This window comes from Ptychodera flava, chromosome 12, assembly GCF_041260155.1.
Source record: "Ptychodera flava strain L36383 chromosome 12, AS_Pfla_20210202, whole genome shotgun sequence".
Classification (NCBI taxonomy): Eukaryota; Metazoa; Hemichordata; class Enteropneusta; family Ptychoderidae; genus Ptychodera; species Ptychodera flava.
Window position 1 is genome coordinate 27,434,392 of NC_091939.1, and position 72,089 is coordinate 27,506,480.

Here is a 72,089-nt window from a genome sequence, read left to right on the forward strand (position 1 = left end):
ACAATTTGCCTTCAGCAATACGAAGTTGTACAATTGTTAGAGGCTTTAAGCAGGTTTGTTACAAATTTTATTGACAAAGCGTTTTACGACACTTTTATTACATGAAACCTGTCTGTGTTGTAATGTTGTTGTTATCCTGTACTCTATCTTTTGTGTGTAAGTTTTCTTTGTGTTTGACCCTTGTGAAAAGAGGCGTATACCTATCATGGCTATAGAGTTAAAATAAAGTTTATAGGGCCTATTGCTGTTGTATTGTTATAAGATACTTATTGCATCAAATTGTAAAAGATTTATAAAAAATACGTATTTTAGTTTAGGTAAATCGCATAACCTCATCATTAATTAAACCTGTACTTTTAGAACAATAATTGTTAAAATAACTGAACTCAGGTATAGCCTTGAAGCTGTGATACTTGTAATTTTTTTCCCTTTCTGGCTCAATATGCAAGTGTGCATTTCAGAAAAATCAGTGACAATCAGTAATAGTTCATTTATGTTTTTTTAGTAAATTTATATTGGCCACTTTAGAGATACAAGGCTTCAGTAAATCGCCTCATTTTTTATGCTTAATTTTCTACACTTTTATAGGGGAGATACTTTCTCCGGCGCAAAAGTTCAGGATGAGAAACGGTAAACGGTAGCCGACTGGTTTTGTGTGAGGCCTAGCAGCTAGGCGATGTTGCTGTGAGTGTGTGGGGGTTCGAATCCCGTTTGGGTTTATACACAGTCCCTCTATCCACAGGGACTGTGGTTTATAGTAAAATTATATTTGAGAAACGCTACAATGAGTATCGTCGCTAGAGGGCAACCTTCACGCATGCGCTTTAGCTGTTATTTTAGGGATTTGCAAGGACTACCTGTACCTGTCAGTGCTATTTTAAGTTAACATTTCCGTCTCACGGCCTTATCGCCAAAACTGAGGGCATAGCGTTTAAGTTGGATGTCTGTGTAAAAAGACAGTGACAAAATCGAACTTGGAGAAGAAACATGTAATGAGCATGACCGGAAAATTCAGGAGTGAATGAGTTGTATTTTCTGTCAAAACGCACGAGACAACATTTTGACTTCGCGATTTTTCTGCGATATAAACTCATAAGACACTAAATAATGTACGATTTGGTAAATCTAACTATTTATCTTTCAATTCGCCTAGTTATAATTAACATAAGTTGAATTCTCCATGAACTACAGGTGATATTTCTTTACAATGTGTAGCGCTAGATTTAGTGATTTTTTTTTGAAATTTTCGCGTTCCATACCACCCACGAAGGAAAATCGATTTTGCGCGTCTCGGGTGTCTGCGTCCGCACTGAACCTGTAACCGTGATAAACAATCAGCAAGAGTGTTATCCTTGCCAGGAAGGTGTTTTGCTCGAAACCTAATGTTGCACCTTAGACATGTCAACACAAGCCTGCGTACCAATTCCATGATAGTATTGTCCTTTGAGGACAGCCGGTTAATGATTTCTGCGACTGCAATGTTATCTGTCATGAACCAAATTTCCTGGTTTGCCATGCTGTGCCCCCAAAGCTCCACAGCAACAACAATCGGGTACAATTCAAGGTAGGTGATGTTAAGAGATTTCCACTTGTGTGGCCATTCCCCATAAAACCAGTGAGTCTGAAATACCCCGCCAAAACCTTGTGATGCCGCAGCGTCAGTGTGCAACTGCCGGGATGGATTACTAGGGGAACTGTGGCTAATGAAGAATGATTTGCCATTAAAGCTACTTAGGAATGTTTGCCATACCAACAGATCCCGTTTTGCTTCACGTCTTAAACGTGTATGGTGAAATGGTTTTTTGAGACCCAGTGTTAAATTGATGAGACGTCGAAGGAATGCCCTGCCTGGTGAAACTACACAACATGCATAACTTAAGGTACCTATCAAGGATTGCAATTCCCTTAGGGTGGCGCAAGACTTGCCTAAAAATTGCTCCACCAATTCCATGCATTTATAAAGCTTGTCCAAGGGTAACCTGGCTTCCATTCTGACTGTATCTAACTCAATTCCTGCAAAACATAATGTCGTCGAAGGCCCTGCTGTTTTATCCTCTGCAATTGGTACGCCTATTTTTGCACAAAAGGCTAAAAAGTTGCGAAGGTCTTTAAGGCACGATTTTCTACTGTGGTTGCAGAACAGAAAGTCGTCAAGGATGTGTATAACCGCTGCTGCTCCAAGTTTGTGAGTAGCAACCCATTCTAGTGACGTACTGAACGCCTCAAAAATTCTACATGATGTGGCACAACCCATGGGCAGGCATTTATCAAAAAAGAAATTACCATCCCATTGAAAGCCTAGTAAAGGGTACTCCCCGGGCCTGATGGGAATCAACCTGAAGGCTGACTTGATATCAGTTTTTGCCAAATAACACCCTTGACCCATTGACAGAAATGCCTCAATAGCATGCTCGACGCTAGCATAATGAACACTTGTTAGCACTGATGGGATACCATCATTCACAGATTCCCCTTCGGGGTATGATAAATGCTGAATTAACCTGAATTCGCCTGGCACTTTTTTTGGCACCAACCCAAGTGGGGAAACCCAAAATGGATCAAAAGGGGGTTTGAGAAAAGGTCCCGCAATTCTGCCTGCTGCCAATTCTTTGTCCAATTTCTGCTTTACCAAAGCGGGATGTGCTATGGCTGAAACAAGATTGTAACAGGTTGTCGTCCTGATTTCTCCAACAAACTCAATTGAAAAACCAAACGTGAAACCATGTAGCAAATATGATGCCAAGTCATTAGGATAGCCCTGTAAAAAACCTGCGAATGAGCTAACTTTTATTGGCGTTGGTAGCTTGCTGGCTGGGAAAGGGGGTGTGCTGTTTGGCAGGTTGTCCTGCATTTGCTTTGGACAAAGCTGTTTGTGATTGCCCTGGCTTGGTGGCCCTGCACCTAGTGACTGGATGTGCCCCGCCACATTTGGAACATTTGTGTTCATATGAACACCCTGTACATGTTTTTCCTGCACTGAAATTCCAGCAGACACCCTTTGCGAGGCTTCCACGAAAAAGCTGCCTATTGTGCTTGTGAAACTCTGCACTTTCTTAATGGGAGTACGGGCCCTTAGGAATAACTCAATGTGAATCTGGTCCCATGGTAAAGGGGTGGACTGTTTCATCAAACGGAAATTAACATCGTAAAACCTCCAATTACCTCCTGAAGCTGCCAAATTACGAATAACTTCCAAGTATTTCATCAGAGCGGGGCCTCATGAGGGAATTTGGAAGTATACACAGCTGCAAAAACCTGAAAAGCTGAAATCCATTTGTCAATCGAATTGATGGGGATATGTTTTTCAGTGGGAACCAACTGAAAGGATGGAGTGTCACTGTCACCTGGATTTTGGACACATAATGTATACTGCTCCTGCTTGGTTTTAGATAGCAGGGCGCTGAACTCAATGAAATCACCAGACCAAATTTTTTGCCTTACTTTGTTGGAAAGGGTTGCACCAAGTGGCACAGACAAGCTAGTGAAGTGACTGACTCCAACACCCGTCAGTTGACCCCCAGTGCCATCAGGGGGCTGTGCAATGCCACCTACAACACTGTTGACGGTGTTCTGCACAGGTTGTACAATATTATTTGGCCTTGCATCATTGCCCAACCCACTGTTACCTGTGATAGAGGTCAAAGAACCCTGACCTGCATTAAGTACTTGTTGTTCACTTGTTGTTTGCGACATATTTTGCGCTGGGTTGGAAGGAACTCCCATCAGCTTGTCGGCTACAGTATTCAGTGCTTGTATAGTGTTCTGCAATGTTGCCTGTAATGCTGCCGTGTTGTTAGGTGTTTGCCCTGTTGATGTTGATGTTCTCTGTTGCCTTGTCACTCTATTACTGGCTGCTGTAGCCACTGCTGCTGACGATGTTCCCCGTTGCTTTGTAGCCCTAGTACTGGCTGCTGTAGCCGTTCGACTTGCTCTTTTACTTGTGGTACTGGAGCCAGCTGCCTTCTTCTGGGTTATCTTTTTGCCTCGAGCCATGCCTATGAGCTAAGAAAATGGAAACTAGGCAAAAAAAGGAAATTGTCTGAGTTCCACTTAAGGGGTTATAATACCCATAGTTCAAAACTTTCGACAGCTGGTCACATGTGAAGCTATTGCAAAACTAAGGCAAAAAGCTGAAATTGCCCGTTCCCTCAATTGGACATATGCACGACTGCAGGTAATGAGGCAAAAGAAAAGCTGTGGTTGAGTGGCAGGCAAGATCCACGGCATGGAGAATCCACTCAGGGACGCTGCCCTGAAAATAAAATACATCCACCCCTTCCGCAGCCAAAATGTCAAAGTTGCATGCCCAGCCGATCCCAACAATGAACGGGAAAAATACAAGCTGAAAAACACAGCTGAATCCAACAATGTGGAAAAATAAGACAGCGCTACCAGAGCAGCTGACATTCCACCGAAGTGGAAAATAAACAAGCTGTAAAAACAGTAACACCCGACATGGGGACCTGTAATGGGCTGTAAGCACCGCAGTAAAACAAGCCGCGTGGGGAGTGGTATGTAACAAGATTCACACACGATTCCCATGCCCTGGTCTGATGCCACTCTGTCGACATTCCGACCACAGCTATACTACAATAAAATTATAATGATCGAAGGCATGGCGACGTACTATGCCAATGCTCGACAAGCGCGAAGTAGAGCACCACGTACACTACGATAGTACCGGCGAATGCCCAGCTCGTTAAGGTGTACCCCATCCCTGTGGAATACTGGTAGCGATGACTGCCATAACCCGACATGTGACCAGAAAAACACAAAGGAAATCCCGCCAAAGACTCCCTCAATTGTTCGTTTAGCGCGTCTGCACGTGCATTGAAGTCCTGGATGTTTTCCGGACACCGGGCACGATGCAAAACCTGGCTAACAATTACAAGTCGAACGCTGAAATGCCAATGGAGATTCTGCACGAATAAAATAATCCTCTGAGCAATAGCCTCGGGTGAACTATACACACTGCAGAGATCGTTTGTACCGAAGTCTAAAAATACTATATCCGGCGACATGTCTCTCACGTACGACATGTTCAGAGAACGTAAGGTACCTCCACTGATACCCCTCACAAAGACACGCACTTCGGATAAACAGAAATTACTGAGTGAGTTTCTGCGCGTATATTCCCCTAGACGGCGTATGAAAGAATGTCCCAGAAGTAGTACGCGGATAGGGGACATGGTGTCTTGTGAAAAAAGGCTTATATAAATACCGTGTGTGATGTTAAAACTGACCAAGGGTAGAGCCGAAAAATGGCAATGTTGTCTGGCGGACGTCCTCGTGCAAAAGAGGAGAAGACTGGGAGAACTTTGACCTCTGCCACAGATGGCGCTGTAGGGTAACATTTGCATAGATAAAATTCCTTACAGTGTAACTTCTTTTTTCTTCACAATTCTCTCCTATGCTATTCCTAACATCTGTCAAAAGTAAATATTAAAGTTGTTCGTGAGTTCGCTTAAGTTTTTTATATAATATTTATGATATTTAGACTGAGTTTTTAATAGTGCTGTAACAAAACCAAGTCTGTATTCTCGACAGGATGACTTTTTATATGGAGACGACGGAAAGCGCGCTCCGCCTCAGGTGACTAACTGTGTCGTAAAACAAGTGCCTGGCAGAGACTATTTGGACCCTGCTTTCGAACTAGCAATAGCGGTGGCTGATGTAAAAAGCGAAGTTGATTTGACTTTCTGTGTGGGGTCCTACAAAAGTGGATGCGATTTGGTGAACAACCAACCAATGGGAGGACAGTCTGTCGTCATTGCACAGGTAAGATATAAGCGTGGCCGTGATGCACACACGTTGCTGTACGTATTTATATTCACCAAAAACTTCAGACTTATTTTCAGGATTTTGCTCAACAATATGAAACATAGATTTGTACCGAAATACTTTTTTAATAATAAATTCTTCAAAATATTTTCTGAAACAATACCCTCAAGTGTGTGAAGAATTGAGATTAAAAAGAGATAATAGGAAAGTATACTAAAGGCATTAATGATAACAGTAAGTGTAATTCAATAAAGGCACGGTATGCATGGTTATACACTTCAACTCCTTCACTATAAAGTTTAGGCGCCACGCCATTGTCAAGTTTAATCTCTACTGGGGCATTGGCTTGCAAGGTTTTATGTATCCGATGTTATAAGCTTACATTCAACAGACACAAAACTCACAATTTAGGGTATACGCAACACAATCTTCTGTATTATAATTTCTCTGTTGGAATATTTTTGCTTGAGACATACAAAAATGTATATATCATTACACCTAATGAAAAGAAAATACTAAACTGAAGAAACTATTTTATTGTGGTTATCGTAATTTAATGATTTCATTGCACGTATGGTTATTTGCTTCAACTTTTTCAACACTTAGATGCAACCGCATCGTTGTTCTATTCAAAGCATTTTCTCCTCCTTCAATGCAGTTGATTGGTTGGTTTTATAATTGATTAAATGTTATTTGCTAAAATGTTTTATTTAAAATGTATCTTTCCTCTTGGAAGATGTTGCCGGGAGGAGTCGTCACACATTTCACTGTCAAGGCAACCGACTCAGCTCATAATGTGGCCATGGCCACTTGCTCTTTGCAAACGTATGACGTTACCTTGCCCGGAGGGAGAGTCACGCCGGAGTTCTACTCGACGAGTAGACCTGACGTACTGAGAGCTAATTCTATTGTGTATGATGATAGTCCATTAGTCAGCCAAAAGGTAAGCGGCTGCAAAAGGGCACCGAACTTTAGAAAGGGGACGGGTGGTTCTTTTTCTTTCTTATTGCTATTTAGTTAACTTTGTTTATAAAGTTTGCGTTGAAGGAAAATGCAATTATAATTTGACGTTGAAGTCAATACGAAAGCCATTAATATGTTTTAAACAGTACACGAACTTGAGGTTTTATTTGTACAGAACATCTCCATTTTATCAAATATAATTCAGGAAAGCAGAAACACTGATTACAACAGCAAGGAGATCGATGTCGTACATTGTTTAATTACCATACAATTTATGTCATAAACGTCTGTTTATGTTTATACGGCGTTCCTGGCAGACTGCACGTTGTACGTACCGAGTATAACCTTTCTAAAGTCGTCCATCAACTATACACATGTAAAACGAAAAAGATGCTTCGGAGAAAGTCGTAAAACCTCCCTCATATGCAATGGGCTTAAGGTAACTACTATAAATACCTTATAGACACTTTCAGATTTTCATTTTTTTTAGTTATAGAGTCTCAAACCCAACTAAAGTATATATTTCCTGAAAGCCCTGATATTTGAAAATCCGAACGTGCACAGTACATTGTCATTATTTGCATAATATTCACGTGACAAACGATTGCCAAACCTTCCAAAATTCGGTTTTTCCTCCCTTTAGCGAACACGCTGCACGATTTCCAGTTGAAATGTGCGCATTGACAAGCATTAGTAAAACCCTTCAAATCGGCGTCTGGGATTTCCTTTATATGCTTTTGTTTCTTTTTTTATGCACTGGTAAAAGCGTTAGACCGAGGTGCTTTTCAGGGAATTGTAATTGCCGCGCAATATAATTTGAATGGAGTTGTCAATGATTGTCAATGCATAAATTTCAACCGGGAATCGTCAGCGTGTTCGCTAAAGAGAGGAAAACAGATTTTTGGAAGGTCCAGCAGAACGCTTGTCACGTGACTATTATGCAAATGACTGTACGTGTGTGTACTGTGCACGAACGGATTTCCCAATATCATGGCTTTCAGAAAATACATACTTCATTTGGGTTTGGGACTTCTATAAATGAGAAAAAAGTAAAAATCTGAAAGTGTCTATAAGGTACGTAGCTACCTTAATCAATTAGATACAATCGTAAATATCTTGATGTTTTTCCTCTGTCAGGAGGGGATAGGTTTTGGATACGGTATATTTTCTGATCAAATTATACCCTGGAATGATGTCACTACAAACGCAATGACTGAATCAGTGGAAAGCCAGAGTGATCCACTTACTAGATTTACAAAAGACAGACTTGGTCGACTGGGACTTGCGCCTTACCAGGTAGCCTCCTATGGTAGGAAATCCGACTGTGCTGCACATTGCCTTCGAATTCCATCCAATAAGTGTCTGAGCTTTAACTATGATTACGGAACCAGTGGTAGATGCGAGTTGCTATCGGGCATAGAGGGATATGAAATTGACCTTCATGAAGTAAGAGACATAACTTATATGGAAATGTCGATATCAACTCGTCAAGAATGTGGTAGCAAAATTGCTTGAATCAATTGTTCATACATTTTCTGATTTCGTTTTACCGTATTCAGTTATTTGGCATTACATTTTGGGAACAGTTAAGTTCATTCCAACCGTATAGATCACAAACCTTAACAGCTCAAGCAGGAGAACAGATCGTTTCGGAACGTTTTAACAATACAAGTTCGTTAAACGACAATAATCAGTACAAATATAAGAGCATTGGTTAAAAAATTACTGCTAATTAAGCCCTTGTTTGTAAAGTCACATGAATGAAATCTTACAATTATTGTCTATCCTCTAACATTTCGTTTAGTATCAATCTATTTGATGTAACATAATTTTAGTGAAACGGTTACCATGTGATATCGTGACGTCCAATACCCCTTGCTACCTGATGTAGAACAAACTTACAAGAATTAAAGCTGTTTCTAGTGTACCAATGAACAAGAATTATAAAAGGTCAAATGTAGAGCTTATGCATAGTAGTGTGACCTTTATATGAATTGATAAAAATGGCAAATTTCATTGCATTTCCATTTTGTGTCCTACAGTCTGGCCGCTTTCACTATTTTGAAAAACTTGGCGTTGGTCGGTTATTGCAACTGAACCACAACAACCTTGACCTCCGTCACCGAGATGTCCACTACATCAACATCCATGCAGAAAACGTTCTTGGTAAGCTCGTCAGTGAAATTAAAGTGGAACTAATGTTACAAACATAACCTCGGTCACAGTTGTCCCGGAATGTTTTGCATTTTGCATTCAGGTTAGGTACATGTATGTTGGTACAGTATGATAGACAATCCCATCTATGAACGGAAATCTTGTAGTTCCTCAGACATCCGTAAACCGTGAATAAGCTTACGATGGCAAACACATTTCCACTTAAGGTGTGTTTCATTAGGATCGATTGAGCAATCTCTACATAGATACGCTATGTGTTTATTGGCTCCGCCATCGTGACGGGTGTCTTTCCTCGTGCATATTTACATTGCCTTTACAAACTAAGAAGAAAATTTACAATGTTGAACTTCATTCAAGACATATACATGTAATTATACTGTTCGCAAAAATAACTTTTTGCATTCATTACAGCTTCAAAGGAGAACAATAAGTACACTACAGAAGCGAGTATTGTATATTTTTATAGGTGCAAACCAAGCTTTATTATATTTAATGATGACTCGAACTAAACTTTAACATTAAGTCCTAATGTCATTTTATCCAAAAAGGATATGACAACATCATTTCATCCAAGCCAGTCATCGCAGACTTCAGTCCTCCAGAGCCCGGTCATATTGAAAATGGAGCGATGGACGAAGTTGCTTACGAACGCTGTGTTGATTACGTGCCAGATGAATGGGAGTTTAGATGTGTGGACACGACAAAACTGAAAAACCACAGGTATAGGCCCCTGATAGCGAATTCGGAAGCAATTTTGACATTCTGTAAATTAACGACTATTGAATTCTCACAAAGCTTAGTCTAGAAGGCCTGTAAGAGGATTGGTGCTTTAAAATTGTAAGTTTTAGAACTCTTGCACTACATTGCACAGTCTCACCAATTCATCTATTTATTTGCAGATGACTCTAATCTTCCCTTACACAATGTACAAACTCAATATCAAAAAGGCTCAGTGTTTTAAATAATCTTGAGATATTAACATATTATTTTTTGTTTGAAAGTTTTACCAAAGTTAAGTTTTCGTTTTTCTGCTAGATTTATCATCGACGGACCAGGTTCTGAAACAGTCTTCAATGGGCACAAACCATCATTTGATCTCAAATATACCAGAGCAAACAGATATATATCAGGTATACGTTGATTCCTTGTACTTTAATGGTATGAGCAATACTTTACCTATTTGAAACCACTTTGTTTCACAAACGCTAATTGAAATTAAAATAAAATGGTCTTACCTTTGTTAACTTCGGGTACAGTTATGTGTATATTATGTTATCAGAATCAATACATATGATCTACGATGTAAAAATTATACAAGGATGACGTTCTCGCAATATTTCATAATTCAGATATTTTTCAAATTTATAAAGCAATGATCTGTAAGTCAGATGATATCTTTTCTTTTGTGCAGCGAATTGGGACGGGTACCACGACGACGAGACAGGTATCTATGGTTACACGTGGACTATAGGCAGTGAGGCTTGTCTTGAAGACGTCCATCCACACAAGGATCCCCATGCCCATTTCTTTGATGAAAGTGAATGGACCCACGTAGGATTGGCAAATGAGTTCGATGAATCTGAGCTCGAAGGTAATCCTCAGTCATGGCCTCTTTCTCATTCAGTGTTGTTCACTATTTCGTACAGGTGTATGTCTGTAGAAATTTCACTTCACTGTATCAACTAAAATCGGATGACATCAGTTAGATTGATAGTAGGTAGTTGACTCGCCGTATTGATAAATCGTTATATTGGCCATTTTTCCTAGATGGACCTTACCATATCACTGTCAGAGCTATTAATAAGGTTGACTTCGGAGGCCCAATGGCAACTACAGTGTGTCACTCAATGCCATACATAATTGACAGAACACCGCCAATAGTTCATTACATTGCAGTCCTTGGTTATGAAGACGAAGATTGCATCATTACAGCTATGTACAATCTCAGGTAGGAACAAAATGTTAAAATTCAAAGTGTTTCCCCTACATTAAAAGCTTGAAGTAAACTCTATTCATATGTATTCTCTTTCATAAAGATTTGTTACCAAACGTAAATTGCAGTGATTGTCTTGTCAAGATTTATTATCCCAATTGGATTTATGGCTTGCCAATGATCGAGCATAGTCTCATATTGTTGTAACTGGCACATGACGATATTCCATATGACAAAACATTCTTCTTCTACTGGGGACAAACAATACATTCATCATCAATTTCAATGGTTTTCACTTTTAGCGATGACTTGTCCCTAATCAAAGAAATTAGTTTTGGTCTCGGTAAAAGCCCAAGGGACATTTATCTCCTGGACTGGGAAAGGGAAGCCAACATTACGCATATAGCCAGGCCATTCTGTATTCCTGATGGTGTACCAGCTTGGGTTAAAGTAAGAGCAATGAACCACGGTAAGACAATGACCTTGTGCTGGTGATTAAATTTGTAAAGAGTTGGCGCAAGTTTGATATCAATAGTGAACCACAGCTATAATTGTTTTAGTAACTGGTCACGAACATGTAGAGAAGATGATGATAATTTTTTGATCGAAAGACTCGTCGCCGTACCAAAACAATTTAGCAAGCTTTATGGCCCAGTGTGTAGGAAACCTCAGTCACGACCAAATGCCTTTGAGTTTCTAGACCCCGGATGTGGCCATAGATGAGGATTTACTTTCACAGGATGGTGATATAGAGACTATGGCAAGTTTCTACTCTCGAGTAAGGTAATTACTCCTCATTGCTCAATTGGGTAAGTGGTTGACTGGTACTAATACTGTTAATTGGTATCTTGCCCGATGTATTAAACAATTGTGAACTGAACACCGGTAATTTTATTTCCATATTACAGTCGAACTCACTACAGTAGGCCATGCACCATCACCAATTATCGTTGATAGAACCCCTCCAAACGCTGGACAGGTATTTGATGGAACTGTTATTGACCACGACGTAGACTTTCAATCTTTCTCAGACAAACTGTGCGTTAGCTGGAGTGGGTTTTATGACGAAGACAGTGGAATCGGTAAGATTCTCATTTAGTCCGTTACTTTCCTAACACTTTGACTATTCATACGTTCAAACTGAAAGTCTTTTAGGCAATACATGCTACTTCTCCGATTATTTACGGCAATACAAAGTAATAAAAAGCAATAGCTACTTTTTCAATAGTACTGAATACCATAACTTAATTGTTCCACAGAAAAATATGTATGGTATGCTGGAACTACCGCTGGCAGTAACGATACCGTCTCACCAATTGAACTGAGTCACTCTGAGTACAGGAGCTGTAGCGAGGACGTTGACCTTGAACACAACACTACATATTATTCTACCATAGTCGCCTTCAATGCAGGCCATAAAAACCTGTGGACAAATGTAACAACGGACGGTGGTAGGTTTTATTTCTATGATATGCTGTGTTTGTTGAACACCAAGAATTATAGAATATCACATATTAAGTCGTAAAGTGCGACGAATTCGGACGCGCACGCGCTTTAGAACGTTTCTGCGCAGATTTAACTCCAGCCTACCGCAAATGGGTTATTTTGTAGCGTATGTATTTAACATCACTTGTCATTGTTGAAATTGCACTTTTATCTAATTTTTTGACCAGTCTCTTAGAAATACATGTGACCTTTAACCTTCTCATATTTTGACCCCCTAGGAAGCTGATTTTTATTCAATATGAGCAAAAAACTAACATTTCTCTCCCATTTACATGGCGCATATTACCCATTCACCTGGAAATATTGTAAAAAGTAGCGCGGTGACACCCTTTTATTAAAAGTGTAAAATAAATGGTATTATGTCAGGATTGTATTCGCCAAGTTTGGTCAAAATGACACCATTCAAAGCGGCAGGAAGAAAGTTCGAAAATTATGTAGTGATATAATTTCGATATCGTCATTTGTAATCGATACTTATGTTAAAATTTCTTTACAAACATCATGAAAACTATTCATTCGATAGATATGGATCTTAAGTGTTGGTATTTATTAAAATTAACTCACTTGCTAAGCGTTTTATAATTGCTTTCTTTAGTTTAAGTGAATTATATCGTTTTTCTTTATTTGTAACGACGCCATTTTAACGTCCGTTTCCATGGAAACGAGCATGATGACCCCCATTTTTTATTTCATTTTTGCACTTGCACAACTTCCAAGAATATTTTTGCAAAGTTTCAAGAAAATGACACCACAACCTAATTTTGACGTAATTCGTAGTAGTTCACCTTAAGTCGTAGAAAGTAATGAAACTTGGGAAACACAAGAAATGTTTGGAAAACTGGAATAATTATGCAGCAGTGTGCCGTTTTCCAGCCATACAAGGGAAATCATTCTATTAAAGAGACCATAATATAATGAAAGCAGTTGCATCAATGTTTTTCCTCTGTCATTTCACATGATTGTATATCTTATTTCAGTAAACATTCATATTCTGTATGAGATCTGGGAAAAAAAAAACAACGAAATAACTTGATGTATATCACCTTTCTTGAAATTATACATCTTTATGAATTCCCATGTTTGATACACTGGCCAGAAGATATAAACAACCTAGGCATATTTTGAAAGGATACCTAATCACCTAAGGTGGGTTAAAAACCTGAACGACTCAACGAAATCAAAGTACGTTTTTCACCAGAATGTCTTTATTTACAGTGTTGTACGACGAAACACCTCCAGAATCAGGATGGATCAAGGACGGAGAAGACACCGAGAAAGATATGGTCTACTCACCTCTAGCGTCAACTGTATCTGCCAATTGGGATGATTTCTCTGATCCTGAATCTGGAATTGATAATTACGTCATTAGCATTTGGAAAACAAATTCACCAGAAGGTACAGAAACATCACTGTCTTTATAATTTCACATGAAACTCAATGCTTACTGTTCATCCTACACGCAGGATGTCACCATAAGTTACAACGAGATATACAAATGGGAAGATAAACTTAAGCAGCCGATACGGCGAGCCGCACATGAATTAAACCTCTATAGCAGCCATATTAGTCACTTCTGCAAGTAACCAACCCCATTGAACGGCAACCTAGGCAGTGGTTGCAATGACAAACAATATCACTACTCTTCAAACTAAACGGAATTTTCTTATTTAATGACATATCACGTTGTATCAAATACAGGTTCACAATCTGCACAAAACATCCACGACAGGGAGTCTCTACCAGCGGCTACCAGATCTATAAAATGGCACCATTTCCATCTTCACCATGGCGACTACGTGTACACCGAAATCGAGGCAGTGAATAAGGCCCGTTCTCCAACTAGGATTTATTCAGACGGTTACAGGGTAGACTTGACGGAGCCCAAATTCATCTTTCTAGGCGATGGCATCACCCCGGCCATTGACCAGAAGTACACGGTAAATTAACTGATTCAGAATTTTATGTCGTAATTGCCATGCTCATCTTTTTAGATGAGGACATAGTGTAGGATTTGGGGAAGCATCTATGCAAAGAAACTCCTACCATTATTTCTTTACCTTCTCTGCCAGAAGTACGTATACCTGGTATCATTAATCATTAATACACTCTGGAGATTATTTGTACTGTAAGGAAACCAGTACTGACTAGCAAAGATGTAACTAGTGGAGTTTGACTCTTGAAAATTATATTCTAAAGTATTTTCGACAATATTGAAAATTATTTAATAAGAAGATGAAAGATGTTCATTAACCAAACTGAGCCACCAAGGCATTTGAAAATGTTTCCCTCGGGGCGACTAGTTTTCCTCTCAATACACACAATACAAACTCCCGCTCATTCATTTGACCTTTTGAAGATTCGCATCGTCATCAAAGCCAACTGCAAATATTTCCACAGTGCTGCCTACCATTTCCGACACGTTTGCTCTGTCCCTGTGCAACGTCTGAAAACGACTGATTCTAATACCTGCCCCGTCAGTTTATAATAAGTTGCTCGATAATTAAAGAACGAAATGTTCAAGTACCCTGATGAGAAAATGTAACCGTCACCCGTTCCCGGCCAAATGTTATCGCCTTTGAAAGTCTTTCGTGAACAGCTTCGTCCTTGTACTTCAGCTTGGCAATGTTACAGGGCTTGTTCATAAATTTTAGTTTGACTTATCATAGGAATTCCAAAATCTTGCCAATATGGCATTCATGCAACAGCCAACTTCATTTTTTTTTAATTTGCAGTCAAGCACATCTCAGGTTGCCGTCAACTGGGACTTTGAAGACCCTGAATCTGGCTTGGACCATTACAAGGTCACCGTGTATCAGACATACGGAGGCAAACGGAAACAGTTTTATCCGAGTGATGGGTAAGTATCAGAATTGAGTCAAAAATAATAAGAGGGTTTCTTTCTAAATTGTTTGACATTAAATATTCTCTCGATGTTCTCAATTTGTGACAAAAATACCGCACAAAGATTTGAAGGATGCGTATGTAAAACTCCTTGTAGCCATATTTGCTCCTCACTAAATACTGGTTACGTTTTTGTTTTGTTGATTGAAAAGCAGTAAAGTCACTAATTTCTTCCCTTTTTCACAAAAATGCGAACGAGAAACAATTTACTATTTGCCTCATAAATTCCCTCAGTTATATATTACCTTGTTGTCTGTCATATCGTTTTATGACCTGTGTATGGCTAGGAGGTTACCTACTAATTTGTTTGTGTAATAAAAATTAACCATAACAGAGCGGCTCACGTTGTTGTTGATGGTAGTGGCACTTCTTGGCAGTCGCCACCAGTATTACGCATGATCAATGGCGGGCACTACAGTGTTCGGGTATCTGCAGTCAACGGAGCCGGCATTGGTAACGTTCAGGACACAGATGGTGTTATCGTCGATTCAACGCCACCACAGGTAATGACATGCATTACTTAGAAATGCAGCTACTAAATCAAATGCAGTTATTTCACCTTGGTTTAGTGAACTGATATGCGTTTACTGGCGTATTTATACAACCCTTTCCCCTTTCCTGCAGATGCTTCAACTAAAGATTGGCGTGCTCACTGCTGCTGAAGAGGAAGAAATATTTGATGACTGTATCATTCAGTCTGACACTGAAGGTATCAGAGGATACTGGGAAGCCATAGACTTTGAAAGCGACATAGCAGTCTATTGGGTTTCCATTGGCACAAATCAAGGTATCCTTTCACCAAATAAATTATAGAAGAGACGGCCGTGAAAATGTCAAGCATGATAGAAAATGTTCAAGTTCAGATCTAAGTCGGGTAATCATTAAGCTTAGCAAGAATGAACTGGCTGCTAGTCACGATACGACTCAACTGGTTATGGTGTTGATTAATGCTTGACATTTACTATCTAAAGCCCCTTATCCTATCAATTAAAGTTGAATAACATGGTTCATTGCACATGTCTTTTCCAGGCGGCGCAGATGTTAAGGAAATGACCAACATCGGCATGTCCAAAGGTGGTTACCTTGATGACTTGACATTAGACAAGTATGACGCAGACAGCGATCATCCGGTGTACTTCGTGTCGATAAAGGCAGAAAACGGCGCGGGAATGATGTCTAATACTTTGATTTCAAGGTACTAATACCTTGATTTCAAGGTACCACACACTTCCCACCTTATATCAATTTATAAAAGTATTTATAATAACCAGCTTGGCTTACTGGAAAGAAAGCGCTTTTCTTAATCAATTCATCGTCACGGACATGCGGCCAAAGTCTTGAGCTCTCTAGACAAATGTTATGTTGACTGAGCATTACAGCCGTTACACATGATCCGTGCTTTGCACATTAAAGCCATTAACTTCGCTGTAAGGTTATCCTACTGTTTTATTTACATGATTTTCATTGCTGGATTTATTTTCATGCATTATTACAGATGTATTAAAGTTGTGTCTGCAGACAAGGTTGGCATGGTTACTGATGGTCCTAATGACGTCATCGATGAAATCAATCACATACATGTAGATGTGGACTACCAACGAGAAGCCGGGACGGCCACTGCTCAGTTTAGCGGGTTTAAAAGCGAGCAACATGGAATCGTCTACTACGAGTGGGCGATTGGAACAAGTCCGAGGTCTGATGATGTTCAACCCTTCATCAGCGATGGCATTTTTTCAAATGAAGAAATGCAAATTGAAGGCGATGGTATGAGATTCAAATAACTGTCCCTGATTTCCTTCGGTAATCAAAGCTTGGATTGTTTATCGGTCTAATGCCAATATTTGATTTGTGTAACCATGATGTTGAACAAATTACCTGAAACTGTTGTCGTTAATTTGCTTCTATTGTAATAGGTTCTGTGTGATTTAGTCATTACGTGGAAAAAAGTAATGCAGAAATTTATTTTATCAGAAAAAGTAAATATTTGGATAAGAGAACAATTATCAATTAAGTAAAAGAAACTAGACGATACTAAAATTTTCCTCGACAGGTCTTAGTGGATCTGGCAAGGCACAAAGCCTCGTACCACTGGATCAAAGTCAGCGGTACTACACGACTGTGAGGGCGTACACGGGTGTAGGAAACGTGTTGGATGCAAGCTCGGACGGCTTCACTGTAGATACAACGCCACCGCACATTTCAATTCACCCGCGACAAGAAAGCAATGATAGCACTGTCACAAGTCAGGAGTCAAGAAGATTTCAGGCACGTAACTGCCAACATATTTCCACATTTTCTTATTATACTGCCCAAATACCTTTTTGCTTGACATCAATCCCCATATTCCCACTTTGTGCGGAGCGTCGCACATTAATCAATCAGTCATGTAATTAATTAACATTTTTCATTTAGTAATCATCCATTGATTGATTGATTGATTGATTGATTGATTGATTTATTTATTTATTATTTATTGATGTGCACGTTTTACTCCACAGAAATCAGTGCAGTTTATATCGTCTTCGTGGGAAATTACAGAAGCTGACAGCGCCATTCTTGTCACGGAATTCTGCTATGGAACTATTCCCGGTTTCTCTGATATCTTCGACTGCACCGATACCACGGAACAGGATTACGTCAGCAATGCTATGGTCAAGCCTAACTCGCAGAGTTTACCAAATATAATGACGCTGAGATCAACCAATGAGGTATGTAAAAACCAAATTCACAACACGAGGCTATAATTATATATGTTTCCACGTCAACTCCAGCCAATAAAATTGATTATCTGGAATTTTGCGTATTTAAATACTGACTAGCTAGCACCTGCAAATCGGTCAATGTCCAAACCAACGTTTTGTTGACGTGCTGCAAGCCTGATAATGTTCATCACGTGTCGTGCAATCGTTCAGATAATGAACTTCACTCAGGTCTTCTATTCTGCTCTAATGTCATCCGGTATATGAACGATTCAATGAATTCCACTATCCATTATCCTATACGTAATTGTTTGCGTGATTTTTTTTATATTAGACGGTAATTTTAAAATTCTCGCTGAAATATGTAAATCATTTAACTCGATATAATTAGGCTATTATTAAAAGGCTTTCATTTCTTATTATATGTTAATCAGAAAGAGCTGTCGGACACGTGAGAAATTTATTCTTATATATGCGGTGTGTCAAGTCTATAAGATATTGGGTGTTGCTTTATTTCGTCTGTGATACATTTTGTCTATGCCACAAAAAGTAACAAGTTTGCATTTATAATTTAAGGATTTTTTCATTTAAGGTTGGCCTTAAGTCAGAAAAATATGATGTGGGCGTTATAGTTGACCATTCACCACCTGTAGCCGGAAATATTGTATGCCAATCATTCATCAGAAAAACGGATGACGTAGAGTGCACCTGGATAAATTTCTACGACAAAGAAAGTGGAATAAGCAACTACCGATTTGCTTTGGGTTTCTCTGAGGGAGATGATTCCGTTACTCCATTTACAGTGGTTACACCATCACATCATGAATACAGAGTGAAGGGTGAGTAATGAGGTTTAGAAAAGTCTGCTACAGATGCCGAGGCAGAAAACCGTATGTTCACAGTGTAATTTGATAAATTAAAAGCCCAGTACATAAATGCTCTGCTGAACATATATAAAGCCCCGACGCATATTAATGTAGGACTTGTCATATTTAGGTCCTTTTGAATCTGGAAAATACTTTGCCACAGTGGTTGCCGTCAATTACCTCGGCGATGAAACTTACGGCTATTCAGAAGCCATCTACGTGGACGACACGCCACCAGTGGCAGGGATTGTTGTCGAAGTGAATGACGTCGATGAAATCAATTATGATAGTCACAGCAATGGTGATGGAAGAGACCTTCCAGGATGCAGTGATTTTAAAAGTAGGTCTTGAAGTAATTACTACATATGCATATGTCCATTTCTTTATGAAATCGAGTGAACACATAATAATAATTATCTTCACTTGTATTTTGGTCAATCAGGCTGTATGGAAGTCGATGCTGTCTGCCAGAAGTCTGTCGATAGAATATTTGTTGCTTGGGAACCTTTCTATGACCCTGATAGCTCCGTCACAAGGTAACGACTACTTTCCTGTTCTAACAACAGATAATGAGATATTCCCGGAGGTGAAAATTATTCTAAGAATTATGATATCACGACTTTTTATTCCCGGCATCCCGTTGCCACCAATTGGAATTGTAAGGTGTTTACTTTTGTACGTTACCATAGATACCAAGTTGCCGTCGGAACAAGTCCTGGCAGTACGCAAATACTGAATTTCACGGACGTCGATACCTCTAAAGGATTGTCCACGCTGATTCGTGGAATTGATCTGTATAACGTCAGGCAGGTGTTCGTCGCTGTTCGAGGTTACAACCAAGCCGGACTTCAAACCACAGCTGTGTCAAATGGAGTGTACATCAGTAGAGTAAGCTCTGGATTGCCACCGCTTCCTGGAAGTTATGTCTGGGATGGTACGACAGACGGAGACGTGTAAGTAAATGCCTGATAGTACAGTATGGTAGTTAATAATTACGACACTAATTAACATGTCGCCACTTAATACACATGAATTTTAGACTTAGCAAAACATTACAGGTGCCAACGTAAAGGTACAATTCACTTTAATTTGCATCTGATTAGTAAAACTTTTTTTCCTTTCTTTCTCGTATGCAAACATCATTCTTTGGAAGCATATTCTTGTCTCATTTGTAAGGAATCATTTAAAACATCTCGTAGTTATAACTTTGAAATTGTGGTAATTACGAAATCAATTTTTTTATGTTTCTCGACATGACGTTCCTTGTAATATCTCAGATCATTTAATAGTATTTGCGTAAGCTCCTGATGGTTTTGTCATATTGTACACTTATACAAGTAACTATTTGTCGTACGTGTAGCTAGCTTCTAGTTTTAATAACACGTGATGAACGAAAACTCAACAAGCTAAAAAGGCACGCGTTCTTGGCCACTGCACCACACCATGGATGCGGAATGTCAGAAGTAGATCAACGATCACATATAATTTGAGAAGAGGGCACTTCATTGACCAGTTGTTAGAATTGTACCATGCAGTCATATTTGACGAGAATTACATGAGTAGTTCAAAACCGCCAACAATGATTTGCTAAATTTAGCGGTGTAAAGGTCATTTTTACAGCCATAATCGGCACCAATATTGGTTTGGGTAGCACACTATCGATCAACTGTTTTACTGTAGCAAAAGCTTTCGAAGGCAACAGTCTCCTTCATCAGATAAACTTGAAGAATGGACATACAAGCACTAAGTCAAATGAATTGTGGTTATAGACAATGCCAAAGGAAGTTGTCAAAGTAAAAAAAAAGAGTTTGAGCAAAGGTATGAAAACACTGTATGGTGAGGATAATGTTGGAACAAGTGAAGGAATCACAGCCAACATAAATTTAGTTATTTGCAATAAGTTAAAAATTCGTTATCTCGGTTGTGTCTTTCTTTGACACAGTAATCGAGATATTGTAAGATTTTGAGTTCTTCAGTCCCTTCGGATAGTGATTTTGCTCTGGATCGTTTTCAGTACAATCGCACGGAAATCACAGATAGAATATCCAGGTAGGTTAAATTATTCGGCAACAGGTTTATGTTATTGTGTTGCTCTGTACATGTATGTTGAACTTGTGGCTGTTGATACGTTTCCGTAGTGGCAAATGTAAACAACGAGAATTAATTGTAATAGTCGCTCCAGCAGGTTACTGACTGCGCATGCGCAGATTCAATTAAAACTATGGAAGTGTACCCGACTTAATTCATGGGGGCCGAATGTTTATGAGTGCTTGTAAATAAAAATAGGAAACGTGCAAACATGACGTTTTCACTTTCATTAGCCAGTTAGTATTATTGTCCACCTCGTCATTGATACACTTTATCGTTATCATCACTCCTAAAAGAGAGAAAACTGTCGTGCATATAAACAAGGACACACATCAAGAACGTTTGGATCGAGCGCTCTCTGTGTCAATAACTCATGCAAAAGTGCCAGGTACAGAACGCTGGTTTTCAGCTTGCGAAAGGCAATTTTGACACTACAGTTGATATTGCAACAATAATGATGCCACATCACGTCGCTTGTTAGGCAGAATGGATTATTATCATGTTACAAATTGCCAATTTATGTCCAACTTCTGTACTGTGTTCATTAAAGGCCTGAGACCTGAGCATTTAGATGTATTGTCACGCAATGTGTGGTGGCCCTACTGATGTATACAGCAAGTAGCAATTACTTCAGCTATTTTATTTTTTTATGAGTAATCATGAACCAATGGAATTATTTAAGTGTTGACTGAGTATCTTTAGAAATTCAATTTTTAATCATAACCCCTGACGCGACACCAAGGGCTGCACCCTATATCATATTATAACAAGAACTGAAAACTCGTCATAAAAAAATTAAAAGTGACAATTACGAGAATCAAAAAACATCATTGCCAGAATTAAAACTCATAATTACGAGTGTTGTTGTTCTCGTAATTACGAGATGTTTAATTGTCATAATTAGGAGAATAAAATCTTGCAACCACAAGAATTGAACGAGACTCCCAGTTTATTATTTTTATTACAAAATGGCAAGAATACGCTTCTGTAAACATGATGGAGTTTTGCATTTTTTCATATATTACGACGTTGTAAATGAGTGTTCGCAACTCTTACATTAGTGCATCTCCTAAGCCTTTTGGGATGACTTTTCTCTTTTTGTGTTGTAAATTCATATGAAGTTGCGGTATACTTTTCACACAACTGGTCACTTCGTGTTTGTATAGTTTGACAACTCTTTGCCTGCAGCATGGAAAGGCTATATCGTCATTTGATTTTGCCAATTTCTTCGCAAAACACACTTTGTGAGATTCAAAATAATGCTGTTTTATCACATTTGGCTCATTACCCAGTTTACTGCATAATATTGCTCAAAATGTACATGAATTTCCAGGGACTATCAAGACAGCAATGACGTCTTGAGTGCCAAGTGGAGCTTTCAAGGTGATCCCTGCAAGAAAACAAAATATGAATGGGCGATATATAGATTTGATGGCATGGTGATGCAGAACTTTACGATAACAAGTGACGGTATGTAATGTTTGATGACATTTGTCTACCGTTAATTAACTGATGGGGAAATATAAGTCACTATTAGAAAAAACTGAAAGTACGGTATGACCCTATTTGTATTTGGTACAATATGGCTCAGTCTTTTCCGTGTCTTCTATCCTGAAGAGTTTTTGTGTATTTCTTTGGTTTGATTTTGATTAGATGTCTCAATCTTTATATGTAATGCCATTTACAATATTTTGAACGTTGCATGCGAAATGTTTCTCCAGAATTTGGAATGAATGACGGCCTAGACTTAAGAGATGGGGAATCGTACTACACGGTAGTGAGAGCGACGAACGAACTCGGCTTTTCACAAATTCTACGATCCAACGGCGTGACAATACAACTGGAACCTCTTAAACCTGGGAATATCAGAGATGGTCCCATCGATGGATTTGACTTGAATTTCCAGGAGTCCATAACGTCTCTGTCGGCAAACTGGGATTCGTTCGGTGTTGACTGTGGAGTGGATTCCATCGATCCAAGAGGTAATCATGGCATTATATATTATTCCTCTTTAAAGCTCCATAAACTCTAAATCTTATTACATTTCAAATTATTTATTTTTCTAATTGTAAAAACAGTTTCCTGTACCGCTTTGAAAATCACAGTGAATTGTTTTACGTTCGAATGATAATACACCTTTTCTGTGGGACGAACTTTGTTATTGGTGACTACATGTTTAGTCAATACTATCATTCATTTCAGTGTTAACAATAACATCGCACATTTACACGTTGCGCTCTGTAAGCAAAACTGATGTTATATTTTAACACTTAAGAGAGAGCGAGGGGAAGATGTTCGTGTTTTGAGGAAATTAAATGCTGTCAAAAGTCAGCTTGTGTCCTTTAAATATATACAATTCATCTTGACACCAAATGACACCAACATTGTCAGTAAAATGACTTTTTTAGGGAAATGACTTACTTTAAATGTATTGGATCAATATTACTGGGAGAAATCGTATGTTTGTAAACATATTATGTCCATCAATCCCAGGGAGCCACTCTGAACAAACTGTCGAATTTTCCAAAATTCAAAGGGCCTCTTTTTTCAGAGCCAGTATTCGGTCAAATAATCGACCATTATGAAGTAGCCATAGGAACGGACAACCGATACGCAAACACCAGAGATGATCTTCATCCCTTCGTAAATGTCGGATGTAACACAACCCACACCTTCAGCGATCTTCCGCTTGTTCCACGCTCTCAAGTCTACTACATTACCATTAGAGCGTACAGCATATCCACAGCAATGGTCGAGACTACTACGAACGGTATTCGGGTTGGGTATGGTGGTCAAGTGTTGTCACCAGGAGAAGTTTCCATGCAAAGGTGAGAAATTTATTACTAGGTGAGAATTCCCCCAAAGGAAGCATTTTTTTCTGTTTTGAGTAAAGCAAGCCGTAAATTAGTTATTGCAACTGTACAGGACAGTTACCGGTTCGCCTTCGATTTCCTAAAACCGGATAGTTAGCAAAATGAAACATTATTATGTCATTGTGATACCAGTATAAAAACCCCATAACAACAATATATTTCAACAGATACGTGTCTTCTTCGGATACCATTTCGTTGACGTGGAGTCAGTTTGAGTTTGGAGATCCAGTGCTGTTTTACACTTGGGGTGTCACTCGAAATGGCGACTTTCTGAAGAATATAACGTGTTTCTCACTGGTAAATATTTTGTACATACTGTAGATGTGTATTTTCATAGACTTGTGAACAGCTGAAAAGACGTATCGTCAGTAAAGTGATTTTGATAGGCCAAAATATTGATTTGTTTCTGGTCATCGCGCGCATCATTTCAAAGTGTGCGCGTCAACTCTTTTTTTTCCTGTTTTTTCATTTGCCCCTATGGAAAAAAGTGAAACATATCAAATTCCACCAAAAATAGAAAAAAATGAAAAAAAATCGCGTCGCCGCATCATTTTTGCCAAATGTCAATGACCAGAAACAAACCTGTTATTTTTGGGGGCCATACATATAAGTGAAGGGCACTCTTGCCAATGGATTATACTATTCCAAGCTTGCGTTATAATTGAGACTATACAATTTCAATCGTGTGACCTTGTTTCTTGACTCTAATTTGAAATCGACAGAAAAGTTAGTAGATACACTGTCGCTACATTTAGTACGTATGATACTAGTATGTATCATCGGACAATCAGAATCAGACGGCACAATACAGTTAGAGTTACTCTTATCTTCGATACTCACAGGTTAACAGTGACCTTTCCACCTCACTAAAATGCGTGGAACATTTTGAAACATTTTATCACAGAAATTTATGAACACTTTGTATTGCACTTTGTATTGCTTACACGCACTTACTTTTGATACTTGGTTTTCCTCAAGGGTTGCTTCGTCATGCAATCCTATAATCATATTATTATGGTACTCGTCAAAGCTTCCTTATGTGAGAGGAGAGAGTGTTATTGTGGTATATGCTCTCTAATTCATCTCCCTAGTAAGATGGTTTTTAGTGAAATGTATTTGTATGTGCATACAATACAAGCTTTAATGATTTCTTTTTTCATGAATGTGACAACCCCCTTTATCTGATGCAGCAAAATTTTGATGCAAGTCGCACGGGGGCGTCATATGAATCACAGTTTGATGTGTATCCGTGGACTAACGTTGGTAAGGACACCATGGCTGAGGTGACAGATTTACACCTAAATCACAAAGACACATACTCCGTCGTTGTCATGGCTACTGATGAATCCGGCCAGTGTTCCATGTCTGTAAAAGATTTCACTGTTGATTTGACCCCGCCTATCGAAGGCAGCGTACAAATAGGAGCATTTGGAGATGAGGTAAATTGTTTTATCAATCAATCAATCAATCAATCAATTGATCACTCAGCAAGGTTTACATAGCGTCAAAATAAAAAAAAGTGTCCTGCTCTGTTACGCTCAACGGCTAAACCAGACTGTATGCCCTGGAGAACATGTGCGTTTTCAGTTTTCGTTTGAAAGTTCAAAGTTTGGGGATTCTGTGATATCGAATTGTATGAGTTCCACAGTTTAGATTCAGCGTGTGAAAATGCATGGCCACCATAGGTTATAGTTTTGTAGGTTGTAGATGTTACATGTTTCTTAATAACGAAATGTTGTAGTCAATCCTGAGACGTACTGATAACCAATGGAGATGGGTGAGAACTGAGGTGATCGGCGCAAATTTCTTGATGTGTATGATTATTCTCGCTGCATTATTTTGAGCTTGTTGAAACAGGCCCATTATGGTATCCGAGAGTCAATGAAGAAGTGAATTACAATTATAATAGTCAAGTTTGGCTGTTAAAGCTGAATGTATTAAGGTTTGTTAATCTCCTAAATTGTTTACTTGTTTAATATTCTCATTTGATTGCGATATGTTTATTCTCTTACCATATTGTATATTCTGACTTAAAAATAACCACTTACTAATAACTATTTTCTATGCAATTCTCTGTCATAGGCGGTAATGTATACTGATCGTGAAGATATTCTAACAGTGACGTGGAGAGACTTCTACGATGATGAAAGTGACATTGATTCCTTTGCAGTGGCCCTCTACGACGGAATGACCTGTGCCGGAAACGTCCAACCACTGCTTCTTCAAAATTTCGTCGACGTTTTTGCTAATGACACGGAGTACATGTTTTTAGATCTAACACTGAGGGTAAAAAAATGACATATAAAGTTTAATCATTAAGTAATCACGTCACACTCCGATCTGTTTAAGTAAAAATAGCATGCGACATGATGACTTATTGTACTATTATATCACTAGTCTTCTGCCACTACAAATCTAAAGACTTTTCTTTCTTTAGTACGTTGAGTATTCCGGAGCAAGAGATTAATAAAGGGTGTATCGTTACAAATATCGAGAAAAGACAGAACATTTGCGCCATCTGACATTTTGTATACATGATTAATCTTGAACTTGTGCACAACGTAGACTTGAATGACCAAAATAAATATCTGTAGCCCTGGGTTCCCAAAAATTTATTTTATCACTTTACAGGTAAACCAACCGTACTTCGTGCATCTGCGTGCTACAAACAAAGCTGGTTCATCCACTACATTAGTTTCAAGACCAGTATTCGTCGATCTGAAAGAACCTGTAGCGGGGTTGATTAAAGATGGTAGGGATTTCAAAGTCGATGTCGACTACCAAAGTGTGACGAATGTTCTCGAAGGTTAGCACATTATGTAACTTTTAGAAATTTTGATGAATTGCAAGGAAAATATCGTCAGAAACTTGTTTTGGATTTGCATATTTCTATTCTTTCGTTTTCATACAACGTCTAGCTTTGACCGCAACTCACGTTCCATTATGTGCCACTTAATGTAAAAAGTCGAATATCCAGCAGAATCCGTAACACTGAGTTGTTCGCAATATGGCAAAGTGCTCAGTTGATATCAAGGTGGGTTTTGTCTTAACGCAGGTGTCTTCTTGCATTTACCAACATCTGAGGGAAGATCGTGTCCTAGTAGAGATTTCTCGAGTGATAAATTTACTGCAGATAATGGATGGCACACTGTCAACAGTCACGGGGTCTGGGGCATAAGTCAAGAAGATACCGTTATATTCAGACCTAGTCAGGTATGAAGTCGTCCGTTTCATCATATAGTGAATTTTCATAGTTTGCTGAGTTTCTACACTCGCTTTGCAGAAACTGTCCTTTCAGTCGATGGAAGCTACAGCGACAAAACATCCTGGCGATGTATTCGGATACAAAGAAACAATTTAATACAGATACACCAAATAGCAACAAGTGAAAACAGGAATGCCAATCTTGAACCTGTCAAATTATGTATGACAAATAAGTTCTGGTGTTGATACAGAAGCATTAAAAAAGGGCAAACTTTCATTGGTTGACAACGGTGATTTTGCGTGTCGGTCACTGGAGTTCCTGTCACCTTACAGGTTGTCACCGGTAATCAAAACGATGACTTGTCAATTACTATCACACGTGACATTACGAAGGACAGGATGTACTCTGGCGCAATTTACCAGACAAACCCCGATGTAACTGGAGGAGGGAAATATTCGGTAAACAATTTTGTCTTACATTTTTTTTATATTATAATTTTGAATGATGTTTCTGTAGGTAGAAAGGTCAAATTATCATTAAGGTATAATTCGATAATTTATTTCCTTTTCACAATCCTTAAGATCGATATAATCGCAGCGTCCAGTAATTTGTCGGCCATCACTAGTGTGGTGTTCTGGGATGGCCCAACAGGCATTGTTGGTGACTATAACGCGCCACTTTTTAGAAAGGAATGGTTCGACGGCGATCGTGAATATGACGATTGTGCGCTCTGTTGCAACAGAAACACCACCCTGGATGGAGGTAACTGTACTGATATCGTACTTTAATTAGATCAAACACAAAAACATAAACATAGTTACTCAGATACACTCACCCTTATTCTTTTTTTATGTATTGCATGGCAAGAAACGGGTAGATACAATTGTTTAGCATATTGCACGCCCAACGACCGTTAATGTGTCCTGCTAAATTCAAAGCAGTCCCCTGGAAAGGGATCCAGATCATCGTTTAGCATAGTGCGACACAGGACAAAATCACTGGATCACATTACTATATCAGAAAAGCTAGGGATGTTGCAATTTTGTCATAAAAACTATTGTAGGCAGCTAATATACTACAAGCACACACACATCAACACTCAGCTCTTTAGAAATACAATTACAGGGCTATGGATAAAAATATCATTCAATACACTAGTACTGTTTAATGAATAATTATTGCAAATCATCGTTAGGTCACGGTAACATACTGAAGTACTAAGTCTTCCAATGTCAAATACATGACTAGGATTTACGTCAAGTTAAGTGACTTCTAATGCTGGTCATAATTGTCTTGTATCTCTGAAGGTGGTACATGCCTGTGCAACTGTACAGAATATTTTGACCGTTTACGTACCAGTACCGCCCCTCCCGAAACAACCAGGATGACGACATCGGAAGCGCCACCAACGACCACTGTACCATGGGAAATAGAAAATGAAGTTCCTCCCGATGATACATTCCAGGGCGACGCCAGCTTGAAATTAGTGTCACACCAATCTATGGGATTTCAACTTCATCCAGGTGAGAACGTGAATTCAAATCTGACTCAAAGTACTGTTTAGTTACTCTGACAAGTTATCAAAATGGAAACAACCGTGAACCATGATATGTCTTAAACGCGTACACTAAGATACCTTAGGGACTGGTCAGTTTCTTCGGCCTGGGGGGGGGGGGGCGGTGGATTTTTTTTTGCTGACGTCAAAAAGTGGCTGACCCTCCCTATTCCAAATTTTGAAAACAGGGTGACCCCCCTATTCCAAATTTCAAAAACAGGGTGACCCTCCCCCGCGCGACATAGGTAAAACAAAAGGTGGACATAAATTTTATATATATATATATATATATATATATATATATATATATATATATATATATATATATATATATATATATATTACGTTTTACATATATTTTAAATAGTCATTCTATGTTTTAATGAAATTGTTGACATGTCAGTTGTAGGATAGGAATTTCAAAGTGTCAATCTTAAAGTTTGAATACAGTACATTTTGAATGAGCTGTATTTTGAATGAGCTGTGAATGTATTTCACACTTTCTATGCTCTTTAACCAGATGTCCTGAACTGTTGTACAGAAATGGATGTCAATCATTAATATCAAAGAGGAAAAAGCAGTGAATCAAAAACTTTTATGGGTGTTAAGACTTGCCAACCATCCAATTAAATCTCCTGAGGAGCCATAGAGAGCTTTTGTAGCCAAATCTGATGTGTACAGTGTCTGAGAGGACCTTTGAAACCATAAAAGCACAGCTAATAATGACAAAAACTGCCTTTTTAACTGTTATTTTGTTCATAAAAAAGCATCTTTCTACAGAAAACCTGAGACACAAAGGAAAATAATTTCATCAATGAGAAGGAAAGATATCTTGTCATTTTTCTATCTCTAAAATAAGTCACTGTATCAAATATATATTGTGAAATAATAGTGCATGTTGCTTTCTCATACTGAATTCTCATAGAGAGAACAGAAAAGTATCAGGAATTTGTCATGCTTTTCATATGAACTGCAGATTTCATAATGGTACACTTTCACTCAGCAAACATCAAGATATCTCTGGCATATATCTCTGATTTATTAAAGTATGGCGCCCAAAGGGCGCGCCGAAAAATATGAAACATCCTGATATCTCTGATGTATATGCCTTGTATATTAAAGTCATGCACCTGAAGGGCGTGCTGAAAAATGTCTGATATATAAAAGTAATGAGCTTGAAGAGCACGCTGAAAAATATTGACCATACAGATATCTCTGATATATGTATGCTTGATATGTTAAAGTTGGGCGTGCTGAAAAATATGACTGATTATTAAAGTTACGCGCCCGAAGGGCGCGCCGAAAAATACAACTGAATGATGAAATTTGTGGCTGACACTAGCATTTTAGGCAATGATGAGCCTGTGTCAAAATTCAAAAACACACTGACCCCCCCTATGTGGCATTTCAAAAACATGGTGACCCCCCCTATCACCGAAGTCAAAAACAGGGTGACCCCCCAATGAATCCACCGCCCCCCCCCCCCCCCCGGCTGAAGAAACTGACCAGTCCCTTGTTGCTGCCTCAGGTACCAAGATACCGAGACAACTTTCACAACATTACAAAAAATCAATGTGCGTATTTTTGCTTGAAACTTTAAGACGAAACCAACTGAATGTCTTCTGCAAAGCCATTGTAAAGATGCAAAGGTGATATAATATCTTCTATGGATTGGTTGCGCGCTCAGTCTGCTTTTTTGTGCGTTCCTCAGAGTGATTTGACTGTGTTCTTAGCGGTTTGTGATTTAAACCTCCTCACTTTGTACATGTTTACATGATGTTCATTTTTATGGAGAAAGTCTATATTTTTTCACAAATGAATCATGATTCTCAATAACAGCAATTGAAGTTGACGGGGAAATCAAACATTTCATCGCAGTGTGGTTCAGACACCAGAACGAATCAACTGAACCCGAAAATTTTTTTATCGAGCAATTGGATTTCGACCCGTCAGAGGCCTGGCATTCCTACATGATGGAAGTCACTCCCATTAAGGTAAATGTGCATTATCAAAGTGTCAATTTAATGACTAATACTACATATACATAGATACATTTATGTAACCCAATACACGCACCTTAATACACGCACGTGTACAGATACACTAAACTATTGAGCTCACACTTCGCACTTTATTATTCACGCTATTGAAGTACACTGTTGTTGCCCTGTTACCAAATAAAAATTTCCATGAACTCGGATTATTGATGAATAAATGTTCAACAGCAAGGCTGCGAGCATCTTGCATTTTATCTTAAATGTGAATATGCATAGAATACTAAGACTAACATGCGTATGTAATGTCAATATCGAGTCTGCATTGTGAGATTATCTAAAAGTTTTCTTTCGGTAACAGAATGAACTTTCGTTCGAGCTATACATTGATGGTCGGTCCGTAGTGTATATGTCTGGACTGGTACCCTTCAGTGAGAACACACAGTTTACCATTTTTGTGAGGAATTCAAATGGAAATGTGGCAAGTTTTGATGACGTGTTTAATCCACCGTCTACGACAGCTTCATTCAGAAACATCAGGTGGGCATATGCAATGCACTAGAACATTCTGGCAGTTCAATTATTATATTTATAGGAATCCGTACAGAGTGCAATTCTGAAAGCAGTGAATTAATCCTCGAGGTTCACATTTCGTAGTGTCCATGATTAAACGGACACTGTATTCGGCAAAGTATCCATCTATCTCCAGTCATAATCTCCCTTATTCAATGTCTGGTAAGAGTTTAAGGTTCTGGAAATTTCTGGACAGTTTAAGTCCTTCACTTAGGCTAATATGTTCGTCACACGGTGTATAGCACAAAACGACGTATATTTGTAGACTATATACAATGCAGAAGAAAGTTTACTGGTTCCAAGTTAAACGTAATAATATTTCAGCACGGAGATGCCTGCCTCAATATAGAGTTGGCTAAATACGGTGATTTATTAAATATCTTATTAAGAATTAATCTATATTGATGCAGCTGAACATTTTGATATGTACTCTTTCATCTTGGGACAGCGGGGCTATCTGCAATCTTAACAATAGCAGAATACAGCAACATACTTGTATTCAAAAACTTCTCTCGATGTTGATTCCCGCATTCAGATTTCCACCGTCATCAGACGCCCTATGCAGATTTGGTGAGCCTTTCCGTAGTGGTGACAACCCAATCATAGCCTTCTATGCCGGCATTGGATCAGAAAAATTAATGGATGATGTTGTGCCATTCTTTGAGGTTCGTACTTATATATTCAAAGTCCCACAAGAAAGCAAATATACCCAACATGGCCGGCAGAGTCTGACGGGCCACATACATAGATTGTTGGTAACAGGGTCATTACCATGTCATTATGCATACCTACATCTTTTGTAGCCAGCTGTCTTGTCTCCCGAGATAATCCCTGTACAATAAATGTCTGGCTCAATGTCATTTTAATTTCTATTGCCACCAGCATAGACCTGTCACAAATTATATAGCAAGTGTTTCTCGCATAAGAGTATGTGAATTGTCTTTGCCTATTTATATTTTAATACAAAAGTACCTTAATGACTAAGTAAGACGGGCAATTCTGCCAATGATCAATAACAGTTGCTCAGCGTAGTTAAAAACAAATTTGTAAATTTTCCTTTACATAGATTGAAGAGATTGAAATGTGTTCTCGATACTTTATTACTGTTTGGAGCTCGCTGAAAAGTTCTCCGTCTTCTCGCAGGTCAACCACCCGTGTGTACCCTGCAGTAGTCCTTGCGTCAGTGGTATTTGTGATGAACATTGCTCAACCACTGTAGCAAAACGACACTTTGTCAGAATAGACAACATTGAGTTAAGTACCAACAGAACCGTTGAAGAGGATGGTCAGCTTCAGGTTGTGCCTGCTGTATATTACATAACCGTTAAAGCTGTCACGGGTAATGTAGTAATGTTAGACTTCTGAATTAATTACGAGCTTTACATTTGTCCATGGGTGGTTGAGTGAGTAACCCAGTCACGATTTCTCTGAACATTTGTAACAAACTGTACATGAAATTTGTTTTAACCTGGAAATTGTGCCACCTAATACGCCTGAAAAGTGTTTTTTAACCCACATGTGTAGTTAAAGAACAACAGACGTGCGATGTTTTTGTTTTCTTCAATTTTAAGTCAAATTCATACGAATAGCATATAATAGATGGACACTTTCGGTATCACAGGTTCTGGGCGATATGTGGTGGCGTCCTCTGATGGCGTATACGTTGATGATACCCCACCGATCTTTGACTATCTCTATCACGTGGATAAAACTTGGTCAGAAGATGAACCCGTGACCTTCCAAGGCAGTAACTCAACCATTGCAGTACGATGGAGTGCATATGACATTGGAAGTCAGGTAAAAATATCTATCAATTATTTTGCTAAGGACAGTAAGTTAGTCTAATCACAATATATATTACTACACAAATAGTAATATTATTCCGGCTCGAAAATATTGTTACGTCTTTTGTTAACCCGACAAGTAATGAGCACGATGATTTATTTGAAAATTCTTCTATAACTGTTGTTTGTCTTACAGGTATATGAATTCAAATGGGCTATCGGTACTACACCTAACGGCACAGACATACAAGATTTTGTCTCGGTCGGACTTGACAACTTTGCTTTCAATGAAAAGCTTGAGGGAGTGCTTGAAGATAGGAAAACTTACTTTGTAACTGTTCATGCCATCAACAATGCTGGCTTGAGTACAGTTGTAATTACCTCTGGTAAGTTTTTTTCTTTTCCCGGGGATTCACTTGACAACTCTTCTAGCATAATAGTGTCACGAGAGTTGGCATTATGCATAAATTTAATGGACCTCTGCTTACCGTTGCCTACTTGTGACTTCGTATATCCTTCAGCTAATCTGAGTCATTGAAATGCCTTTCGGTAAACACAGTAATGTGATACGAAAAGAGAAATACAATCCAAAATGTGTAATAATACTATAATAACACACATTGCATCAATTGATTGATGTCTCTGCTAATCTGCGATTCAATTTTCACCAGGTGTTACCCCGATTCTTACACCACCTGATGTTTCAAATAGCAGCATCACTGTACGTTGTGGCGATAGCAAACTTTCGGTGTCCGGCCTTTGCGGCGACCAATCTGCGACAGGTCTGACCTGGGACGAGGTTGAAGACGACTCTATTGGAGCCTACTGTAAGTATTTTGATACACAATTTCACTATGTGTATAAGTCTATTGTCGAAAAGTAGAATTTTTTTAGTAAATTTTCCTGAGAGAGGGGTAGCCAATAAAATGTACTACTGGTTCTACATGTTTGAAAACAGATACATCCGATTTATAAAGTTAAAAGCTGGATGGAGTCATTGAGTTAGAAATATACCTTCCGAATTTACAAATGTAAAGAATATATCTGTAAAACCAAATAATAGTACTATATTTGGGTCCAAGCTATTTCGGATCAGATATTTAACAGCCTGATTTCACACAATCGCAATGATTTAGATATTGCATTAACATGACTAGTGGCACCGCGTGTTCGGTTGCGTGAACCACCTTAGTGGCAATGAAGCGTTCTTTATATAGCAACTAATGTATAGCAAGCATCTGTGATCCAAACATTATCGGTCAAAAGTTACATTACATGGTCATAGCTTGTGTACGGTAAACATAGCACTGTACAGGAATAGAAAGCACAGAAAACAGCACTGCACATCATGACTGTACAAACAATGAACAAGGTATCGGTACACATAACACACTCAAAGTCGCACAAGAAAGATTTATTCGCCCCAGCGGAAAAAATTCAGAAGTGATGCCAGGTGTTGTGCTATGGTTTACAGTGCAAGCGTATCCTGCCCCTCATGTGACATCCGTCATACACCGAATTGGTCACAATCTACAGACTAATATCACTAATTAATGCAAGCAGTAATAAAATCAGCGATCATTCGTCTAAGAGACTTTCATACTCATCTACAAGACCATGACACCTGCCAAAAATTTGTTTTAATGAAGAAACAAGCCTTTTTGTCATGTAACCCCGATTCCCAAGTTTGCAATAGAGATGGTCAAGTCTCTCAAAAATAAATACAACTAATGGCTCTCGTAGGTCTCATGAATAAGCTCAGATATGAATACCCCATCAACTGGCGAGAGTGGAATGTTGCTTTCTTGAGTGGGAAACTGATGATAGTACAGTTGAATAATCTGTCTTGCGGTACTATATAGTAGAAAGGTGACCAAGTTGACATACATACATACATACATACATACATACATACATACATACATACATACATACATACATACATACATACATACATACATACATACATACATACATACATACATACATACATACATACATACATACATACATACATACATACATACATACATACATACATACATACATACATACATACATACATACATACATACATACATACATACATACATACATACATACATAGATACATACATACATAGATACATACATACATAGATACATACATACATAGATACATACATACATACATACATACATACATACATGCATGCATGCATGCATGCATGCATGCATGCATGCATGCATGCATGCATACATACATACATACATACATACATACATACATACATACATACATATATACATACATACATACATACATACATACATACATACATACATACATACATACATACATACATACATACATACATACATACATACATACATACATACATACATACATACATACATACATACATACATACATACATACATACATACATACATACATACATACATACATACATACATACATGCCTTTGCATTTGTCTTCATAAAACAGTTATCTGATGTGTAGATCAATCTGGCATTTATGAAATTTTGAAGATAATGGAAGCCTTCACACACTTCTACTTGTTTATCATGCTTTCTTCTTCTAAGATTTTTCGATCGGTAGTACTGAAGATACCGACGACGTGTTCCCGATGTTTCAAGTTGGCCTCAACGAATCAGGCACCGTGGAAATCATGAATGGGGCAATTCATATCGGCGGTGAAAAGATTGCAAATATTTCAGATATCAGAACTTTGTCTGATGGTTCAGAGAAGGATAAGTCGCCTGACGATACTGTGTATAAGAGTCGTTTTCTTATGGAGCCGGGAAGGTAGGTATCGTTTGAATGTATACATCAGACATGTCAAGAGTATTATGGAAGTTTGCATATGCATCTGTGAATTGGGAGTTTAAATTGAACCATCCAACATTCATTGTCTTTTCAGAACCTTGGTGTCAAAGATTACAGTTTGTAATAAAGGTCACTTTTGTAAGAAGATGGCCATGTCGAAGACGACGATTACAAGTAAGAAATACGTCTAAATTATGCAGCACTTTTAGAGTAATGTATTAACCTGTCCCTATTGTGTCAAAGTCGTGAACAGAAAAATTCTATACCAAAATCTTCTATTTAGGAAACAACACGAGTGCATCAGTCCTACAATGCAATGGATATCCTGAGTATAGATGATTCTCTGAACCTGATAGCATGATGTATTGTTTTCACGAACAATAAAATTTAAAACCGAATAATTTTCTGACATTAATAACTTAACAAAATACCGAGTTGAACGACAGACATTCAGTCAAGTTGGTCAACGATGAGATCATTATGAACAACTGATGTTACACATGAAATTTGTTCCTCAGAAAACTTTCAGTATGGTACGAAGTTCAAACTTTCAGTATAGTACAGAGTTCAGTGTGTAACAGTTTAAGTGAACCTACTCTGTGAATTTTACGTAACTTGACTTCATGAACAGTTATGTGTTAATTGGGTACTGTGACAAACAACACAAAGTTGATGGTAATCTAGCATATAAGTGTCATCTAATTCACGCATACTCTTAATTGTCGGAACTATCACAAAGAAGTTGAGCAGATGTTTGCTCAGGATGATGTCAGCATAAACGGATGTTTGTATGAACAAGTTGAAAGTTTAAGGGTAGACGTTTCTAATAATATATGTTGTTTTCGCCAGTGTCTAATTAATTTACGAGAGTTCTCCGGAAGAGTAGCTTATGAAACAGTTTCACTGATTAAGATTTGTAATTCATTACCCGCTGATTGTTTTTATGGTTGTTTGTTCAATTAAGTTTTACCTTGAATTATTGTAATGGGTTGAATCGCATTTCCATGTATAATTAAGTTAAGGAGTTATATAGTTAGGTGTTAAGTTGATAGAGTAGCCTTTTATCACCAGCGGCTCTTCTGTAAGCATCTTTACTGAAGAAATAAAGATTGCCATTTGTCATCCACAAGCCACTACTCTGGTCGATCTCTGGTATCCTACTCGTAAGACGATTGAAATCAGCGCTATAACAAGTGGTGGAGAACAAACGGGTAGACCAAGCAAGTTTGTGGTTGATTTATGACAACGAGAAGTGGAAGATCTTACAGAAAAATGGCAGAAGGACAAGCAGATCTCGCAGGCGAAGAGTGGCAGAGAGCAGTCGACGCCCAACTTGTTAAGATACAGCAAGCCTGCGGAGATACGTCGGATGGTTTGGCTCCTGGTATATTCAAAGGCCGGGAAGACGAGAATGTGAGGCGATGGTGGCAACGGTACAACGCCTTCGCCGACTTCCGAGGTTGGCCAGCTGAGAAGAAAACAAAAGGGGCTGGTCTGTATTTGGCTGGTGAAGCAGATCGATGGTACCAGGGCCTGACTGATGCTGTAAAGAACGACTACGCAGCATTAGAGATTGCCTTTATGGATCGCTTCGGTAAGTGTGGTCCCTTATGGTTGTACGATCAGAAACTATATCAACTCAAGCAACTGCCCAATCAGACTGTTGAACAGTATGCTACATCATTGAAGGAAAAGGCTGAGAAAGCTCAAAAGACGGACAGAGAACTTTTGTCTTTCTTTATCAACGGGTTACGGCCCGAGATAAAGGCCTTCGTAGCAGGGAAGACACCGGGGGACTTTGCTGCTGCGTACGTACACGCAAAGACCGCAGAAGTGGTGACGAACATTCCCAAAGAGCCAGAGGAGATCAGTGGAGGAATGAAAGAAATAATCGGACATTTGCATGGGTTAGAAAAAGAATTGAAAGATATGAAGAATAAGGCCGAAGTATTACGTAATCATGTGCGAGTTTTTATTTCCCCCATAGATGAAGCTGCCGACTTTTATGACTGGGACGATATTTTGTCTCCTTCCTTTTCTACTCAACTAATCATACCCATAGGCATAATCACCATATTATCTTTATTAATTCAAATTTATATAATTCTTAAGATGAAAAATCTGCGATGCACAATTGTAGTTTCTAAGGCTGTAAATGCTGTTCAGGGTCAATTGAGTCCAAATCAAGCTATTTTGGCAGCTTACAACAACAGACACGCCTCAGAATTCTACTGAAGTTTTTAGTCAAAGTATTTCTCCAAGTTTCAGTACAGACTCTTTTCTCACTATGGTAGTTGTTGTTCTACTTTTATTTCTTTTGTACGAATTATTGAAATTATGTAAGCGCTTTGAATTTCCCTTTTTGTGTGCTGCTGTGCCTGCAACAAAAGGAAACTAAGCAAAATGATTGAAGAGGAACACGAATATCGTAATATCCCAACACGGTATCAAACGATGCAATTGCAATATAGCAAAGATTCTCTAAGTCCTGATATTAAGGAAATCTCAGAATCGAAAGAATTGACATCTGTTTTGGTACTCGAAGGCATGCCCAACGATAATGTACCTTTATCGCAAGATATGCATGCTCAGGCGACAAAAAGGAAACGTGTTCACTTTGTCGGTGAAGAGATTCCTTTCACTGAAATTGAGGAGTCGAAAGAATCTCCAAATCCAGAATTTGTAGAGGAGGCCGTCGATCAATTCGGTACCCCTCCTTAAAATTCCCGTTTTCTTGAAAAAGTTTGGAGTCAATAAAAGGTGTTTGAAGAATTGCGAAGTAACATAAATAAGTATTAGTTTATTTAGGCGCCCTATAAGTAATTTGATTGTTTTATTTAGTATACAGATTTTTTTGTGTTATTTTTGACAAGCTTGTCGGTGATGGAATAATGTAAGTGCAATTTATTTTAGTTATATGTAAGTGAGATTTATAGAGTTTAATTAGATTTACTGTTATTATTGATATGTAAGTTTTATTGTGATGGGATAGAAGAAGATATTGAAATATTATTATTATTATTATTATTATTATTATTATTATTATTATTATTATTATTATTATTATTATTAGTTATTGTTGTCGTTGTTGTTACTGTTAAATCTTGATAGAATAATTAAATTTTAGTGGATAATTCTTTTTGCAATACGAGGACGAATTGCCTTAGAGGAAGGGAGTGTTACGAAGGAAATTTGTTTCTCAGAAAACTTTCAGTATGGTACGAAGTTCAAACTTTCAGTATAGTACAGAGTTCAGTGTGTAACAGTTTAAGTGAACCTACCCTGTGAATTTTACGTAACTTGACTTCATAAAATCTAACAGTTATGTGTTAATTGGGTACTGTGACAAACAACACAAAGTTGATGGTAATCTAGCATATAAGTGTCATCTAATTCACGCATACTCTTAATTGTCGGAACTATCACAAAGAAGTTGAGCAGATGTTTGCTCAGGATGATGTCAGCATAAACGGATGTTTGTATGAACAAGTTGAAAGTTTAAGGGTAGACGTTTCTAATAATATATGTTGTTTTCGCCAGTGTCTAATTAATTTACGAGAGTTCTCCGGAAGAGTAGCTTATGAAACAGTTTCACTGATTAAGATTTGTAATTCATTACCCGCTGATTGTTTTTATGGTTGTTTGTTCAATTAAGTTTTACCTTGAATTATTGTAATGGGTTGAATCGCATTTCCATGTATAATTAAGTTAAGGAGTTATATAGTTAGGTGTTAAGTTGATAGAGTAGCCTTTTATCACCAGCGGCTCTTCTGTAAGCATCTTTACTGAAGAAATAAAGATTGCCATTTGTCATCCACAAGCCACTACTCTGGTCGATCTCTGGTATCCTACTCGTAAGACGATTGAAATCAGCGCTATGACACAACTGATGTTACACATTATTTCTATTATTCGTGAGACAAACGTACTAGTGTACCATCAACATTTTGTCTTTTCTATAACACTGTGTGAAATGCTTTAGTGTAATTTGAAGGTGAAGTTATATAACCGTGTTCGGTTAAAAGTACAGACCTCAACTCCTGGTTTTGGCATTAGTGATTGTTGACATTGAAATGTGTCTCTTTTTTTCTTCCAGTTCTTTGTTCTCCTTTGAAAGTCGTGCAGAGTAAATCAGTGTGCTCCGAGATAAAACTGATAAAAATCTACCCCTTTAAGTTATTCTTGACAAACAGAACTTTCAAGCTTAGTTTAGAGTATTTGCATCGGTGACAAAAATGAGTAACGGTACTTCATGGCGTTTAATATGGCAATATCACATTGAAAGTATTATTTACCAAATAATTAATTTATCGATAGGAACTAGTGATCTCATCGGGAAACCAGGCAATGATTCAAGAATTGAAATGAAATTAGTCAGCCATGAAGCAGGGCCTCACTGCAACGTTTCTATCAACGTTTTGTCAGAGACCCAACCAGGTATTGCAGACCTCTTTTCTTTATTCCCAAGTAGCCTTTACTCCTCATTTTCACGAGGGACTGGTTGTAACTGATACAGTTTAATTGTATATAAGTATACATCAACCGGCAAGGGAGTATGTCCGTGGCAGCACAAATGAGGAATTGAAGATTCTGTGCCGATTACCAAGGCCCCGAAATCTGCTCACATGGTCCTTAGAATGCTACCGTGTCTTTCTACGACAGTCACCTATAAAAGTTGCCATGCAACTGACATATTATATTTACATATGCAACAGGGGAGGATACAATAACTTTGACCGCAGGAGTGTTGACTGCTGAAGACATTAATGCCGAATATACTTCGGATGCTTCGGTTGACTTCAAACCATTTATTGTTAACCCTGAAAAGACAATGGATAAAACCGATAGGTTTTTGAGAAAGAGGTAAGATCTAAAACGAGTTGAAATAAAGATTATTATTATTATTATTATTATTATTATTATAAAAATTATAATGCGCAGATTATTTCTACTTTTCGCATGTATGTTGAAAATGTGTATTATAGAATGCGTTATGAGCGGTGATGTATCATCTTGCTATCAACCGTGGTTAAATATATTCTATGGTCATATTTCTAGGATCGAAGACATTATTGGTCCAACATTCTACATAACGACAGTTGGTAGCGTACCTTTGAAAGAACCGATGGATGTTACCATGGGGTTAAATGTATCCTTATTTGACGATGATGACATCCAAGGGGAACCACACCTGCTTTACTGGCAAACTGGTAAGATTCTGTTGTCATGCAAATGTAATTATACCTTCTGTTTGGAAAACATGAAAGTAATTAACATTAACTTCATTCCTATCAGACATTCCACGATAAATTTCATGTTTGTTTGTACCGATGATGGTTGCATCATTGAAAGTTACTGCATTAACTTGAGTAAGTTAAGGGGCCGTCGATAATAAAAACTGACGCACAAGAAACGTAATTCCTTCGTTTTACTTGAACCTCCTCCCTCCCCCCTCAAAATCAATTTCGTATTATGATGCCGTTTCTGACAAACACACACGCACCTCTCCGATCCGCACGCCCGTGAAAAAATACCGGAAGGGCACATGTATTTCGCACAAGTTTTTATTTCACCTTCATGTCTTTTCATTGTATTTTCTCTCTCCGTATTTTGTAGTCATTCTGTTCTCGGTGAATGCGAAGGTAAATTGAGTTCTCGCTTCATAGACGCAAAACAATAGAAAATTCTTATGCGATTTTGACGCACACAAAACGAAATTAGCTTTTACCCCCCCCCCCCCCCCCTCTAAACGAAAGAATTACGTTTGTCGTGCGTCAGCTTTTATTATCGACGGCTCCTAAAAACAACCGCGAGTTTTACCAAACTGAAAACGCTGCACAGTAGGCCATTAACATCCCCTCTTCAACATAATGGACTACTATATTTTTGACACAATTTTGATGTGATTTGACTTAGAAAACGATGCACATAGTTTAACTCGAGCAAATGTGACAGTATCTTGTGACTTTGTATAAGTGCCGTTTCTCCCCAGACACAGACTTGAAGTCAATCGATTTTGTGTAAAATTTGAGAAAATCCTTATAAATCGATAAGATACTGGTTGATTGCACAAATGGTTATTTCAAAACCAACGTTTTATCCGACAGAATTGCATTGGGAAATCTATTTGCGTAATCCAGGCCTTTCAACCCTGAGAAGTTTGAGAAATCCCATCTCTGTAGCTTTAAAATTTTGGGAACCTCTCTCCAATTCTTCCCTCCCCCGGACCATAAAAAATGACGGCTCATCAATTATCATACTCGAAAAAGTAACATTTTTGGTATTCTGTAGCCAAATTCAGCAAAACAAGATACACTCTTTTCTTAATTTATATTATTAGATACCCAACAATGGAAAGATGCAAGCCACACGTGCAAAGATACTTTTGGAGAGTACAACTATGATCGGAATGACGGTATATTGAGCGTCAAGGTATAAATCAAAGTTCAAAATCTATTTACCAGTTTAAAAGTTCAGATTGCAAATTCTATATACCTAGGACGAGCAATTCGTTTATTTCCACTGTGGTATACAGGCAACAACGACAAAGCTCGAAATGTCTGACTTGAGAGTTAAAATCAATTATCATCGTTTATGTACCTCGGGTTATTTTGTTTGTTTGTTTGTTTGTTTGTTTTAGTTGTACTAGACAGGGAAAATTTGTTTACTTAAGCATTAACTTTAGTAAAACAAATATCAAAAAATGTTGTTACCACCAAAAACTTGACTAAGTTGTGTGACTTTTATCACTGCTTCTTGCAGGTGTGTTCAACGAAAGTTGACACTTTTACACAGCGATATCGAAGAAGTTTGGAGAAAGTCATGTTTTCTGGTCCAAATCAATTTACACTGGCTAGAGTAGGACCTTTTGCAAATTCTCCCCCAAGGATTACGTCTGCTAGCAACTTATGGATGTGGGAAGACGGCGGTACCCTCAAATATCGCCTCACCTATACCGATGACGACGGAGATAATGTCACATTTACTGTCGCACCCAATGCTTTAGACACGGATGAGGAAGCGAAAGTTTCAAAGGAAGGTGATTTCAGGTACACACCATGTCTTGACTGTTACGGACCCCATGACATCACAGTGACTGCGGTTGAAGAGAGATACGACGACTTCGAGGCGCTGTCAACGACCAAGGTTTTACGTGTAGATGTTCGAGGCCAGAACGATAACCCAGACCTTGTCATTTCTGTAGATCACAAAAATGTACTTAACAGCGGCGACTATGATATGATGCTTACTATAGAGCAAAGAAGCACGGACGATCACAGCTACCGAGGACTCGAAGCAGTTGTCGGGGCTTTCGACCCAGACACAGGCGATGCATTAACATTGCTCTTTGACCCGCCAAGACACGGACAACTCGAACACAAAACCCAACATAGGCAAATCCGCTTCATAGATGCAGACTGTTCTGATCTCGCAAATGTCACTGAAAATCACCTGACGATAGATACACCTGAGACGCCTTTCGTGGTATATCCTTGTGGACTTGTAACTCCACATCGTCGAGACAGACTCGCCTGGGTTTTCGCCGCCGTACGCTACATGCCACCGGTTGAATACATCGGGGAGGACTCTTTCAAAATCAATGCTGTCGATCAGGAGGGTGCCCATTCCGAAGTAGCTACGATCAGCGTGCACGTCCTCGCCAATCCCTGTTTGAACGGAGGATCATGTAGAGGGCCTCAGTCCGATCCTGACTGCTTGAGTAAAGAACGCACCAATGGTTTTGACGGTTACTCATGCAGATGTCCACCTGGATTCATTGGAGAGTTTTGTCAAACTAAAACGAACAAATGTCAACCAAATCCGTGTCCATACAACTTCACATGCATCGATATGGTAAAACACCAAGTTTAACTTTAGTTTCTACTCGATCTTTGTTTTGTGTTCAATAATAGTTTCTCCCTATAGGCTTCTAATGTGCTTCAGACTTTGATTTTACTGTCACGGTTAGTAAAAGACAAAGTACTCGTAATTTTTAGTCGGGGAAAAGTTTGATGACAACCGTTTGTATCCTTAGTACGAAACTGAGGTGCTTTTCTTTAAATGAAAAATCAAGGAATGTATATTTGATCAATGTTATGGGAGCAATACTAGATTGCCGTTTCCGTACATAATTGAGACGTAGACTGTAATTCTTGTTTCTGTGTTTTCGTTGTTATTAGGTCGATGCCCATTCCTGCCACTGTGAACACACCGACTGGCCCTGCAGTGAACAAGCGTCTGATTCAACCTCATATACCGCATTTATCGCTTCCATCTGTGGGGTAGGAGTGTTGATTATAGCAGTTGGTGCAGTGGCCATTCGCCGATTTCTCCGGAAGAGGAAAAAGATGACGGCTGTAGAGTAAGTTCATCACAAGCTTTACTAGAGTTGTGCTCATTGAGCGCTTTTTTCAAATACGATTTCCTTTTGAGAACATTCACACAGTTTTCTTGTTGATAGAGTGATGCGGTAAAATCTACGTAACTGGGAAACATGCTACAAAACAACAAAGTCTTGACTTTTACATGCATGAAGCATGTTTTCTGCTTGTGAGTACTTACGATTATGAATACTATTTTGAATTTGAATTGCAGACCTATGCCGTCCGTTGTACAATATGAGCACCGAAAACCACAATGTGACGGTTCAGAAGTAGAAAAGGGAGACAATAAATGCGACACTGGCAACGTTGGCGCCGATTTTGACGTAAAACCTGGACAAAGTGATGTGAATGACAATATAACGGAAGAGGGCTTTAGAAACACAGCAGCCATGGCTACCGATGAGAATGTTGATGAGGATGATATTCAAGAAATTGAACTTACTGAAATGCCAGTAGCGACATGTGCGGAAATAAAAAAGAAAGTACGTTACTTCCTCATTTTCTTGCTTGACTTCTCGATCGTACAGGACGAGAGCAGTTTATAGTTCAATTTATACTAGCTGTAAGCCTGTAAAACTACAGAATATGTTCAAATAACATATTTAAAATTTCAGAAATATTTAAAATTTAGTAGTTTCACATGAAACAAATACATTTTAATTTGTCCAGTTCGTTGTTTGATTGTTTTGGATGTATCAGTGTTCATTGATTTTTAACGTTTGTCGTTTGAAATCAATTTCATGTCCAAACACACACGTACATCAACTTTAACAGTCATCGTTTTTGCATTTTTCTCTCAGGAAAAAAGCCACAATAAGCATAGTGGTTCTGTGGCCATCATTGCACAAAGATTCGGATTTGTGAGCAGGCCCAATGCTCCGGTGTGTACTATAAATGTAATATATTTGATAACGCTAACAAACTATTCCCTAAATCACTTGGTTCTAACAGGTTCATTCCATATTATGAATATACTCAATGTGTTTTATGAACTGATGCAAATCTCGTGGTAAACCCTTTTTCTTGGAGTGGTTTATTGCTCAAGGTTTCTTTGAAAAAATGTACCGTCTTTTTTCCCGGAGTATTATTCAAGTAGCAAGAGCTTTTAACAGTAGCCTAGAATCAATATAGTCTCAATATATGTCTTTGTATTTTTCAGGAGAGAGGATCTTAACAATGACTAAAAGGCCAGTTTTGATCTTATTTCAGGGGATGGCATGGGTGCATAAGTAAGATGGATGAACTGACTCAACATTTCCGTCCCGGAGATAAGGACGCCGAAGTCTTAAAATGATCTTGCTACACATCGAACCTTCGACCCCGATGCAAATACTCCGTCCTTTCGGAACAAGTAACAGTGTATAAACGACGCCGGAATCGTTGTATTAAATATATTCAGATATCAGCACCGGAACTTGTGTTTCTGGCTTAATTTTACTTCATTGATTGATTAATTGATTGTGATATATTACATAAACATGAAAATCTAGTTTCTAGTTTCAGGTTACTATGAATGTGATATATAATGTAAGGCTTTTTTGTTTGTTAAACAGATAATTCATCATAAAGATATTATTATACTAGAGGCAATATTGCAATTACCTAAACATTATAATTGAGACAATGGTGGACATCATTATATCGGTGACCTCTCCTATTTCAAAAATAATGAGTGCTTATTGCTAAATATGTCAAGTCCGACCATTTATCAGAGTTTATATCATACTTGCAAAATTCATGCATGATTTCGGTGGAAACATGTAGGTTTGCGATTTTGCCAATACTCAGTGTTTTTCGCTGAAGAAAGATTATAGAGGTGTGTACTTTGTTTGTTAATCTTCATATTAAACAAGAGAGCATTATGTGTTGTTCATCACTCAGTGCTTTGGTTGAAGTGATTGCAAGTTTATTGGGTGACATGTAAAAATGTAGTTCGCGTCTCGAAATTGAAGACTTAAACTGTTTTTCAGATTAAGTCCCGTTCGAAATCAGTTATACAATCACAATGACCGCCATGCCAGAGAGAGAGAGAGAGAGAGAGAGAGAGAGAGAGAGAGAGAGAGAGAGAGAGAGAAAGAGAGAGAGAGAGAGAGAGAGTCATACTTTCTGAGCCTATCAATGATACAACTTTACCGTGAAACTGACCAGTCACTTGAGGCTGAGAGTATAAATCTATATTTTGGCAATACATATTATTCTCGAACTTATAAAATAAACGGTAGCTACAAGAAACTGTGCTGAGACCAAGACACACCTACCCCCCCCCCCTGGACAAATATGACAATTGTTCCCTATGCCTAAACATGAACTTGAAGAGGAAGAAGAGTGACACAAAAACCCTTTCCCACAGACAAAGTTAGGCTGCCACTACACCGACGTAACTTTTACGTCCGAGTTATAAAAGCAGTCTGAACACTTGATCGGCGTCAGCCCAGCTTCTGACCAATTTAATCCGAACAGAAAGGGAGGTCTAGAACCGACTTAATTGAATCCGAGTCGGACCAGATTTCCGTTTGTGGACGCATTAAGCTGGTTCCAGATGCTTGTCAAGTTTGATCGTAGACCATTTTAAGATCTAAACTTGTGGTTTGATAGTCAAGTTTACATTTACCGGACGTGTATCATCTCATGTACAGTCAGATTGACATTTTCTCACAAAGTTTAGTTCCGCAAATGAGACCATGTAGCCCGATGCCATCTGTTACTTCTTTAGGGTGAGCTTTTGAGTTGGTATTCATTTAACAGCCTAATGTAAAGCATAAATACCGTTATCAAAAATTAAGAAGAATGTATGAGCTGTGTGTTTATTAGACTTAAGATCTTAGAGTCCGTTTACGCCATCATTGGTGAAATCGTGCTTTGCTGTCGTGCATATTCACTAGTAATTGATAGAAAAGATCCTCTGTACACGCACATGGTGAAATTTTTATACACATTTTAACACACTGTTAGGTTTCTTTTAAGTGTTTAAAATTACGACCATAGTGATCCAACTCCCATAGCATTGAATACCTGTGTCCGAGGGGTCTAATAATAATTGATGAAGACAACTCATGACAGCTTATCCCTACACAGATCTACACTCGACCAGATGTCGCTATCGAGGCCAAGAGAGACAACTGGCCACGTCTATTAATATTCATAAGTTTACAGTAGCACTCCTGCAGTTATCAAACTAGTGACACCTGAAAATCACAGTTTGGCCCTTAAGTTAAATTGATAACCCAATACCTTTTAGCTGACATTTTCTGAATAAATTTGAAGCCATTGTGGGGTTATTAACTAATGAAAAGCGGACTTTCCGTTGCCCAGCAAATTCATTTGCATCAAGCCACGAGGCATACCGCATCTCAGCAAAAGTTATGACAATCCAGTGTAGCGCCAATGAAACTGAGAGCAATGAGTGCAGTGAGAAATCCGAACTTCACTCTTTTTATTCACCCTTTCACAAGTAGCATTGTGATTTCTTTCACTCTGCAATGCTAGTAGAAAATGACGCAAAAAGCGCAAGCTTCAAGTTTTCTTGCGCTTCGCAATGGCTAGCGGTACCACTGCACTTAGGCTTGGTAAAAGTAAAATAAGGGAACGCGGCTCCGTATTCATATTCAACGTATTCATGTTATGTACTGTGTTGTGTGTCGGCTACTTTGTGTTAGAATTTAATCGTGAAGAGACGAAGCTGTATCAGTTACATATAGATGTCTGAGACACAAGACACTGCACAACATGAATATGCTATACAAAAATAGTCAATTAGGCCATAAGACAAAACGTTAAACCACAACTTTTAACATACTTTAATTGCCGATGTATGGAGCAGTTTACGTTATCAAGACTCTCTACTTCAGAACCCACTGAGAAGGAACTTGCTTTGGCGTCTCAAACGAAACTTTGTAGTGGTGTAATTGCTTTTTTGTAATTTAGAACTTATTTATAGGCAACAGGAGGTGTAATATGGACACATGACCGGTATAGGCCCGGGGTTCATTATAAATCGTGAGAACAGCCATTTTATTCAATCACGTATGCGTTTCGAGAAAGGTGCCAAAACATTAGACTGATTTAACATTTGTAGATAAACATGTAGGACAGTAAAACTAGTGGATGTGTTATCATCCCAACCAGGCCAGTTTCTTTGTAGGGAAAAGTTGGACTGGACAAATCAATCACTGTGAAATCACATTGATGTTCAAATAGTCAATATATATTTCCTTGTGAATACAAACAACATAGCTTGATATTCAGGAGAGCGAAAAATGCAATAAAATATAACTTTACCGTTTTCTCAGAAATCGACGACAGTAGTTGAATAATTATATGCACAAGAAAAACGTTTCACCGAGAAAAAAGGTGTTTCTGATTCGGTAATAATCGGCATTTATAAACAAGGAAAAAAATATTACTTGTGAAAGATAAATATTTGACATATACGGAGGTACTGAACTGTTTTATTATCATACTTAGATATTTTACCGAGAAGAAAATACAGCTGTTTATTCGTATTCACTGGCGTTGTATATATGAAAGAGACAAGTATCAGAGTGCTCAATTACAAAATCTTATTCTTTCATTTTGATTTGGACATTTTTTATCTCACAAATTTCAGAAATAAAAACAGCATATAAGTTTTATTTTGTTGTTGCGATATACACGTAAAAGCAGTTAAATTTTTTAGGCATGCTTAGGAAAAAAATCTGTGTTGTAGATTTCAAAGAGCCCAGCCTCGTTCACGGCGACGATGGTGACGTAGTATCTGATCGACAAATCCACTTCGTTAAATTGGAAAGACGGGATACGAGTTTCGTACCACTTCAGGATATTACCACCTCCAAGTGTCGAACCGACAGACAGCTCATAGGTAAGAGACGAGTTGCTGATGAATAGTTTTGACCAGTCCAGGTGCACTACGCCCTCATTCAACCAGGTATAGAGAAGATCGTGACCTTATGAAAGGACAAAAGTGAATTAATTATTGAGATTACCTTGTGTACAAATAAATAAAACTATTACTTAAGCAATAACCCCTGCCGCAGGAGGGTATACACGAGATTTTGGTACAATGCGCGACATATAGCACGAGCCGATAGGCGAGTGCTATACTGAGCGAATTGTAGCAAAATCGAGTGTATACCCGACTGCGGAGGGGGTTATTGCTATTATATTATATCAGCTTGTGTGTCTTTGTCGTCTTGCTCCGGCATTTTCGTCAGTTTCAGCCCAAAATGCAGAAAACGGACGTCTGAGAGATCGAACGTCGGAAAATCATCGCCCGAGACCGAGCATTTTTATAAGTTTGGATTACGTTGACAACACACGAACACAATATCCTACGATAACATACGCATTATGTTCATCAAAATTTCATTAATATTTACATGCAACACGAACTGCTTCAGACACAGAAATGGGTCAAGAGTTCAAAGCAAAAGAAAAAGTAACAATTTTTTTCGTAAATTTACATAAAAACAATAGCGCTGGCTTTTTTGGCGTAGTACACTAAAAATAGATTTGTCTCATTCACTGTCAGTCCGGTGTGCGCCAACCGTCGTAACATTCAGACAGAGGAGGTGGTGCAGTGGGGTTACAGGTTCTATTTTTGATGGATATTTTGGATGGATAATTTGTGCCAGAAAACGTGCAGTTTTGAAATAATCCAGACATGGATTACGGCGACTGTATGAACAGTTGTAATATGCGAGCAGAGTGTGTTGCCCGATTCAGCGAGAGCTGCACGCTGACACAGCGATTTTCGTCGCAGTCGCCAGGAATGATCGCATTGTTATTTTGAACTTCTTCAAGTTCTTGGGCTACATCGTTAGAACACCCTGGTCTGTTACAGCCCAAACTTTAGGAAGGAATATCTGACGTACCGTTACTGTGAGGAAGTTTCAATTTATTTGTGTATGAACGAATACTATAGTAGTAGCTTCGTTTTAAAGAGCGGTATGTGGCGTCTCGACTACTGCTGAATCGATCAAGCAAACTACACAGTGCGCTGTTACCCTATACAATTTTCAAAAATGCTGGTTTAGGGGCCCGTTTTACCACTGCTATCAGTGCTAAAACAATATTTTAGCATCGCTCTCGTCCAATCAGAATGGCGCATGGTAGCATGATATAATATAATTCACAATTGTATAACATGTTGCAGTGATCATGATAATCACACTTCAGACATGTTTTCATATTATTAAGGTAGTATGCACCTCGAAAGTTAAAGATTTAAACTTTTGCTCTAACTTTCCTCAAGGAATCTTTCAATCATTCTCTTTCAAAATCAAGAATAAAAATAGGGGGTCACCGTGCAAATTTTGGTACTAGAGAAACGAATTACCCATGATTTGCCAATATTAGAAATTCAAAATGGCCGCCATCCCTGTGTTAGCTCTATGGAGAAAAATAAAAATTTTCGAATTTCGATAAACTAAGCCGGTGAAAAGTTTTCTTTCACCGAGAGCTTTAAAATGATCCCCCACATGTGGTATATCAGAAGAGAATTGTAAAAGTTTGAGAGTCCGAATGTCTGTCCCCGAGGTGTGTTCTACCTTAAAAGCAATATATGTCAATTAGTATTTTTAGCGAGGAAAGAATGATCTGAAGTTATGACCGTGCCACCAAAAGTCGAATAACACGATTATTACGTCAAGAATATTTTTCTTTGTTCAGGGAAGGATAATACGATATACATAAATGACTTGGTCTACGCATACCTACATTAACGTTTATTCGCAGGGCGATTATTCTCAAGCTAAGTCACATGTTAACTGATTCTGTATGGAGAGGACACTTTTGCGTCTCTCAAGCCAGCTGTGGCCAGTACTCAAAGTTTGAAGGCCAGTGGAAAATGTTAAAAGTTACAATATACATACACATTGCGTCCGTACAAGATTCGTTTTTTTCCTTCGAATGCTATTCGAAAATATATTTTGTCACTGCAACTTTGCAGGCTAAAATACGCCTGGAAAACTGCTTCGAAGCAATGTCAGGCGTTCTGTGTAGTGGCTAGATAGAGTACTAGCAGGTCGGATCTAGGAATACGAACCTCTGCACTGGAGAAAAACAAGTCCAAAAAACTGAGTACTTATTTTTCAGGTACAATTTTACTTTGTCGACATCAATAACAATTACAACTTACAAACCATACATCATGCCGACTACCATGCTACAATTTGTAGCCGTTGACAGACAATAAAGAAAACTCAATTTGACACAAGTAACACTCAGACAGCAACATTGACGACTTAGAACGACAAGGGTATAAATTCCGTTTATGTCGGGGAGAGGTTAAACACTTGCACATGCATGTAGTTGCTCGTGATTTTGATTCTAAAGCTTGATGAAACTTGTATGATAGTGCATATGGCAAAATTGTGACAAGATATCATTTCTAGCACTGTTCTAAACATTACCGTAGAAAATAAAGAGACAACGCATCTCTTATAGGCATACATTGCCCAAATCTAGGATTTTGGTCAGTTAAATGTATTCTACCTGTATGATATGGTGGACATGTCTCTATGACAACATCTGATGTGACCGGGTCACTCTTCAACCCACCATAGTTAACGGCACGAAGCTGTACTTGATATGTTTTGTAAGACTTTAAAGAGAGACCGGTCATTACTGCAGTAGTTTCACCTCCAACCGCAACTGACCGCCAAGCCTTCGTCGCTTCTTTTGTTTCACCCAGCAATTTGCACTGGAAATGAAAAAAACAAACAAACAGCTAAATATAGTGAATAGACATTAAACACTGACTAGAATTTCTTGGTAGAGTTTTCAGAGATGTTTCATGTGAATATCTTTTGGTTGGGTCCTAGAACAATTGTTGCTATACAATATGTAATTCTCACCTCAAAGTGGGATATACCGGACAAATCGGAAAATCCACCCCATGCAATACTGATACTATTTACTTCCGTTTGGTGGTTTTCTCGTGCATCATAGACGGTTTGGGAGGAAGTGACGACACGCAGCGTTGCTTCATGGGAGTGGGGTGCTTCTTTAACGATAGTAACTCCACTTGACACACCATAACTGAAGAGACCAACGGAGTTCTTGCAACGTATGCTGCAATATACGGTGTCTGCATGGTGTACATGGTTTCCGAGATCAACTGAAGCTGTGCTGTATGTTAAGGTTCTTGTGTACGGTAAAAGTGTAGCAGATGATGGCGCTTTTCCTATGGAAATATATTTTCAAAAATGACTATCAACGTTTGAATTTGAATATGAACTTTATTGATCTAAATTAATGCAGAAACTTTTCAGTAATAGTGACCAAGTTATCAAAACAGTTGTGAAATAGTTTTATATCACCAGAACAAACACAGAGAGACAATAAAAATAAATCTGTCAAGAGTAAATAATGACTATACACTAAGGTATAGGCAAAGATGGATAAGCTGTACCTTAATGAGCAATATGTTTGCTTGAAGGGTTGTTTTGGTGACAGAACAGACAAGTAAGCTAGTACTTTTTCGTTGATGCATTTGGTAACAGATTTGTAAAGTGTTGATCATGCCTTTCCCAAATAATAGTAGGCCGGGTAAGAGAACATCTTGCAGATGTTAAAAATCTTACGTTTTAAGGCCACGTTACATGCTCACTGCAAAATTTATGATATACCCTACTGTGGACATTAACAATCGGATAGACATGGTTTGAGTCGGGGGTATAATATTTTATCGAAAAAACAGTTATTATCTCGTATAATACTTACCTACAGCCCATTCACAATACTCAATTCCACTCTCTGGGTCACTGGCCCTCCAGTGTACTGAGATCACAGACAATGTTTGGTGGGTGAGATCTTCATCTTCATTGGGACCATCCTAACACAGAATACAAATGTAAGTTTTGAATTTCTGCTCTAATACTTTAACTTACTTCTCAAAACCTAAAGCACCAATCTTACACGAAGTTTCAAAGTTTAGAGAATTCAATTAGTCAAATTTATTTGACTACGTATCCCAAGGCCTAACATTTGAATTACCGGTATTTTATTTTGCTCAAGATCTTCTAAATATTTATATTTCTGTGCGATAAAAAGTAATAAAACAGAGAAAGAGTGGATGGAGATATGAATGAAATAGATGAGTCTCATTTAGCAGGAATAAAACTGGCACACACACATGTACGTTTGTATTACCAGGCATGTCATCAACCGAAAGAAGTGTTGATGTTTTCTCTATGTTCAAGAGATGTTGGGTGACTTTTATTGAAAGGAAGGGGGACATTCTTAAACTGGGAATTTTAATTATGGAATCGGACTGAAATGAATAAGCTTGTATCAGCTTTATTTGTAGTACATCAAGGCATAAGAACATTAATGTCTCGACCTGCCTTCCCCAAGGTAAAGACCATACTCACTCCGATGCAGCACAGCTGTGGAGGTGTGACGTCAACCGTGGTTGGTTCAGAGTAGAACACTGCAGCCAGATCAGCGGCATTCTTTGCCACCACGGTGACGTAAATTGGTAAACCACTGGTCAATAACAGGTCGTCGATGAAGACTTGGGATGATCGACCCACAGATCGAAAATCCCTCAACTGTGTTCCTCCTAATGTAAATAGAATAGATTACTGATTCGTTGTTCATTATTTTCGACTTCGACCTATTTTACACAAAATGCGAACACTAAACACTGTCATGATCAATACAAAGCTGAAAAACTGCACATTTTCGAAAAGAATTGTAAAAATATTTTGGAAAAGAACGGTGAACTGCCCAATAACATTACAAACATAATATATAAGCTGAAAGAAGAATCTCTTTTTTAAAAGTGAAGGTAAAACTGCAGCGATGACATTTCCCATGACACAGTTATACCTTTGTTACAAGTAGTCAATAATGCAGAATTGTAATTGCTAATATTTTTACCTCTAACAGTACCTATAGCGACCATATAGTTAACTATAGGACTCTCAGGATCTCTGATATCCCAGCTTGCATACAGGGAAAATTCTTTGCCATCTGTACGCAGATGTTTCCGTATAGGATCACTAGTAGATGGTGTACTCTCTAACTCAGAGGTTAGGAAAAGTTGGACGTCATCGATTGCAATGCCTGGAATCAAAGTTGCGATTCATATGACAAGGACAGAACATACATCGCATTTGACCTACAGCTTCCCTCAATCCGAAAGTTTTGAATTGTGAAAATCATACCAGAAATGATGATATGTGGATAATCCATTGAAACATTTCTGGGCCAAGATGCCGTGGTACGGATAATGACTATGCAACTGATCAAAGACATAAAGGTCACAGTTTCAAATAAGAAGACTGGTAAAATGACTTGGAAAGCTACTTGTTAATAAGAGTTAAGCTATATTTTCCATGCCTTTTCCCAAACATGATTTGCAACATTGATCAGCGTGCTCAGGATGCATCGGTCCTAAGCTTGTCAATATCGCCTGATCTTTGCCAGGAGATTTGAATGCTATTTCCTTAGACTAAGTGGGATGGTATGAATCTGGATTACCGAGGCTATTATGATGGCTGTTACTTTGAAGTACAAACAAGCACTATCACATACCGCTTTTGTCTCCAAACGATCCAATCGTAACATTTGACAACTCTGATGTAGCAGTGAAGTAATAAACATGCTCATACCAGTCAAGCTTCAGAGCTCTGGTTCGTCTCTTGAATAATTTAAAGATTCGATGCAAGCCGGGAAGGTAGATGTATCCCTGTTGTGATGCAAGTGAACTGGTCGACACGGGCAAATGACTTGCATGGAACGAAACTTTGTATTTTCCGCCAACGGTAGTTTCCACCCACTGTGACACGCTGCCATAAATATTCATAAACGCATTGCCCTCATAAGAACTCAGATTTGAACCTCTTGTCACATGACCTGTTCCCTGTACCTGCCACATCGCCGGGAGGCAGATGAATGTTTCGGAATTGGTGCAATCTTTCTCACCATTTTCTGCTTCAACTTCTTCAAAGGACGGGTTACCGATCAGGTTTGTGTTGTTGTTGTCGACTTTCTTTACCGCCTCTGGAACAGTGGTGTCCACTGTGATTCCATTCGAAATCGCTGGTTCGGATTGAAGACGTGCAGCGTCGACGGCCATGACCTTTGAAAAGTAACTCTGGCCTGTACACAAGGTGAAATGTTTCCAAATGTTAAAACATGTTGCAAATCAATAAATTATGATGTTTTCTGCAAACTGTGATATGTGGATTTATTCAATTGTGGGTGATTTGTGGGAGAGTGGATTGAATATGAAATATGAGTAAGAACAAATAAAATCGCCCTAGTTACATTAATTTGGTGGTTTGAGAATTTAAAATGCACCGTCTGATTACAGTCAGTATCACCGGATTTTTATTATTCTTATATAAAATATAAAATCAAAATAAATTTACAGCATCTCCCAGAACTTGGTGTCGACTTGTTGTACGGATGGTTCAATGAACAACTTCGTTGTTCAATAAATTCGTGTCAAATGTGATGATCCGTGTACGTTGACGCCCGTCTACCATACATAGTACTCGTGTACGTTAGTGTTTCTGTCAGTAACAATGACTTATAACGACATGTTCGGGTTTCATCATATTGTCATAGGAAAATTGACAGGATAAAATCATGGTCCTTCAACCCCGTTTACGTTCACTTGTAAAGGGCTGTTTGTTTTACCTGAATACCGTTAGGTTATACCTGATTATTATACATGCACAGCCAATAACAAGGATGAAATCATTTTGCTTGGATATCTAAAGCAATTTGCAAAGAGAAGATTTCATTATCAGCGGGAATGACGAAATAAGTTCCTTATCCGAATAAAATGTAAATCGCGAAACGTAACGGCGAGATTAGTCTTTACCACTTTCGTAATTGTCAATTACATATAGATGTTTAAGAACAATAATCTATTGAATTTGGTATATATTTCTTGCATTTCTGGCATCATGATTCGATGCCAGAAAAGCCAACACGAAGAACAATCATCACCATTACTGTGTACAAACTCTGTCATACAGAATTTAATTGCGATATCACAAGGGGTCGGTTGTGTGTCTCACATGCATTAAAATAGCTCGTGTAATGCACTAAAACTCTTTGCTTTCTACTATATTTAGAGTATTTGTTTGTAGTAGTTGACATCACCTGCATAAATGGAACGGAGTTTGGTACTTGTACATTGTAAAAGCAAATCTGGAATCAGACAATTGGGGGTTAGATCTTTGTATGTGACCGTACTAATGATACAAATTACACGAAATGACAAGAGTTACCAATATCATAAAAAGACTGTGACGGCAGCACATTAATGCAAAAGCTGAAAGCTAAAAATACATGACATTACCTGAGATGAGACCGTATTCACTTGTTGTTGCCATCGACAGATGAAGTCCAACGTCCCTACAAGGAAGGACGTCATCTGCTCCAGGCGTGTTACCAACGCACCATATGTAATGATGAATTGATGACTGCAGATCAGAGAAACCATGCCAAGACGCAGCTACAATCGTACTGGAGTTTTGATACTCAGAATCGTAAATTCCGAGACCGTCATGCACCACGCCGACCTCTGGTGGCGCTGTATCAACCTAGAACACACAACGTTTTTCCTCAAAGTCTAGGACCGTCACGATGAAATTCAAAGTTGATGAAAAGAAAATAACTGTCTAATAAAATAATCATTTGCAATAAAATCGTTTAGACATCTCCCATGTACTTGAGAAACTGATGCTATAACCTGAGTTGATAACCAATGGCAAAAACGTCTACGATCTGGATCTCAATGCATACAATTTCAGTAAACTGTTTTTAACTGTTTTTAAATCTAAGCTTTGTACATCACATCAATTGCACAATCAAAAGAGCACATCAATTGGTCGGTTTTATTAAACGGACTTGCTGCGACTTCACTAATACCACTGCCATCAAAAGTATTTACATTGCACTTGTTAGGAGTATCCTTGAGTATTGTACAGTAGTGTGGTCTCCACACCAGAAGTCGTACATTGACAAAATTGAACGAGTTCAGAAGAAATTTATTAAATTTCTTTGTTTTTAAGAGGGTGTGGAGTACAATGTTGATAATTATTTTACATTATGTTCTTATTTTAAACTTTCGCCTCTTTTTATCGTCGTCAAGTTTTAGATCTTTGTTTTATTCACAAGTGTGTCAATTTCATTACCGATTGTCCAGATATTAATAGCTCCTTCACTTTCTTTGTGCCCCAAGGCGTCTCAGGTCTTCTGACCTTTTCCGGATTCCAAATCACCGCGTTAACCTGTCTAAATATTGTTTTTCGTCTTGGGCAATGTCACTTTTAAATAGTGTCTATCGTTTTGATATTGATTTGTTTACCAGTCTTAGTGCTTTTAAAACACAAGTGTCATCTGTTGTATTATCTCTTGCTGATAGTCATTTTACTACGAGAGTTTTTGATGTTTGTCAGTCTCTGTTGTTACTTGTTTAGTGCCTTTTTTTAAATTAGTTTCTGCATGTTGTAATTTGTCTTTTTCATGTTTTAATTTTTCTCTGTTTGCATCCAGTTATGGGCTATGCCTGTTGGATGTCAGAATGAATAAATAAATAAATAATCTTACCATAAACCCGTCAGATGATGCGATCGACACAAGTCCAGCACTGTTGACAGCTTTGACATTAGAATAGTATTTCTTTCCAGGCCGGAGAGTCAAGCCATTCAACTTGACTTTGAATTCGTTAGATGCAACAATATTGTCACCGAATGACTCGATGTCTTGCCCTGAGAATAAAAAATTACAGCAGACTTTTCATTAAAAAACATTTTTAGTTGTCAAGTGAGTATCTATCCTTCAAGATATTATTAAAGGACCTATTTTACACTTGATAAAGAGCCTAAAATTATAATGCATCCTTTTTATTTAAGAAAAAGGGAAGTTAAATTTTACCTCCTACATGAGTCCCGATAGACACCAAAAAATATATGATTTCAGAATCAGCCTCAGTGAATATACTTTTCCAAGAAACACCAATCCATGACGTTGAAGACGAAAAGTCAGTGTCAACCAGTTTATCGAGGTCAAGCACATCTTTAACCTGTATGTAGTTATAAAAGAAGGATTTGACCAAAATCTCCACAAAATAAGGTCAACTGAAAATTTCATGTTGAAGGCAGAATGCACCTCGAGACGGATATTGTGACTCTAAACTTTGCATGTCTGCTTTTTATGTGGAAAAAAAATAAACTTGTGGACCAGATGGGGTTTTGATCACGGTTTGATTTTGTTTAAAATCGAAAAATTAATGTTTCTTACATTGTTAGCATAAGCAATGGCGGCCATTTTGAATTTGACCTCGGTATATTTGTGCTTTTAATTTTCTCCCCTGAGACTGATACAGTATTGTCAAAGCAATCCTTTATTGTTATTCTCGATTTTGAGAGAAACTGACTTAAAGTTCCCGTGAGAAACAATTGAGCAGACGTTTCCGTTTCGAGGCTTATGATGACAAGTATTGAGTTTAGTCTAGGGTTTGTGTGATAAGAGTAAAATACTTGTCACCTTGCAATCGGTTTCCAAAAGTGTCAGACTGTATAAGACTTAAAATTTCCCATGTCAATGAAACTAAATATGTAATGACATTTTCGCAGAAGTAAGCTCACTCGATTATTGTTTACATTCAATGCGATTGAAATACTGGAAATATCATCCCAAGCACATTAATGGTTTGAAATTTTCACGTGATCGGTAGAGACCGACAGGCTTTATCTGACGGTGAATTCCAAATCAGACTTTATACCTTACGCGACTTCGATACTCCTGGCGGGCTTCCGTCCGATCTTATTCCATCCGACGAAAAAACAGCGTACGCCGTTGCATCATACCACGCCTTTACGTAGAATACGTATTCCAAGTTTGTATTCAGATAAACTGAAAAAGTGCGCAAGAGATATTAGTCAGGATTACAATCTCTGCTTTTTGCTGATATGTTTTGGTTACTTCCACCGCCATATTGTACAGAAAGGAAGAACTTGCAAAGAAAAGACAAAATGTTAACGTACTGTCCCTAGCGGTAAAAACTGCAAACGTGTTCAGACCAGCGTCGTGCCATATTCTGTCGAAGGCGGGATTCAATAATCCAGTTCCTGGTGCGTCACCTTTGCTTCCAACACTCCATTCATAGTGTTGAACTGGTATCCCTAATGCATAGGGTAAAAAAGTTGAAGGAAATGTTTCAAAACAACAGCTATATATGCGAGAATTATGTTAAACTTGGTGACATATCGCTCGAACCAATAGTGAAAAAAAAAGCGAATGGTATCCAAATACCGGCATGCAAAGTGGATTTTGCTTATTATAGAGTATCGGAATCTTGCACAATATGCTTTTGCAGTGGAGAGGAAGTGTGAAACCGACGATAGAAATAGGCTATGCTGCTGGTATGTCAAAGCGCAAACCGATCGTTCTAATAAAGCAGGCAGTTCGATTAGTTTCATCATTCGGTTTTATAACTAACTCGTATCAGCACTAACTTATGTAAAAATGTCCTTAACATGGTTTGATTCAATAAACGGTCCCAGCGAAGAGGATAAGGCCCGATAGCAGTCCAACCTGTTGATGCGCTGAAAAGATGAGGAGTGTAATACACTATAAACACCAATCCTCAAATCTGTGCTTTGCTTATATGATGCATATTAATGAGTATTGAGTGACGTGCGCATCTACAGGTTTTTTCCCTACCGTTATTCGAAGCTCTCCACCTTGCAGCCAAAGCACATCTTGAAGCCGTGAAGTTGACGTCTTGGAAGGCATCGCCGATCACTTCTACATCTCTGTAGTCAATAACATCTAAGACTTGAACTTGCTGGTACAGATTGTTACCTGTTTGTGTAAGTTTATGGAAATACTATTAACCTGCAGTCAAATCATTTAATTCAATAACAGTAAAGTCATTCAGCTACATAATTTCCTTTCCTTCAATTGCGAAGGTAACGGAAGGGGAGATCTTGACTGAACACAAAATAACAGTTGCCTCACCTGTGACGTCATTGCAGTTTTCTGGTGTAAAGTCACACGGTGTGTTTTGTGGTGCACATGTGCAGTCTCCCTGACATGTCTGTATGTCACATCGCCTCAATAGAGACAAAATCCCACTTTTATCATTAGATTTAATCACCACAAATGTTTCATGGGCTTCATAACTTCGCAAACCAATCTGCAAGTTACAGAAATTATTATTTACGTTTTAGTCATACCATGCTTTTTGTTCCAGGCAAGATCTACATGTTAGGCTCGATCGAGAGACAACCAAACAAAAACTTGCTTGCGCTATTTTCAATCATAATACGTATAAATAATTACTGCTTATATAAGTTGCAAAAAGATAATCTGCGCTGGATTGGTCATGGTCAAAATTGTTACAAATTGACTCCGGTATAGAACTATATTTTGCAGAAGTATGGGCGTAGCCCTCTTGAGTGATTTTGAGCGCTCACATCTTTGCTTTGTTGTGTGCAGAGGTGAAGGGGAAAATAAACTTACCTATGTACAGTAAAATGCATGAATTGGGTATCTAACACTATAATTCTCTTACCTTATTTACTGCCCACAGTGTACAATATATATGTTCTCCTGGAATCAGGTCCCTGTTGATATCAACAGTTGCAGTTTGTATGCTACCTTCATCGAAATGAGATGACCCATTGGAATGTTGGACTTGAACTGTTGTATTCTGTTTAGAAACATATTATGCATTATTAAAACAAACAAAAAACCCTGAATGTTGACCAATTCTAATATATGATACTTCGAATCGTCAAGTTCAATATAGCGTCCAGACATGATTGCAGAAGGTTCCATGCTTTTCCAAAAAAGTGAACGACGTTTACAAGTCGATGTCTCACTTACCCTAGTCATATCCCATGAAGCATATCTACTGCCTACACCAACATGGTAATGTCTTATTCCTGTGTGAATATCTGCAAATCCTAACCAAGCTAATTTAACATTGGCTGAGTTTTGCCCCTGGCTTTGGTGATACGTCATCCAGCCTTCCCGATGACGTGTTAAACCAGCCGCGTGGTCGGTCTCTACAGCGAATGTACCAACAGTTGGAGGACTGGAATCAACCTGCAAATGAGTTAAGTTTGATTGAAGGAAATCATTGTATGATTAAATTTAACTGCCAAATTATATAGTGCATGGTGGATAAACCCCTTTTTACATTTAATAATAAGGTTTGATTCATGCTTACTTTCGCGGAACTTATCCCAATTTCAAGTGAAACAAATTCCTTTTACAATTACCGATCAATGAAGTCGTCTAACATAGCCATTTAAATAAAAAATGTTAGCCACACCAAAATTTCACTTTCCGCTTTAGGGCTTTTTTATTATTTGTTTGACGTTACCAAACAACAAACTTCTTGACAGATTCAAAACATAAACTCTCGTCTTACCAAAATATCGTCCGTATCGCTGGATGTACACAGTTTAGCTGCATTGCATGCTATCACGTGGACATAGTAGGTGTTACCATCGCGCAGTGATAGGTTGGTAAATGTGTACTGATGAAGATTGCCTTGTACCTGTAATGTCAACATCGTAAAAAATCAAATAAACGGCGTACCACTATTGTTTGGGCCAGGTATTGAAATACAGCAGTAAAGAAACTTTAGAACATCACATTTCGCATATACAGAAAATGTTTAGCTAAATATATACCAGCACAAGAGAGAGAGAGAGAGAGAGAGAGAGAGAGAGAGGAGAGAGAGAGAGAGAGAGAGAGAGAGAGAGAGAGAGAGAGAGAGAGAGAGAGAGAGAGAGAGAGAGAGAGAGAGAGAGAGAGAGAATGAGAATTAAAAACCACAACCGCAACAGTTACCTTTACAGGAGACACTTTCAAGTCGCTTTGGCGATGGGTAGATACAGAAAGCAGCTGACTCACTATAGGGCTTTCCGAGTCGTGAAACTCCCACGATACGCTGAGAAGCCCACTCCATACCTCGAAAAGATATAATTGTACAGATGAATTATAATCTTAGTTGGAAACTCTACAAAATGACCGTCTCTCTTAAAAACAAATAGATAATTAAGACAATTCAGTATCCATAGCATACCATTTACTAAGATGTATTCACTTTTTAGAATGATTAGAAAATTATCATGAGAACTAAATTTCAATGGAAACAAGAGTCTCATTCTATCTAGATTCTGTCAATTGTTTTTTTTTTCTGAATAATATCACTGGACAGAATGCTTTATATACTTTCAGTATATTTACACATATTTAACTGCATGGAACACAATATTAATTGCATACGTAACATATATCTTTGCATATGGAACATTCCAATACGGTGATATGCGTAGCGTATATCAATGCAGATTATGAATATACGTAATGCAGATATTCTCACACCAAGTGTACACTGTAGTTTTGCATTTTATTAGTATACGTATGTGTATACTTAACGTATGTGGCACATGTACAGAATCAGTATATGTGTATATATTGTTGTATATCATTCATTTTGTCCAGTGTATAACGTGGTCTGTCAGTCATTATTCATTCAAAACGATATACTTTCTGTTAGTAAGACAAGCGACACCATGTAAAAACTGCTCGGTCAGACTCTTTACATATTACAAAAATAATGTTTATACTATACTTGAGTTCCATTATACATTGATCCCATGGAACTGTCATACGTCGGTTTCTTTTTTATAGTAGGCGGGGTATCATCTACCATCATACCATTCGATGATTTTTCTATCAGTAAGCCTGCAATGTGAACAAATGAGCGCCGAATTTTAATGTGCACTTATTTCATTACTAGAAACTTTAAAACAATTTCCTTTGTCGGTGCAATGTATATACTAGAGAAGACCGAGGTTCGAAAAATAATTCACTGCCATTACAAAATTTGCATTGCGTGGTCATTAATAAAACTATCTCTAACGACCACTACCCCTTTCCGGCAAACGTTTAGTGTCAATTGTTTTAGAATAAATGACAGTCTTTGGAAAAACAGATCATCAAACATGATTCACGAAATCGGACAATATTTTTACGAACAGCGTTATAATGAATTGGGAGAATTGGATAGTGTTGTAATGTTGATAATCTGCAAATTTAAGCTCATCTGCTGTTCTTTTTTGCAACATACTTGTTTTATGGGTAATGTGTAGTGCATCTACCACTTTTGATAATTTTGAACTATTAAAAAAATCAAATTCTCAAAAATTAGTTAAAATAGTGTTAACGCCAAGTGTCTTCTCCTTCCCCTTAAGTCTGAGAAAAATTAGAATATCAAAGGCCAATCATTTGCTATTCCTTCCGAAAACGATTACGGTCTCTGTAAAACTTGGTCGACCAAAGTGCACTTTATCGGAAAGAATTAACTGTTTGTCTTTTGAATATACCTGCTTTGTTAAGGGCTGTTATTGTCACATAAATCGGGGTGGCAATTTGCAGTTGGTTCGGTAACTGTGATATATATGCCTTCTCGGTCAGATGTAATCTAGTCCTTGGCAGAGTGTCGTTACCGCCGGGTGTCGTTCCTGCTCGAAGCTCGTAGTGTGAAAGTTGAGAATGAGGATCGTGAAAATTATACCAGTGAGCCGACAGTGATGTCCTGTTGGACAAAGTAGTTAATATTAATTGGAACACCATTTGAAATGTCACCGAATATTAAGACAACTACACCAGCTTTCTACCACATTTCATTGGACCTTGTCTTTCTCATGGGAGCCCAGTTACAGCAGTTACTCATGTTAAATTTTACAATACACAATAATTTATATTACGTTGATAATTTAGTCGGCAAACAGATGATATCTGCAGATTTTCCATGCCATAAAATCTACGAAATCTTCGATTTTTGATTATTTGCTCTAATAAGACACGAAGAAGATCACTACCTCTAAGAAGACACGCAACAAAGATGATTTTACCTTGATGATTGAAAAGCGATGTCTCCGTGACTCACTCCGTCGTACACTTTGCCAGCAATGGGTGGAGAGTTATCTGGTATGATACCATCAGACGCTACAGTCGTACACAGTCCAGCAGCGTTACATGCAGTCACGGTTGTGTAGTATCTTACCCCTGGTTCCAAGTTGAGATTTGATGCCTTCATTTCTAGAATAGCATTGGAGGATCTAACTTTTTAATTCTGACGTACATTATTTAAAACCGACAGTTTTATAATTATATATATATATATATATATATATATATATATATATATATATATATATATATATATATATATATATATATATATATATATATATATATATATATATATATATCACATGAACTGGCCCGAATTCCCACCTGTGTGACGTAGAACAGGACGGATAAGAAATCCGAATTACCCCTGTTGTACGTCATCAACCGGAACTTTTTTCTTGCATGGTACCGTTCATACATGCTGGTCGCGATGTGAACATAGACCGATTTGTCATGATGGATGCCGTACTCTCATGACATTTTTACAAACAGGTAACCCGATTATCCATATATGGAAACATAGAAGGCATGTCCAGCGAAATTTCGAGTCGCTAAAACTATAGCTGTTCCCGAGAATCGAATAGGGATACCGCCGATCGCTTAGCTTAGTAACGTCGCAGCGCCAGTCGAGTCGCGTCGTAACGCTCAATGTGGACGTCGTACCTGGCGATCCCGGTTGGCGATAAACCTGAAATCTACACCCCAACGGAAGTTCAACTTAATAAATGAGTACAGTATAATCTTCGGGAAAGCGACATAGGAGGCACAAGTATAAGTTCATTCGACTAACAACGCTAAATTTCCTTCATCATAAAAAATCAGTAAATTCTCGCTCGCAATCAAACCTGTGAAGTAGCGGCGTAAGGCTGTAGCGAAGACATCAGCTGTTGAGCTGTATATGCAGTGCAGCGCTGTGGATTCCGATGTACTTCGAAAGTTGACTCAGACAACACTCAAAACTGAGTTTCCGTCAAGTAAAATTAGGATGTATATACAGTTGAGATATATCTCACTGCAAACATCGAAGTCCTTAAGACGAAAACATTAACGACCGAGATCGGGATTAACGAGCTGACACCGTCACCGGTCTCATGCCTTCGGCTCGACGTTGTACGGCTCCGCGAAAAACACTCGTATACGATGACGTCAAACAGAGAAAAATACCATGGGATTACACACACACACACACACACACACACACACACACACACACACACACACACACACACATAATATATATATATATATATATATATATATATATATATATATATATAATAGCTACCAGTACCTACTGAGCACCTACCTACATAGATACATACATAGCTACATAGATGTATACATAGATACATAGATACATAAATACATACATACATACACAACATACATACATACATACATACATACATACATACATACATACATACATACATACATACATACATACATACATACATACATACATACATACATACATACATACATACATTATATATACATACATACATACATAGATATGTGGATACATACATAGATACATACATAGATACATACAAAGATACATAGATACATGCATACATAGATATATAGATACACACTATATACATACATAGATAGATAGATACATGGATATATGCATGGATACATACATAGATACATACATAGATAGATAGATACATACATCCATACATCCACACATCCACACATACAAACATACATACATACATACATACATACATACATACATACATACATACATACATACATACATACATACATACATACATACATACATACATACATACATACATACATACATACATACATACATACATACATACATACATACATACATACATACATACATACATACATACATACATACATACATACATACATACATACATACATACATACATACATACATACATACATACATACATACATACATACATACATACATACATACAAACATACAAACATACATACATACATACATACATACATACATACATACATACATACATACATACATACATACATACATACATACATACATACATACATACATACATACATACATACATACATACATACATGCATACATGCATGCATACATGCATACATACATGCATACGTGCATACATACACACATACATACATACATACATACATACATACATACATACATACATACATACATACATACATACATACATACATACATACATACATACATACATACATACATACATACATACATACATACATACATACATACATACATACATGCATACATGCATACATACATACATACATACATACATACATACATACATACATACATACATACATACATACATACATACATACATACATACATACATACATACATACATACATACATACATACATACATACATACATACATACATACATACATACATACATACATTCATACATACATATTGAATGTTCAACATGGGAACATCTTTAAACTAATGCGAAATCATGATTTTTTGTACCGAGTGACAATCCAACATCTTCTTCTGACAGGACATCGTCACATTCTGAACAAGATCCAATTTTCCAAGAATAGCTGGTTACAGGAGAATGGGGATCATAGAATCCATACCAGTGAGCTGCCAGATAGTTTAAGTGATTCTATGAAATAGACATTGACAGTAAGTTTCTTTTCGGCATTGTTCACGGAAAAACGATATGCTCACTTAATTGTTGAGCGTGAAGACTGAAAGAATGTTTTCAAACCTTGCTAAGGACTCGTTTCATGCCGGTGATTTAAGGTGGAGCTGCATGTTGCCAAAGCACTTTTTTCAAAGCAATATTTCTCATCAAAGATGACAATGAAACCCGTCATACTATATATATTTTTCAAAAGGCAGAGACTCTAAAGTTTAGTATGATAGCAGTAGTTTACTCAAAGGATGAAATGGGTGTATATTTTGGGTAAAAAAACTTATTTTGGCATTAATTTTGGTATTGATAATAGACATTAATTTAAGTCAAAAACTTGTTGCTTTTTTTTCTGAAAAGTTATATTTCACTTGAAAGAAGAGTATATGTAGGAAACAAACGACTATTTTATTTGGCATTATCTATCCTCATTCTAAAATGGCAATGGTGTAAAAATGACGTTCAAAAAATGGATTGAAATCATGATTAGCAAAATGAAAATGTCTCTTTTTTAAATGTAAGAACTTTAATGCCAAACAAAATAATCGTTTTGTTGCATATCAGTTCAAGAATATAATGTGAACATTTCAGAAAATGTGACCCAGCAAGAGTGGAGTTAAATGTTTTGGAAATTTCGAAATTGGGAGGACAAAGAAGCACGAAAATCTGGTAATTTGCATACATTTGCATCAATTAAACACTTCTTTATCACCAACGTTCGACAAGCTACAAGGTGGACTCAACGAAAAGTTTAATCGTGGGTTAACAAATTAATTAAAATTGAAAAAAATTTGCAAAAAAGTGATTTTGAGCAATATGCTTTGTTGGGTGTACTGCCCCCTTAAGTCATTGCTCTTATAGTTGTGATCCTTCGTGTGAAAATGTTCGGAAATAATATTTGTGTACACGAAGCTCAAGCGGTTTTGCGTGAAATACAAATACCTACATTGTCGGCTTTTCTAATCATTCAGAAGTGTTTTAAATACACACTTTGCACGTCACATCTGACGATTTAAAAATCCCTCAATGTATTAGAAGAATATACAATATGACCTATCGATGACTTTTAGGCTTTGTCAACGTGTGTAACTTCCTAAGACATATAGAAATGATGGTTCGAACTTTCTTCCGACGATGTTTTGCAATGGAAATCGTGCCCGAAGAAGAATTGGGTGCCAGCAATACAACGCCATCAAAAGTAGCAAATGCAGTTGAAAAAGACGGCTCAATGGCGTATTTGCGTTCTCGGTGTAATTATTGGTAATGAAACTACTATGTCATACCTGATGGTCCTTATCTGTGTTTTTATCATCTCCGTCATAAACGAATCCGCCAACAGGTGCCGATGCGTCTACCAACATACCCGAAGATGCAATGGCACTTGAAAGTCCTGCATTATTATATGCCTGAAGATAACACGGCATTTTTTGAGTTATCATTTGTCGTGTTGGTCATGATGAAGTAACACGAAAGTCGGTAATAAACAGTCTTAACGATCATTTAAGAAGTGTAACGGGAACAGCAAATGACAAATAATTATGAAAATGACGCATCTACAGCTGATTTAATCAGAGATTGCAGAAATCTGTTAAGACCGACTTTTTGTTGACAAATGAGAATTCCTCGGTCAACGCATGTAAAAGTTTAGAAGAATGAGTAGTAAATTGACTTAGAATTTCTGATATATGAATTTCAAAATGGATCAAGTAATTTATGTCAACTGAAGACATAGAAAATGTTACAATTGTAAATTTGCACAAAAACAAGATAGAAACTACAATGCGCTATGCAACAATCAGCATGGGTCCGTGGATAATGCATACAATCCAAAATGTGTGAAAGCCGGAGTGCTGTCACGCCCGATCAAACATCACATTCTGTTATATAATTAAAAATAAGTATTTAGTCGTAGTAAAGGTACTCTGTACCCCAAAAATGCACGTGTTTGCATCTGACATCAAAGCAAAGGTTGACATGAAGAAAGTATAAACCAAGAATTAAAAGTTAGGTACGTAAACTTGGAATTTATTTGGTAATGCAACAGTACAAAGTATGTTGCTGATTTTAACAATAACAAACTAATGGGAAGTCTTTATAATATGCATACCTTGACCATCACATAGTAAACATGACCTTCAAGTAGTTCGAGGTCATCGTCTTCCGATAGGATGCTCTCCTCTTGTTCAGTGGTCGTGCATGCGTACACGTCTGAATGCCAAGGTTTGGAACCAACACACCATTCATACTCAGCAATACCTAACATAAAAGGATGGATCAATATTTTTCTTTTGAATTAGCAATTGCAGACAAAGAGGTTAATGGAAAGAACTTAGTACTGATTGTTTTATATCGTGGCATGGACGCTGGTTCAATAACTTTTGGTTGCATTGCGTTCTTTATAGGACTGTGTTATTTAATTTTCCCGTCTATTAAATTTGAACTTTAAGCCGACATACCACTTTCTGCGTCAGTAAACAGTCCTGTCCATGATGCCCTGATTGAAGAGATTGAAGTGAGGAAGTGACCTCCTAATTCTAATGACTCTTCTGACGTCATTGGTGGTGTGACGTCAACTGTAATGCCATTCGAAACAGCTTCAGATCTTAGGCCAACGTAGTCCGTAGCTGAAAGGAACGTAAGAACGCAATACATCAGTTTTAGATGCGGTCGATCAAAAATGGTACAGGTCACTGGTAGATAACACATTTTTTTCACTTCAAAAACAATTGTCAATATGTCTAATGCCATTAGTTAATGTTGTTTGTTAGCTTATCCTAGTTTTGCATTCAGATAAATGTACCTCTAACAGTAGCAAAGTACGTGAGTCCCCCTTGAAGATACAGATCAGTTACTACTATCCTGTTAAGCATTCCAACGGATTGGTAATCTCGTGCATCTATACCACCTGGTGATGAACCTACGAAAACATAACGTGACCACATTAAATGGTAGAAATCATGTTTTATAATATATGTTCTATTGATACTTTACGGCAATGGTACATGTTATATCATGTGAAATCACCTCGTATCCATTAAACCTTCTTTTAATTTAAACATGCTACTTAATTTGCCGACTTAAGGATATACTTAACTTTCAATTTTACTGGTATGCGTCAAATCGGCGAATCATGGGCTGTAAGAATCGATGCAGATGTGAAGTTTCTATTCTAGTGTAGGTTTATCGACTGCTTGTCTCTGTCAAACTGCCATAAGGCAGTGGTGATTGTCAGCAGGCAGCAATACGCCAATGCATAGGTGCTTATGACAATATCATAGCGACATATGGCATCTCCATTAAATGATTTAGAGCAACATCAGAACCCTCAAGGATTTGGAAAAATTGTCGCACATATAAACCATCGATTTCCCTGATGGCATAAAATACTTTGCAATGTCTATAGGGTGATGAGTAACAAAAGAGTAACAAAAGCCGACAAGCTTTTGTAATAAAATAGGAAACGCTGATTAGATAATCTATCGGTGGCAATTGAGAAAATTAACGCAGAGTTTAATGATACAATTGAGTTTGAATAAATTTAAGGCAATTTCTATACAGAAAGTCATGCCGGTCTCCTTCTCTATGACGCCTTAATGTGGTATATATATATAAAGTGATTGGCGTGTATTTATAGACTAGAACAATGTTCTTGTAATTTATTCAGTAAATATATGTACATGTCTCAATGACATGAGTGATGATTAATAGATGGCTAATACGTATTAAAGTTGCAAGTTATTAACATGTGCTATCATGAAAATCAAACACACAAACGGAAGTATTCACAACATGTATGGAGCCTTTTTAAAAGTTAAGTTTGACTGACACTTTTACAGTATTTCCTACCTATGGCAATCTCATAAGTCTTTATCCCAGAGCTATGAGTGCTGCGTCCGTGTTCATCAACATCGTAGAATCCACTCCACTGAACGATTATTTCAGAAGTCGATGTCTACAGAACGTGAAATAATCTTAAATCCATCAATCTGTTCACACAATAGCTTGATGATATGACTGGTAAGATTAGTGCCAGCAAACGTTGCACATCACTTGCTTATTAGAATGAGGCATATTATTAGTTCATATAACTTGCTTAAACTGTTTCTCCGAAACACGCATGATGTCACCTAAAAGTTATTTCGTACGTCACTAACCTGATGAAGCATCTCAATAAATTACCTGATATTGTTGACCAACTTGACCGATTTTCACGATGCCAGTAGCTGGTGGAGTATGATCGGCAACGATTCCGTCTGAACAGGCTGACACTTCCGGTAGAATAACTTCCATGTTACCACGATATGTCACTGTTTCATTAGCATGTATACATATGTAGTAGCGCCAGCCGTGTTGTAGATTAAGGCCACCGACATTAATATACTGTGACTGAGGAAATGATTGAAAGTAAGTGTCTTTACGTAAGAAAGAAAAATGTTTTTGGGAATATTTTAAAACTTAATATTATGATCCAATACAGTCACTTAATGTAAGTTGAACATATGTGTTGTCTTACTTGACTTTTGCCGTATGCGATAACATCTGGTGAAGAGCTTGGATACGACCTATAATCAATGTGTTGTACTGACTTCTGATATGCGTAACGGTCCAAAGTTTGATCGGAGATGACTTTCCAACTGAAATTACCATGTCCAAGGCTTGGCCACACTGCAGACAGCTTTGTTTTTGAACGCGTATATTCAGCATCAGCAGCTGGCCACCCCAAATCCGCAGCCCAGTGCACATCCCTGAAAAGAATGCAATGTGTGTTAATAAGCTATTTTAAACAGGGATTAATGATGATGCTGTTAGTGCTGCTGATGCTGTTCCTGCTGTTGAAGATGAAGATGATGATGATGATGATGATGATGATGATGATGATGATGATGATAACGATAATGGTGGTGATGTAATGTCAAATAACGATGACAACGACTATATCATAAGGAATAATGAAGACGGTAAAGTCTGGTATCTTAGAATACCTCACATCGTCGATACCATCGTCATATTCTCCAACATCATCGATAACGATGTTCTTTGTGATTTGGCCAACCACATCACAATCTTTTATCTCTTTGTGGATTGTAGAGCTGAGTCCAGCTTTGTTGTATCCACGCAATCCAAGTCGAAGACAAGCGCTGAAGTCGAGTTCCATAGAAAGCGTCGTTGTGTACTGTAACTTCAAGGGTAAGGGAAAAAAGAATGACTTATCGATTTCAAGTATTCATTCTTTTATTCATATTCCTCTAAAACGTACAGTTTGAAGATTACTTTATATACATACTTAAGTAAGTCTATAGCTTAACTTTGTGTTGCGTGA

At 37.9% G+C, this 72,089-nt stretch overlaps 3 protein-coding genes and 2 long non-coding RNA genes across 5 annotated transcripts; 2 read left to right on the forward strand and 3 right to left on the reverse strand.

Moving 5' to 3' along the window:
• Positions 1–25,871: 25,871 nt before the first annotated feature.
• LOC139146226 (uncharacterized) lies at positions 25,872–40,237 on the forward strand. Its single transcript, XM_070717634.1, has 16 exons — positions 25,872–26,071; positions 26,417–26,591; positions 26,841–26,998; positions 27,323–27,448; positions 27,572–27,752; positions 28,298–28,513; positions 30,385–30,539; positions 30,901–31,079; positions 31,648–31,777; positions 32,256–32,451; positions 32,734–32,909; positions 33,093–33,282; positions 33,568–33,723; positions 35,483–35,705; positions 35,821–35,900; positions 40,044–40,237. The coding sequence occupies exons 1-16, from the start codon at positions 25,874–25,876 to the stop codon at positions 40,235–40,237; spliced, it is 2,733 nt and encodes a 910-aa protein (XP_070573735.1). The 5' UTR covers positions 25,872–25,873.
• Positions 40,238–40,329: 92 nt separating this feature from the next.
• On the forward strand, positions 40,330–45,284 carry LOC139146227 (uncharacterized). The gene is made up of 8 exons (XM_070717635.1): positions 40,330–40,589; positions 40,785–40,936; positions 42,067–42,158; positions 42,489–43,580; positions 43,907–44,088; positions 44,322–44,592; positions 44,911–44,991; positions 45,270–45,284. Exons 1-8 carry the CDS (start codon positions 40,558–40,560, stop codon positions 45,282–45,284), a joined length of 1,917 nt encoding a protein of 638 aa, XP_070573736.1. The 5' UTR covers positions 40,330–40,557.
• Positions 45,285–51,730: 6,446 nt separating this feature from the next.
• Positions 51,731–58,402, reverse strand: LOC139146228 (uncharacterized). The gene is made up of 10 exons (XM_070717636.1): positions 58,376–58,402; positions 58,010–58,157; positions 57,683–57,843; positions 56,430–56,673; positions 54,650–55,216; positions 53,993–54,178; positions 53,482–53,672; positions 52,832–52,943; positions 52,027–52,147; positions 51,731–51,809 (listed from the first exon to the last, which is right to left on the reverse strand). The coding sequence occupies exons 1-10, from the start codon at positions 58,400–58,402 to the stop codon at positions 51,731–51,733; spliced, it is 1,836 nt and encodes a 611-aa protein (XP_070573737.1).
• A 466-nt stretch (positions 58,403–58,868) lies between these two features.
• Positions 58,869–59,925, reverse strand: LOC139146142 (uncharacterized). The gene is made up of 3 exons (XR_011555093.1): positions 59,801–59,925; positions 59,122–59,259; positions 58,869–58,990 (listed from the first exon to the last, which is right to left on the reverse strand). It is a non-coding gene; the product is annotated as an uncharacterized lncRNA (long non-coding RNA).
• Positions 59,926–63,490: 3,565 nt separating this feature from the next.
• LOC139146143 (uncharacterized) lies at positions 63,491–66,713 on the reverse strand. The gene is made up of 3 exons (XR_011555094.1): positions 66,601–66,713; positions 64,015–64,201; positions 63,491–63,695 (listed from the first exon to the last, which is right to left on the reverse strand). It is a non-coding gene; the product is annotated as an uncharacterized lncRNA (long non-coding RNA).
• Between the last annotated feature and the right edge of the window lie 5,376 nt (positions 66,714–72,089).

Excerpts from the sequence above, each read along its gene's own strand:
- LOC139146226 (XM_070717634.1), top strand. The coding sequence starts at position 25,874 with ATGTATACTGATCGTGAAGATATTCTAACAGTGACGTGGAGAGACTTC. Across the intron at positions 26,592-26,840 it reads TGTGACGAATGTTCTCGAAG|GTGTCTTCTTGCATTTACCA; the intron begins GTTAGCACATTA and ends GTCTTAACGCAG. Across the intron at positions 26,999-27,322 it reads TTATATTCAGACCTAGTCAG|GTTGTCACCGGTAATCAAAA; the intron begins GTATGAAGTCGT and ends GTCACCTTACAG.
- LOC139146227 (XM_070717635.1), top strand. The coding sequence starts at position 40,558 with ATGGATAAAACCGATAGGTTTTTGAGAAAGAG. Across the intron at positions 40,937-42,066 it reads CCTGCTTTACTGGCAAACTG|ATACCCAACAATGGAAAGAT; the intron begins GTAAGATTCTGT and ends TTATATTATTAG. Across the intron at positions 44,593-44,910 it reads GTGCGGAAATAAAAAAGAAA|GAAAAAAGCCACAATAAGCA; the intron begins GTACGTTACTTC and ends TTTTTCTCTCAG.
- LOC139146228 (XM_070717636.1), bottom strand. The coding sequence starts at position 58,402 with ATGGCCGCCATTGCTTATGCTAACAAT. Across the intron at positions 57,844-58,009 it reads TATCGGGACTCATGTAGGAG|GGCAAGACATCGAGTCATTC; the intron begins GTAAAATTTAAC and ends TTTTATTCTCAG. Across the intron at positions 52,944-53,481 it reads CACAGCTGTGCTGCATCGGA|GATGGTCCCAATGAAGATGA; the intron begins GTGAGTATGGTC and ends ATTCTGTGTTAG.